Source organism: Typha angustifolia, chromosome 9 (genome assembly GCF_048772165.1).
Source record: "Typha angustifolia cultivar Huaian chromosome 9, ASM4877216v1, whole genome shotgun sequence".
Classification (NCBI taxonomy): Eukaryota; Viridiplantae; Streptophyta; class Magnoliopsida; order Poales; family Typhaceae; genus Typha; species Typha angustifolia.
In genome coordinates, this window is record NC_133247.1 from 8995865 (window position 1) to 9067953 (window position 72089).

General features: G+C 39.4%; 4 protein-coding genes across 5 annotated transcripts in view; 2 read left to right on the forward strand and 2 right to left on the reverse strand.

The window, feature by feature from the left end:
- The first annotated feature begins 11256 nt into the window (after positions 1-11256).
- On the forward strand, positions 11257-15976 carry LOC140767201 (ethylene-responsive transcription factor 3-like). 2 transcript variants are annotated; one of them, XM_073107034.1, is made up of 2 exons: positions 11257-12080; positions 15632-15976. In XM_073107034.1, exon 1 carries the CDS (start codon positions 11461-11463, stop codon positions 12076-12078), a length of 618 nt encoding a protein of 205 aa, XP_072963135.1. In that variant the 5' UTR covers positions 11257-11460; the 3' UTR covers positions 12079-12080; positions 15632-15976. The 2 variants fall into 2 exon arrangements, with proteins under 2 accessions (XP_072963135.1, XP_072963134.1); XM_073107033.1 differs by lacking the exon at positions 15632-15976 and adding an exon at positions 15474-15625.
- A 15928-nt stretch (positions 15977-31904) lies between these two features.
- Positions 31905-32252, reverse strand: LOC140766893 (non-specific lipid-transfer protein-like). Its single transcript, XM_073106567.1, has one exon. It carries the CDS (start codon positions 32250-32252, stop codon positions 31905-31907), a length of 348 nt encoding a protein of 115 aa, XP_072962668.1.
- Positions 32253-57987: 25735 nt separating this feature from the next.
- LOC140767377 (RPM1-interacting protein 4-like) lies at positions 57988-60081 on the forward strand. Its single transcript, XM_073107255.1, has 4 exons — positions 57988-58180; positions 58955-59260; positions 59573-59767; positions 59866-60081. The coding sequence occupies exons 1-4, from the start codon at positions 58175-58177 to the stop codon at positions 59893-59895; spliced, it is 537 nt and encodes a 178-aa protein (XP_072963356.1). The 5' UTR covers positions 57988-58174; the 3' UTR covers positions 59896-60081.
- A 10367-nt stretch (positions 60082-70448) lies between these two features.
- LOC140766515 (uncharacterized membrane protein At1g16860-like) overlaps positions 70449-72089 on the reverse strand; it is a 3911-nt gene continuing 2270 nt past the window's right edge. The window contains exons 3-4 of the mRNA XM_073105903.1: positions 71605-71813; positions 70449-70977 (exon numbers count right to left, since the gene is read on the reverse strand). Of these exons, the coding sequence (XP_072962004.1) occupies positions 70785-70977; positions 71605-71813 (402 nt within the window). The 3' untranslated portion in view covers positions 70449-70784. The remainder of the gene's footprint in view (positions 70978-71604; positions 71814-72089) is intronic.

Sequence of the window (72089 nt, forward strand, 5' to 3'; positions counted from 1 at the left end):
TGGTGGTGGATTTACCGGATGGGCTAATTTTTGTAGGAGGATTACACGCAGATTTAAGATAACGGCATATAAAGATTTTGCTACCACATTAAGCAATATGATTCAAAGAACTATCGTATTGGAGTACCAAGCTGAGTTTCAAAAAGTTAGTAGTCGTTGTGAGCCACCGTGGCCTGAACGTACATTGATGAGTACATTTATTTCAGGGTTGCGAGAGGAGATACAAGCGGATGTTCATGCTCTATGTCCTACTACTCTTGAGGAGGCCTTTGAGAAGGCTGTGAGGATAAAACAAAAATATAGGGCTCTATAGATGGCAGCAAAAACCAATTGGGGCAACCAAGATGGGCGGTTTGCACCTAGAACACCGGTTGTAAATTTTGCGATTTCAAAAATAGCGGTTGTGATAACTAGACCACGACCATCTTTGAGACCTTCTTCCGATGTTAAAGGAGGCACTAGACCCATTCAAACTCTCACACCTGCCTAGGTGGAGGAGCGAAGAGCGAAGGGCCTTTTTCGATGTGATGAGCGTTTCACCCCCGGTCATCGATATTCTAAACCGATCAGGAGTGTGATGCTTATCGATGGTCCTCAGGAGGATGATGAGATTGATAATGATGGAGAGTGTCCAGAGGAGACCCATGAGGAGACCGTTGAGGAGGGCGTTGAGGAAAACATCCAAGCTGAAATATCGATACATACATATTTAGGTACTTCTGCACCAAGGACGTTACGAGAAGATGGACTCGTTAGAAAGCATTGTGTGCACATCCTCATTGATTCGGGGAGTACACAAAACTTTCTAAATAAGAGGTTAGTGAGGAGATTGGGTTTGGATGTCGAACCGACTATGGGGTTTGACGTTGCTATTGGAGACGGCACGAAGCTTAGGGCGGAGAGCTTGTATCGTCAAGTCAGTATACGGGTGCAAGGACACGACATCATTGTAGACTTGTATCCGTTGGCGCTACGAGAAGCGGACGTTGTCCTTAGTGCTCAGTGGTTATAAAGTTTGGGACCCGTCATATTTGATTTTTGAAGCATGTGGATGAAATATAGACAAGGAAACAAAGATGTGTGACTTGATGGTGTACGGACTTCGCCGATTCCTGTGATGCAGCCTATGGTAGGGCTGCTTGGTGCATTTGATTTGGCCTATCATATTCAGTTAGGATCAACAGGAGATGAGCCTCAAACGAGTTCATGTACTACAATTGAATTGTTCAATTTATTAAATAAATTTTTTAGACTGTTTGAGGAGTCGCAGGAGTTGCCACCGAGGAGATCAGTGGACCATCTTATAGAGATTGTACCCGGGGCTGCACCAGTGAACGTGAGGCCATATCGGTATCCACATGTGCAAAAAGAAGTTATCTCAAAGATGGTAGCCGAGATGTTGGAGTAAGGCCTCATACAACCAAGTCATAGCTCATACCCATCCCCCGTACTTTTGGTGCGAAAAAAAGATGGGACATGGCGTTTTTCTGTCGACTACCGAGCACTAAACACTATTACCGTCAAGGACCGATATCCCATTCCAGTTATCGAGGAGTTACTGGACGAGCTTGCAGGGGCGACTATATTTAGTAAGCTTGATTTGAGGGCCGGGTATCATCAAATTAGAGTTCACCCGGCAGATGTGCACAAAACGGCATTTTGGACTCCGGACGGGCATTATGAATTCTGAGTGATGCCTTTTGGTCTTACCAATGCTCCAGCTACCTTCCAAGGCCTCATGAATGATATATTTCGGCTTCTCTTGTGAAGGTATGTCTTGGTATTTTTTGATGATATTTTGGTATATAGCAGGACTGAATTGGAGCATTGACGGCATTTGGAGGACGTGCTGAATTTGTCGAAGCAAAACCATTGAAGATCAAGAAGTCCAAGTGCCTATGGGGAGTACCAAACGTGGAGTATTTAGGCCATATTATTTCAGCGGATGGTATAGCGGCAGATCTTCAAAATGTTGCATGTATGATTGCTTAGCCTATTCCTACTACTACCACTGAATTGAGAGGATTTTTTGGGCTGACTGGTTATTATCGTCGATTCATCACCGGATATGATAAGATCACTGCTCCTCTCACTTCTTTATTGAAGAATGACTCTTTTAGATAGACGGATGAAGCCACTTTAGCCTTTGAAAAATTGAAAACAGCAATGATGACGGCACCCGTTCTGACGCTATCGGACTTCACCAAAGAATTCATTGTTGAATGTGATACGTCGGGTGTTGGCATAGGAGCTGTACTAATGCAAGAAGGATGTCTCATTGCCTATCTTAGTAAGGCTTTATCGCAAAAATCTCAAGAATTATCGACTTATGAGAGAGAGATGTTAGTAATTCTACATGCCGTGACAAGGTGGTGGCCTTATTTGATCGATAGACGATTCATTATCCGAACCGATCAGAGGAGCCTTCCATACTTTATGGGACAACGCATACACACTCCGGCACAGCAGTGATGGGTCACAAAATTGCTAGGGTATGATTAGGAAATTCAATACAAGAAGGGAATAGAAAATAGAGCGACAGATGCACTATTGCGCCAACCCGATACCACCGAGCTTGCAGTCTATTCATCTCCTACCTTTCCTTTCCTTGACGAGCTGAGGTATGCATGTACATCTGACCTAGATATTTTGAGATTGTTGCAAGAGGTGATGGATGATCCGGAGCGCCATCCCGGGTTAGAGAATCGAGACGGTTTGCTAGTGGACCACAGATGCATTCGAATGTCCGCAAATGATGGATTGCGACAGAAATTGTTAGAGCACTTTCACCAAACTCCAGAGGCTGGTCATGAGGGTGTCTTGAGGACTTATAGGTGGATATCTCAGAGTTGTACGTAGCCAGGATTGAGACGGGATGTGACGAGTTTTGTCCGTGTTTGTGAAGTCTATCAAAGGGCTAAAGCAACCACTTTGAAACTGGCCAGATTATTACAACCTTTACCTATACCGGACCGTGTTTGGGAGGACATTTCTTTGGACTTCATAGAGGGTCCTACACTGGTACGTGGTTATTCTTTTATCTTTGTGGTGGTTGACAGATTGAGCAAGTATGCGCATTTTTCGGTATTGTCACATCGGTTTTCAGCTAAAACGGTGGCTGAAATTTTTGTTAGAGATATTGCTTGATTACATGGCATGCCTCGCACGACTGTCTCGGATTGTGATCATGTATTTATGAGTGACTTTTGGACTGAGTTTTTCAGATTGTAGGGGACTCGATTAAACTTCAGTTCGGCCTACCATCCATAGACGGACGGCCAAACCGAGGTGATTAATCGAGGCATTGAGCAGTATTTGAGGTGCTTTGTTGGAGAGATGCCGAGATGATGGTTGGAGTTCTTACCATGGGCGGAGTGATCTTATAACATCGCCTACCATAGCAACATTGGCATGACTCCATTTGAGGTGGTATATGAACGCACGGCTCCGAGGTTACGTATTTATGATCCAGTGGCATCGATAGATAGGACGGAGGTGGACTTAGCATTGATGGATAGAGACGCCACATTGAGGAGGTTGCGTGCTCATCTTAAACTTGCTCAAAACCGTATGAAGTAAGTTTATGATCGTAACCATAGGGAGCAGGAGTTCGACATCGGCAGTTGGGTGTTTGTAAGGGTGCAACCATATCGACAGGTGGCATTACGTCTGATGCGAAACCAAAAGTTAGCATATTGCTACTTTGGTCCGTTTCGGGTGTTGGAGCGTATTGGTCCGGTTGCATATCGTTTGGAGCTGCCAGAGGAGTCGAGAGTGCACCCTGTCTTTCATGTTTCATTATTGAGAGAGCGCATTGGAGATCATGAGATTGTTGGATCGGTTCTAGCGGAGCCATTGGAGGAGATAGAGATCGTAGAGCCAATTTGAGTACTTGCTAGACGCCGACGATGACATGGTACCAGATTGGAGATGGAGATTCTAGTTGAGTGGCTTGGCAAGCCATCTGATGAGGCGACATGGGAGTTGGAGACTGATATCTTGGAGCGTTTCCCGACTTTTCACCTTGAGGGCAAGGTGGGGGAAGCGTGGTGAGCTGATACACTTAGTTAGGATTTTATCTAATTAGCTAAATCCAGCTCTGTGCAGTTTCGGAAAAATATTTGTAGAATATTTGACACATATCCAAATAATATCAAACTAGTTGGATAAGGTCAAACAACCTCTAGATCTACAACTTTGATATTTATGATTTCTCTAGATTCAGAATATATTTATGACAAAAAGAAAGCTTAATCCAAAAGGTATTCGGAGAAGATAAGGAATACTGGTTTAGTTGGTTTGTTAGGGTTACATATTATTTTAGGACTTGTTGGCTAGCCTCTATAAATATATGGATGGCACCCAACTTTAGATTGCTATTGGATTATTGATTTCTTGCCTCCTATCTTCTCTCTAGACTTCTCCCTCCTCTCTCTTCACCATCCTTCCATCTCTAATGTTGGCAAGGTTTCTCCTTGCTTTTAACCTCCCTCATCTGTCGAGTCACCCCTCTTCTTTGGGATCTCGACCACTTCATTCCCTTCGTCTACTTCTCTTAATCACTTCCACAATCCACCCTCATCTCCATACCCATCCATAATTCTAACATCCACTCTACCCATCACCACCACATCACCCACGTTATTCCGTATTTTTATCCCTGCTATAGTTTGAATCTGTGAAGAGCATAATATATGAAAGTTGTAGATTAGGAAGATACGGATCCAACCAAAATGGTTTCGTAATTTTCTAACTACCGGAGAATATCTGACGAATATTTTTCCACGGTTGTGCGGACTGCTTCCTACAATAAATTCAGATCTTAAGAAATTGTTCCGTAGCCGATCTTTTGGTTCTAGATCCTATCAATTTGGTATCCGAGCTTTAACAAATTGGTATCAGAGCCTATCACTCGTGCCTCCATCCACGGATCCTAATCAGACCCCCCCTAACGTTCGTCCACTAATCGGATGATATCCCGAGATCTCCACATCTGATTCACCTAAAATTTAATTTATTGGAAAGCTCTTTTCAGGGGCTACAACATCTCCAAATTTCACATTGATCTGATGGCAGCATCTTTTGGGATCTATTTACAAAGTTCTATGCCAGATCTAGTCCAGATCTGAGAATTGGAAGAGATCGAACCTTAGCCAAAAGGGGAGATCCTATCAAATTATGAGCGGATTACTAATTTGAGGATGAATAGAGAGAAATCAGAGATTTATTTTTTAGATAGGGTGCCCCTGCATAAGCGGGCTATTATATTTAGCAGCCTGCGAATGTCTTGTCGGGATTTTCCCTTTAACTATTTGGGATCCAAAATCTCTCCCAAAAGACTACTCATCAAAACTCATGAGGAATTCCTCTCTAAGATTAATGATAGGCTAGCCAGCTAGAAAAGATCATGTCTAACACAGGTAGGGAGAGTTGTCCTGATCAACTCTATATCCATGCTAGTGCATCTTATGTCGTCCACCTAGACTCCTTTGGCTGTTGCCGATTGGATTGCCAAACTCTCTAGGAAGATCCTGTTGGAAAAGAACAGCTCCAACAAAGGGCTGCACCTTATTGGTTAGGACACTATCACTAAGCCCAAGTGTGATGGTGGGCTTGGCATTAGAGATCTGCGTACTATGAGAATATCCCTCATGGCCAAGAACATTAACAAATTGCTTAATGGCAATGGTGAGATTTGGGCCAAGGTGGTGAGGGTATGGAACTCTGCATCCTTGGTCCCTCCACGAGCCAAAAAAATCTTCTTGAGCATGGAGGCTAATCCTTAATGCTATCAATGAGATCAAAGATGGCTTTGTCAAAATCATTCATGATGGAAGGGTACTAGTGTTTGGAAGGATCCGTGGATCTCTTCCACACCTTTAAACTACTGGCCTACCTTCTTTAATATCAATATGGTGCTCTCTATTTCAAAAGTCTCTGACCTCATCCATAACAACTATTGGAACGAGGCCTCATTCACTCTATTTTAGTCAAGAGCTAATTCAAGCTATCCTTAGAATCCATATCCCCCTAACTACAGGTGTAATGCCCCATCTGGCATGGGCACGTGCACTCCCACGCACCCACACAACATGCGCGGCGCACGCAACAGGTCAGGCGGGGCCCGTCACGCATAAATACACTCTTGTGCCCATATAATCATGATATCATCAAATAAAACTTGCTAGCATATCCATGCTCATATAATCCATCACCAAATAAATCATACTATTAACTGAATAAATTTGTTAACATATGAATATCCAAGTCTACAACAACTATACTAGACACCTATATAATTTAGCAAGGCCCACATAGGCCACGACAAACTATCAAGATACAACTGAAATCACTAATATATGCATACACTATAATCTGACATGTATTGTATAAATCATCGTCTAATACAATGGAGTACAAATATTAAATAATGGTACAACTCCAATTTCTATATCAACTATCATTTATACTGTCTCGCATCTATAGCTCACCTCATCAATCCTCTAAATATCTTCTCAAGATATCACAAGCCGCTATCACATATCACATATCTGAGGGGGTTAGAAAAGAAATAAAGAGAGTCATGAGCAAAAGGCTCAGTGAATAGACCTAACCTCGAATTAGTGATGCCAAACAAAGAGTAAATCATGTACTGGATAATATAGATTACATTGGAGCATCATGTCATGAATAAATGCATCATCAATAATATGAAAATAAAATATAGATATCATATCATAACTTATCAAAGTATATACTTCTTAATAATGTATAAACAAATCTCCGTATCATATCATCATCATAACTCTCTCTCAAATATGATATATATGATGCATGCCGACCATGACCATGCTATGATATCAAATGCAATCACATATAATGCATATTGACTACTTGAAAATTAGGTATATTAGATGATAATGAAATCATATGCATTTCTCAACATCTCAATCATCACCAACATCTCGGTATAATATCATTATACTAGACCACTGTGCATAGTCAACACCCGATACGCTACCTTAATATCATGCTCGAAGATTCAGAGCATAGTCTACTATCCGCAAAGAGTATCTCAAATATAATCATACCCTAGCATCCGTTAAGGGTATCATTATCCATCCAGATCGGACACCCTTCTAGCTGATAGAAATACATGAGGATAACTCGTCACATATGCCCTAGCGAATAGCATATGTCCGAATGTCGAGCAACTAACGACCTCAGACGTAAGGCCACAGGATCGCTATTACGTCGAGCGATCAATCATCCATCAAGCGCGTCCTAACCCTCGTGCCCACTCGGGTATCTTCACACTTTCTATCAACTATCATATCAATCAGATTTCATGCTTTCCTTCTAAATTATAGATCATATGCATTTTATCTAGTACTATAACAAGTCATGTATAGTAGAAATTTAGATGGAAGAAGAGTCAAAAGAAATATATGATGCAATGAAATCACCAATGGTACATATATCACATGCATACTCATGCTAAAGATCATCTCGAATCATAAACTTATAATAATATAGTCATCTCAAATTATCTCTATATATCACCAACATACTCATATCCCAAATCAGTCTAATTATATGCATGATAAAATATGCTCAACTGAAATCATCTTTAAATAAGATCATATAACCATGCTGGAGGCCAAAATATGCATATACACATATATATAATATATCCTAATTTGAGAAAGACATTTAGGGGATAAGACTACTCACATCTGATCAGAAGATAGCACCACGTCCCTCACATCCATCAACCGAGAGTCAACTCATCGCTAGCAGGATCCCCGGGGTCTCAAATAATGGGTTCGGGGTCTGAAAATATTCAAGTAGCATTAAGTTAGTCGTTTATCCAATTAGAATTAGTTCAATAGAATATAAAAATTTATTAGGTTTAGAATCACTTCTTTTATTTTGTACATAATTAGATCCACATTTATGCGAATCGGGTCAGATCAGATCACATCAAGAGGAGATTGGGCTCAATAGATTGAGTCTAGTTATCTTATCTGCTTATTTCCTTTAATTAGAGTCTTATTAGGTTAGAATTTATTAGTTAACTAATTTAGCTATGCACAGTTTTGGGAAAATATTCAAAGGATATTCCACAGATGACCAAATATTATGAAATCATTGGAAAAGATCGAAGACGTCCTGATCTACAACTTCCATATTCAAGGTTTCTCCAGATTCAGACTCTATGGCAGAATGAAGAATCAATCTGAGAAGGATAAGGAAGGCTAATTTAGCTAAGTCATGTTTATCTCTAGATCATATTTATCTCTTATGTAAGCTCTTAAGGCAAGTTTAATTAAGTTATGTAAAACACTAAGGTAAGTTCAATTAAGTCATCTAAGCTTCTAAGGCAAGTCCTCTTACCTCCAGCAGCCATCTTATCTTACGGTCATCCACCACCACCCTTGGCCGTCCGCCATCCTCTGACGACCGCCGCAACATCAGATATTTACTATTCTAACCTTGCTTTATTATTTTAATTATATCTTTCCATCCAGACATCCGATTGACTTGAAACTAAAGTCATTAGAACCCTATCTCCTGAGGCTAGTACATCTAAATTTTTATAATCATCCTACTGACAGATCGTTCCAGATCTAGTCGGTAACACATATTATAGGTACAATTCAAATACTAATTATACTATTATCATAAAATGCTAGTTATAATATAAAAGGGAGAGGCCTATTTCTTTTTATGTAAAAATATTCTAAATATATACTTATCAAATAAAATAAAAGGCTAAATAACTATAAATAAGATACAAGTATAAACAAGATCTATTTATAATTAATTTTATTAATTCTTACTCTATCTTGATTAATCAAGAACTATATAGTCTCTACTTAATTATACAAAGCAATAAATTAATTAATTAATAAGTGAGTATCTTATTCTACACACAATAGTATATAATAAATTGATAAAATACTTAAAATGTATATATATATGATGAGTATTAGTATATATCTATAGATCTCATGATTATAATTAAGGAAACTGTTTATTAATCTAACAAAACACACACACACAGATATATATATATATATATAAAGTAAACCAATATTTATATGTAACAATATAAAACATAATTAATCATTCATTTTTATTAATTATAATTAATGATAAGCATATAAATGAATATATGTATAATAAATAATTTAAGTAAATAGTTTATAACAATATAATCATTAGTTATACTAATTATAATTAATAATAATCATACTGAAGAATATATATTATTATTACAATAATTAATATCTAAATAATCTATTTGCATTAATTAAGAAAGAAATATCTAAATAATGAAAGAAACATAAATAAAAGTATTGCCAACAGTTCTGGGCTCAGCCTAGCATTGTTGTAGAAAGAAGAGGAAGAAAGGAAGAAGGAAGAACCAAAAGAGGGGAAGGAGGAGAGCCAGGCCGGCGGGGAGGGACTCGACCGTTGCTGGCTAGCCAGAGAGAGAGAGAGGTGGAGGAGGAAGTAGGCTTATTGGCGTCGGTGGCAGTGATAGCAGCGGCAGCTACAAGCCGGCGTCGGGGGGGGGGGGAGAATGAGAGTTTGAGAGAGAAGAAAAGGAGAGACCGAGAGATGAGAGAGATAGAGGGGAAGAGAGAGGCGATAGGGGGGTGCTGGTGGCGGCGGTAAGAGAGAGAGAGAGAAAGAGAGTGGAGAGAAGAAAATTAGAGAGAGGCAGTGGGGAGGGAGGTCGTAGCAGTGACGGCGGGGTGCGTAACCATCCACGCAAGCTGCTCATGCAGCTACATAGGCACGTGCCCATGAAATTTTTAAATTTTTTTTCTGGGATTGGGTTGTTACAACGGGATCTAATAAATGGATCCGGCATTTTCATCCGTTCGGTTAAGTTTCTTCTAAAACTGCCTATTATCATATCAAAAACCAGTTGGGTAGGAGGACTTACTGGCCAGGCTAGAAGAACTTATGGGAACTGGCAGTCCCATCCAAAATTAAAGTCTTCCTCTGGAAATTTTGTTGGGGCAGACTACCTATGAATTGTAACCTGGGCGACCTTGGTCTTGCCATGGACCAATGCTGCCCGATATGCTCGCTACATGATGAAACTACTAATCACCTCTTCCTCCATTGTTGTGATGCCACTATAATTTGGGATTACGTTAAAAGGCATACAACGTAGAAAGTTAGACTTTGGGACAATTGGACCGACACAACTTGGCTCAATGAGAGGGAAGGGCTTTCGACAAAAGATAGAGCCTGGCTCAGGGCAGTCATTGCAGTGTCCTTTTGGACGATATGGAAATATCGTAATCGAGTAATCTTCAACAAGGAGAGAGAAGACCTCGATAAGGTTTGCTCACGTCTCATCCCATTAGCCAACGAATATATGAGTACTAGATATGTTGAACACACGAAACTTGTTTCCTCGGAGATCCTCATTTGGTGGGATTAGGAACCACCACCTCCGGGCTAGTGGATAATAAACACCGATGGCTCCTTTGAGAGTAATGAGGAAATTGGAGGTATAGGCTTCGTGGTTCGACACTCTAACTGCATCCCTCTCTTTGCAGGTGCTCGCTGTGGATTATACCCATCAATCCTAATATGGTCAGAGACAGTAGCAATTAGGGAGGCGCTTCGATTCCTAAGGGACAAAGACTGTTAAAGAATCATCATCGAATTGGACTCTCTCCTTCAGGTCAATATTTTGAATAATGCAACTAAGCTTACATGATAAATAGAGGCTATAGTATCTACCATTAAATTCCTAACTTATAATTATCAAATTAGAAAGTTAATCATATTTTTAGAGAGACTAATCGTTCTACTGATTGACTTACTAATTTTGGTAGGACCAATGGCTATAGTTATACCTAGGATGGGGGTTTTTCTTTTTATCTTCTATAGTTGTTGGCCTCTGATTCTAACGGAGCTTTTTGTAATCATAGAAGTTAGTTTATAAAATCCTTTTAAAAGAAAAATGTTTAGTCAGGGAACTTCGCTGGAACAGGGTTCTCAATTTGAAGCAAATAACGGCTACAAAACTTATTTTTTAAAAGAAAAAAGCAAATTCCGTACAAACTACCCGACTCGAGTAACCCGAGTGAATGTTGTTTCGAATGAACCTGCCGTAAAATATTCGAAGCCTGCCAAGGGGTGAAATTCGAGGAGCTTCTGCTAAGGGGGGTGTTTTTGGTCATTTTGTTCCTCTCCTCAATAAACCAAAACAAAACAAAAGAGGAAAGAGGAAAGGTGTAGAGAGGTAGGAGAGGAAGGCAATTAAGTCAGTTGGGCCGATCTTAAGCAATCCGACAAGGAAGAGGAGGAGGAGATAAAGAAATAGCAAACGAGATGGAGATCTCTCTCCTCCTCTCTCTATAATCATCTCCTCCTCCTCGCTTCACAGAGGGATCAAGAAAACCAAACTCCTTTGTTTACTTGTCAGCGATGGGGAAGGCGATGGCACAGGAGATTCCAGCCCCGACAGGAAACGGCAGATCGGAGCAGGAACCGCGTTTCCGCGGCGTCCGGAAGCGGCCGTGGGGCCGCTTCGCCGCGGAGATCCGTGACCCGGTGAAGAAGACGCGCGTTTGGCTCGGCACTTTCGACTCTGCCGAGGACGCCGCGCGTGCCTACGACTCCGCCGCTCGTGCCCTCCGCGGCTCCAAGGCCAAGACCAACTTTTCCTCTCCCGTTCCTGTCGGGATGGGTGTTGGGGGCGTCGCCCTCCTCCGATCCGCTTCCTTGGCTTTGCGCCGCCCGCCACCGCTGCCGCAGCTTCCAGCGAGCAGCAGCCTCAGTTCCACCGTGGAGTCACACAGCGGGCCCCGGATGCAGGATCGGACGCCGGCGAGTCTCCTACTCCGGAGGCCTCCGCTGCTGCCGGTAGCCGGCGAGGAGGATTGTCACAGCGACTGTGGCTCGTCGTCGTCTGTCGTCGACGATGATGGTGGCGACATCGCCTCTGCTTTCCGGCGACCCCTGCCGTTTGATCTCAACCTCCTTCCGGTGCCTGAAGACGGCGACGGCGAGGATGATTCGCCTGCCACCGCCCTCCGTCTCTGATGGTGAGAGATGAAAGAACAGGAAAAAAGGAATAATAATAGTTGCATCTTTTCTTCTCTCTGCCGTTTATTTTGGTCTTTACTTCTGTTGTCTTTCTTGCATGAGGTTGGATTTGAGTTGGGAGTTCGAGGATCGGATAGTATTGGAATGAATCTGATGCTTTCCTATAGATCTGCTTCTCCTCCTCAGTCTATCCCTCTTCTTTGTACAAAAAGAGCATCTTATCTAATTTCATGAGTGAAAAAAAAACAAAAGTACCGTAATTTACCTCAGGTGGATCTTTTTATGTGTCTGACATAATTTTAGCTGTTCAGGTTGCATCTTTATGCTTTGTGCATGAATTTGGAAATGGTGATCCTTACTCAAAATGGTCTGAAGAGGTTGATGTTTAGAAATTAGTAAGAAGTCGATGTTACTTAAAATGCATGCCCTAGGACCCGGATCAGTTGAATTTGCTAGGCTGTGGTTTGGATATTGCTGTTTGTCGCTTCTAACGGTAAACTGAAAGTGCAATTCAAGAGTTGTAGTTCAAGATCGACATCTGTCAGAAATATAAAATTTTGATTGATCATTGATTAAATTAAAATAGGGGCTTTCAAGTTTTAAGAGTAGTAGTAATTTAGAATTATGTTATTGACCTCTAGATCTGCTATTGTTCTTGTCGGAGAGATATTAAGCTTGTTTCTTGATTTGTTCTCAATCGTATCCTTGTCTATCTACAGTGGAAGGTAGTATATTTGCAATCATGTCCATCTCCTGATCTTCCAATAATCTTCTTGGAATGATGTAAAGTTTATTTTGCCTGTTTTGTTCCTTAAATGTAACTTCTTTTTCTCTTATACTCTATTAAAGACTTCATTGTTATGACATTTTTGTCTTCAAGGACAGGTGATCTTCATTCATTAGCACAATATGATGCCAATATATGTTCCTTTTTTCCTGTAGTTGTTTTGTGACCAGAGCTTTTTTACTCCTTTATTTCTTTCAATCAAAGGTTGGAAATGCTTTTAATTTTGATTGTCAATAATATTTGGTAGGCTTTTATTAGTGCATGCATGCCACTTATGTTTGACGACGTGACTCCTTGTTGCATGCACTCCACATGCAGGGGTATATGAACAATTACCCACGTGAATCTAATAAAAACACCCTATTGTTGCACATTATTGGTTGGCATATGTTGGTTAAGTGTGAGATTAGCAGAATTTACACGTGTAACTAAGAAAATGCATTTATGTGATTAGCTACTTAAAGATTTGGACAGAAAAAATTGTATGTGTATACTTCTAGTTCTGGTTTTGATTACCATTATTCCATAAATACGAGTTGTTTCTATATAGTGCACGTGAAACTTTGACATAACTTTCTTCATCTTACAATGTACTATAGTAGATTTAAGTATGTCTACAAATATGTATTTTCCTTATTGATCCATTTGTGCTTTTTTGTTATATTTAGATTTGTCATATCTAAAACATCTAAACTATATTTTGCACCATGGACCCTATGTGTGTGCATAGGCACCCATCTAATGTGTAGGAGGCAGGAGCAATGCAGTTTCTTGGCCACACACATGCCAATGCCACTATCTAGTATATTTGTTTCTTGCTATTTTATATCATGGAGTGTCAAACCTTAATATAGGTAATAACGTGTAATCATGCTGTGAAATTTTAGCTTTCTGTCAGATTGAATTTTGAACTCACTGTACACTTGTGTGCTTTTATTTTCTGATTTGACTCTTAACCTTCTTTTTTCCATAGATGTTATGGAGCAGGTTGCTTCTACCTTCTTTCCTCCACAGACATTTGTCCTCAATGCAATGCACAGAATTTCTGTTTTTACGGAGTAAAATCTTGCTACAAATAATACACTAAAAGACATTTTGTCGTATTGCATGGCAGCATTTAGTATGCGTATGCATTTTGATCTTTATTATTATGGGAAATTTTTATTTCACCCCTTGCCCTTTCCATTATTTGCAGTTTGACCCTACCTTTTTTATCCTTCTTTTCTTATTAGTATCTAAAACAATGCTCTGGGTTATAATTAACCAGCGAGTTAGTACCTGTTAGAGAATATTACCTCAAGATTACTCGAAGAGTACTATGGTGATATTACTGGTAGAGTTTTGTTAGATGATAATTCAAAAATTGAGGGGTTGACTTGGATTGGCCAAAAAAGCAATGTGCGAATCAGAAAAATCTTAAAAAGAAAGGGGTTGGTATTTCATAGCTCTTTAGTTGATAAGTTGATACAAAGCAAACTGCAAAATTGAAAGAAGTAAAAGATCTTGGAAATGCGGAAGAAAAGCAAATTCTCTCTATATATGGAGTTGTTTTGTATGCCGAATAACTATTTATATATTTTTGTCAAAAGAGAATATTGTGCATGTCTAGTAACTGTTGTGTTTAAGAATAATGTTCTAGGGATCGAATAAGTCATATATGAGTCCTTTGTAGGTTACCCTTATGCAAGACAGGGAAGGGACTGCAATCACATAACCTAGGTGGGTGCAGGATTGCATCTGTCAACAATGTTTTTCAATGTGCTTCAACTCTATAAAGAAGTTATGAATAAGCTGGTTGTAAATGATTATTTGGTAGTATTATATTTCAAGATTACCTATGCTCAGTTTTGTACAGAGAATTTTATTGCCAGATTATTGTGTTAAGTATTTTAAAAATTGTTTATGAGGATGAATGAGCTTAGTCCTATATAATAAAAACTATAATCTCTAGTTGTGAGTCAATATCATTTTATCTTGCATGTTTTGTAATATCATCTTGATGGTGATCTTGCTCTTAGTTGCCCACCTTACTGAAGAAAACATCCTTTAAGATGTCTTAGCAAAGAATGTAATCTTCATCATTTTCTTCATATCTTCTAGTCTTTAGGTAGCATGTGTTGGTTGATAGTTGTTAATACTTAATAGTATGCTTAAGTCATGCTGAGTTGCATCTTTCCCCATTCTTGTTGCTTTTAAAATTAAATAGTTTCTGGTCAACACGGAGGCTTATTTTTTTCACTTATTTGCTTGTTTTGTTTTGAACACCTAACTTCTCTGCAGTTGATAGTCTTGTGTTTCTGTCTATCCTTTGTGCAGTTTGTATGTTGGGTAGTTTGCAAATTGCTAGAGTAGGATTGTTATGTAATCCATAAATTTTTGATGTAAGTTCACCCATGTCTCATAAGTAGTTCTAAGCTTTAGTAAACAGTGGTAACATTTGTTAGATCATATAAATCTAACAGGGTAAAGACAATATGATCTGTTTCCTTTATCTTTTGTGGCATTAATTTGATGTTTGATTAGATGAAATTTATTGTTTACAATATATTTTGTAATATAAGATCTTGTGTAAACCTTGATAGTGTGTTTTACTTTGTGGTGCTAGGAGGGTAGGATTTGACTCACTTATGAAGGTGTACTTTGTAGACTTCGTCAGAAGTAGCGTTCCATGACATGGAATTATTCTTTTGATGAAGTATTCTGAGGAATAACAAACTATTATGCTCTTCATATATGAACTTTTGTTGCAAATGCATTTTGCAGAAGTTCTGATTTGATGAAGTAGAATCATTTTGCAATCAATGTTTTAGAAGGCGGCTGTGGTCAAGGGATTGCATACTGCAGATTGTATGGGTGCATATGCTGATCCATATGCATCTGACTTTTATTATTTAGTATTACTTAAAATGATAAATCTGTATAAAGCAAGGTAGAGCATTGGCATACCAATCTGTATAAATCTGTAATGTGCTTCAACTCTCAACATCGAGTTTGAATAAGTTGGTTGTAAATAGTAATTTTGATGCCAATAGGTTTAGATTTCAATCTTCTTTGATAGATTTTTTATTCACAGAACTCTATTGTGTAATTATTCTGGTAGGTGTTTTTTATCCTTGATTTGTGAGGGATGAATGAGATTAAGTATGACCCCTTAATCTTACTTTTATATTCTTTCCTTGCATACTGTTGTTAATGTGTATCTTCTATCGTTGTAGCTGGTTAACGAAGCATGCGTACCGTTGTTAGATATCTACGAGAGAAAACATCAGTTTAGATTGTTTCACTGCTTTCCATTGTTTCACTTTACATCATTTTGTTTCCAGTGTAAGCATGTACTGGATGATGGGCGTTCTTGTCAGCCCACCTCCTAAATCGTGCTGAGTTGCATCACTTACGCCTGTTTCTAGTTGCGTAGAAAATGAAATGTTTTCTCTCTAGCATGATCGCTATCTTTGATAGCCACATATTCTTTATATGCAGTTTCATCCATTTACTTGCTTTGAACACCAATTAAATTAGGCAGCCCTTTCGAAAACAATAAAATTGGTTCATTTGTATAATAAGAAATTATTTTTTTAGTATAAGTCTTCTTATATTAATATAGCAAGTAAATAATTACTTGTCTCAATACTACTTTGCTAATACTTCTCTCTCATCTTTTATCAACTATTTTTATATTTACCAATTATTATTTTACTTCTGAGAAGATAACTTGATTATTATTTCAAGGGGAAATTATATTTTATCCACCTGTCCTTACAGGCCTAAATTTAATTCACCATTTTATAGTTTTATTTGTGTTATTTACTTTCTTATGGTTATAATTAAATTAAAATTGTTAGTTTTTTTTCATCTTATGGTTATATTCGAATATAAAGATACTCATTAGAGATAAAGTCGTCGATAATTTGATAAGATTTTAATATATTTAAAATAATATCGATTAAATTTTAGATAATCAAAATATAATAAAATATATTTAATATATTTGTTATTTGAAATGTGATTGTATTATTTTAAATATATTAAAAACTTATTTAATTATTTATAATTTTGTTTCTAATAAGTATTCTGAAATTTGACTTGTATAAGGTAAAATGTGTTTCCATTTACTTTAATCACTCTCTTTCCTCTTTCCTCTTCTCTCTTCTCTCATCTCTCTTCATCTATCCATTGTAAAGGATATCTTAGTTATTTATCAAACTATTATTTTTAACTTTATATCATACCTAGTATAATTATTACATGTTCTACTGGTTTGTAAAAAATATTGTAACAACTTATACTGCTATAACTTTTCTTACGTAGGTATAACAAATAAGTATAGTTATACTAGTACATAACTTGTTTTTTTGGTCATTCAAGATGCTATAAATAGGATGGACATCAAGCCAACTCTTCTAAGATACAAAGGTTTTAAGATCTCATCAAATTTTAGTCAATGTAGTAAGTTACCTAGTCTAGATTTCAAGATGTGTGCATCATTAAACTATTGCTCCGAACTAAATATCACTGAGACTGTTCCAAGCCGTTGTGCTTCCAAATTGCTCTTTAAAGCTAATTGCATCACCGAGCTGTTGAACTAAGTCATCAAACTACTAAAAAAATTTGAAGTTAATTTAGGTCTATCATAAGGATGTATAATGTAGTTTCCCTTTATTTCAATCACTCTCTTTCCTTTTTCTGCTTTCCATTTCTCCCTTGGGTATTTTAGTTATTTGTCAAACTATTATTTTAAATTTATATCATATCAAGTATAATTATTATATGTTATACTAGTTTATAACCTTTCTTATGTAGGTATAACAAATAAGTATAGTTATACCGGTATAGAACTTAGTTTTATTATTCAAGAGCCTAAAGGCTAGATATAGGTTGGACAAAGGGCTAACCCTTTATAGATACAGAGACACTAAGATTTCACCAAGTTTTAGCTAATATAGTAAGCTACTTAGTCTAAGATTCAAGTCATATGTGTCGCTAAACTATTGCTTCATATTAAACGTCGTCGAGACCTACTCCGAGTTGTCACGCTGTCGAGTTGCTTCTCAAAGCTAACCGTATCGTTGAACAATTAATCGAACTGAGCTATTGAGCTAAGCTACTAAATCACCAAATAATTTTTTTCATAATAATTAGTTGGGGTTAAAGTCGATCTCATGACCCCTTTAGTCATAGGGAAGTATACCAGTATAAAATTTATTCCACAATCTTGTTCACTTTAGGAATAAGGGCAATTCTAAATTAAGAGGGTAAGATTTAGTTTTCCTTTATTTCACTCTATTTCATCTTTCCTCTTTCCTCTTCTCTTTTTCTCTCTTCGTATATCATCAAACTATTATTTTATCTTATATCATATTAACTATAATTATCACATATTATAATGGTTTATAAAAAAATACCATAACAACTTATACTTGTATAACCTCTCTTATGCATGTGTAACAAATAAGTATAGTTATACTTGCATAGAATTTATTCCACGACCTTGTTCACTCTAAGAATAAAGGCAATTCTAAAATAAGTGGATAAAATATAGTTTCCCTTATTACAGTCACTCTCTCTTTCCTCTTTTCTCTTCTTTCTTATCTCCTGATCTATCCATTATATATGATATTTTAGTTATTTATCAAACTATTATTTATCTTGATATCATATTAAATATAATTATTACATATTATAGTAGTTTATAAAGAATACCATAATATTTTTATACTAGTATAACATCTCTTAAGAAGGTGTTACAAATAAGTATGGTTATACTAGTATAGAACTTATTCCAAAACCTTGTTGACTTTAGGGACAAGGGCAATTCTAAAATAAGTAGTAGTATTTCTTATTTCCAAAATTAGGTATTTATTCTAAAATAATTTTTCTATATTCATTTGTATCTGTAATAAGGGTGCAATAATTAATTTGAATGTAATATAAAGTGAAAAAACTATGAGAAAAATATTCTTTATTTTTTATAAAATTATAGTAAATACTTTTTTATTTGATTTATTTGTAGATTTACGAGATAAATATCAGGTCGAAATTGGTAATTGAGTTAGTATATGATATAAGTCATAATTTCAATAAATAATATCTATATTATAAAATAACATTATTATGATGAATAACATTTGTATTATAAAATAAGAGATCTTATTTTAAAATAAGAAAACATTTATTCCTAGAATAAATAGGGCTTAGTGACAAGGCTAAAATAAATATCGCCAAATAGTTTGTCATTCTTGCCGCAACATAAAGCTTTCAAGAAAATTTCACTTTGTTATGTTAGCTGATTCTTTCTTATATTGGTACCCACCACCATCAAAATTATACTTTGTTTGGAGCATTTCCTTTTGGCGTAATTCGACCAATTCCAATGTACTATTTATCCAACTCTATATCAAATCTAGCCTCTTTTTGGAAGCTTGTTTTGAATTAGCTCCTCACGGAAGCACATTTATTTATAGATTGTAAAAATTGATTCAACTTGATAACCCAATCTAACAACTTGACATGAATAATTTGAGATTTAGTTTAATTGAGTTTGGGTCATAATAAAGTTACCCATATAACCTGATTAATATTTGGATTGTGTTCAGATTTAAACTGACCCATTTGATCTGATATGACTCTTTTAATTCTATGGGTTGTGTGAGATCAGGTCAACTCACAAACCCAATAATCATATATATATATATATATATAGTACTGATTTTTAACCCTAACTCACTCTTGTTAGATTTGAGAAATCTTTTACAAACCTAGCTGTCATCTTCCTAATTCTCAAACCCATTGTTTTCCCAAATCAAGTGCTAAGGACGATGGAGAATGTATATGTGTGCAAAAGCCCTTGCACATCAAAAGTGCACGTCTTTCATTCATTGTTGAGAATAGTGAGGATATGTTGAGAGAGTGAGAGATGAAGAGAGACAAGAATGGGTGGTGCTAGAGGAGATCACCATAGCACATCAACCATGGCCATATGCCAGACTTTGAAAGCAAGGTGTGAAGCATGATGGGTAGACTCTACTACTGCCCAAATGCTAAATTTTCTAATGATTTGCCATGAAACATAATAGGGATAAGTGTTATTTTTATCTTGTTAGGTTCTTGCCAAAGTTTGATCTTTGCTATTTTAATAGGTTTATGTCGCTTTTCTAGTGGGTGGATCTTTCGGTAGACTTGATACTTTCGTATTTCTTTTGTTTGTGTAATGTTGCCATGGCTAGGAGTGATGGGAGTTGGTCTCAATCTATTTCAATTAGTTATAAAAAATTATGTTCTTTTGCTATACATCAATTAGAAAGTTAGGTTTTTAATCTTATAGTAAGAGTTGTAATTGGGTTAAAACTTAGAAGTGATGAATCTGTAGCTTGAGAATTCTTGAATCCATATTTTACTTTGTTCAAGGGTGCGTGAAGTTGTGATCTGCTTGTAGCATATAAGTTTGTAGATTATAGTTTTTAAGTCTAATTACAACATCATTGATTTCCTCATAAGGTTGGTAGTGTGCCTTCTTGTCTTCCTTCTAAGATTATTTGAGATAGATTCGGAGTAATGTGAATGCTTTGATTACTTTTGAGAGTTCGACAAATCCAATCTTAGTATTTTTAGATCTTTATACATTTTTGGTAGGGTATTTGATCAAATTATCCGTGTTTGCAAACTTGAAGCACACTTTCTCATTCTGTTATATAAAGATCTATTTCCAAATTTAGTATTATTATATATATGCATATGATCATTTTGCTGATCTCTTATGTCGTCCTTATTTTACGTTCTCTTTTGTTTTGTTCAGGCTTATTATAATTGGACAATAGGGGGCTTGGAGCACTACTGCTCGTCTTTATTTAGACTATTTGAAGCTTGTGATGGGATTGTCGTTAAATTTGAAATTTAGAACTATAACTAGTATTTAAAGTTAATAATTTAATGACGTTGGTTAGTGCTGTTTGTTTTTGTTGAAACTATTTGAAGTTGGTACTAGACTGTAAATTTTAAATTATATTGTATTCGTGATGGGGATTGTTCTTAGATTTAAATGTTTGAATTATGACTAGTACTTAATTTTAAGGGATAATTCCACTTAGATACTTTGAACTATCACCGGTTTTCATATACACTCTTGACATATATTTTTTACCACGTGCACCCTTGAATTATTATTATTTTTATTATTATTATTATTATTATTATTATTTTGATTTAGAGATCTATATAGTTTTTTTTCTTAGTTCAAGGGTTATCTGTGGATATTTTTATTAATTTAGGGGAGTGTGGGTGATAAAAAATTTCATGTTAGCCTTATGGTTTTAATAGTTTATGATTTGATTTTAATGATAAAAAAAATGAGTTAGCTACATTATTTTGATGACACCAAATAAGTTAAAATAATAATAATTAATTGAATTTTTTTTCTTTTTTATGTAAAAGTTAAATTAATTCTAATCATGTGATGGTTTTTGGGCATAACTTTTAATTCTTATGGGAGATAAATGTGATTTATTTTTATTGGAAAAGAAGACTCATTTATCTACATCTTTATTATAATATATTATAATATATAATTTTAATTCTCACGTTTTGTTTTCCAAATTCATATCATAATTTAAAGATTACAAAATTATAATTTTAGCAAATATATTCTTGACATCTATCTAGTTTTTTATTTATAACTTTCTTTTATATTGATATGATAAGTATGATATTTTATAAGTGAAAATTACACTTGATGTTCTATAATTTTAAGATAAAACTATATTTGAAATTAAGACGTTACCTAAGTGTAATGGGACCTAGAAATTAACTATTTATAATTGTTTTTCATAAAGTTATTTAATTGCATTATCTTTGTACGAAGTTTTGAATTTTTCATTATCATTGTAATTTTTGCAAACTCTTGCATGCTTGGGTTTTATCTTTAGATTTAGTTTATAAATCTAAATCATCCCCTCTTGAGTTGTCTAGTGGTGCCAATAGTTCAGTATATGTGAAAAAATAATGATAGCTAATTTAGGGACTCTAAGTGGATTTATCCTTAAATTTAATTACTTAAATACGGTGGTCAGTGCTTTTAAATTGGCACAATAACCATTTTAAATACTTTTAATGTTCTTTTTGGTGATAGAGTATTATTTTTGTATTGAATTAAATTTATGGTTAAGTTTTATTATTTTTATGTTATATTAATTTTTAATTATGTTAAACGTGTCATGTTATCCATTTAATAATTAGGTCACGTTTATGTCTAATAAATTTGAGGCGTTCAATAATTGAGTCATATTCATATTAGAGTAAGGTTGACCCAACTCACATCTAACCCGACCTAAACCCCATTACCACCCCTATGTTATCCATGTAGAAATAAGGATCTGTCTGTTATCTTAGAGCCTTGCTGCCTCGAATTGCCATCAGATTTTTCATGGGTGCAAAAGAAGCATTGCTTTCTATGCATCAATGTTTCATTTACTACCAATATAGCTTTATATCTCTCGGTGCAATCATATTCTTTTAAAATTATACACAAACTCTTGTGAAGAGCTTCTCTCCTATAGGTAGACATACCAACTTTCATGTCTCATTCAATATTAAGAAGCCAATCTCTTCATCCATAGCTCTCTGGCAATTAATACTATTATCCACCTACAAAACTTCTTCAAAACATTTTAGCTCACTACCTTTAGTCAACAATAACTAATATAGAGAAAGAGAATAGTGACCAGGAGATTTGTAGTTTCGGTAGATCTCCTAGGAGTTAAAATTTTGTCGAGAAGAGATAAGAATACCTAGCTCGACTAGGTTTGAGATATGGAAAAAAGGTCTCAAGTCAAAATCAAAAATCAAATCTAAATTGGTTTAGAAAATTGTATCATATTAAGGAGATGAAAATCAGAATGCTATTATTCTATTGATGAAAATCAAACTCAGGTCGATAAGTAAAAATCCAAGAATAGAAGATGGAAAGTTGAATAATAGTAGGGAAAGTAAAAGTATGACAAATATAGTGAGAACAATTTTTTAATATGAAAAATCTCTCTCACGTAGAGAAGAAAAACCACAGACACACTTAAAGCAAATTGATCTTATTTTACTAAGCAATAAAAATAAGATTTATAATTCATTTTGACAGTCTAATACCTAAATGTTTAAGTAACCTCTTGAACAGGTTTTACAAAAAAAAAAAAAAATTCTTGAATAGGACCTGCATGATTAACTATTCTTGTGCAAAAGATCACCTACTTTTGTAAGCACTTAGGCGACTGATTAACCTCAATTGCAATATATCGATGTGACAATAGATGATGATGATGAAAATAATTCAGCTCCTTTGATATTGTTGACAATCAAAAACTTAAGCTCCAGCTCTAAGTCATATGATGATGGGTGTCCTCACAATTGATAGGAAATATGCTCTTTTAAGGGATCATAAAATTCATTGATGATTTACTTTAATTCCTCTGAGTTAGATGATTTTTCCTAAGCCTTTAGATCATTTGTAGAGAGATGAGAAGTATTAATGTTTCACATTCGGAGAATCCACCAATAGAAACTCTTAATTTTAAATAGGTTTCAGAATTTCTTGTTTGAGTTTTGCACACATTCATTTATCCCATCCACACAGCACTTAAATTTTCTTAAATGAATCATTCCGACCATCTAGATGCTCTTAACCCCATCTGAATACAGTCCTGAAGCCTTAAGCTTTAATATTATTTCTTCTTCTTTTGATTTGATTTTTTATATTATCTAATCTTCTATAAACTATGTGACTTGACCATACACATGAATTTAATTTGTACAGCTTAAATAAAAATAATTTTATTTATGAGTTTGCCATTATAAAATATTGCTTTTATAATCTCCTCTTTGACAATTTTGTGATAAAATATAATACTAAAATAATTCTCTAATGTTTACCAAATTTTGTGACGTCAAGACATAGGAGCTTACTTTACACTTTTTGAATAAATTTGTGCAAAAAATGGCAACACAAGAAATATATAACCTTGTGACACATTTATGTTGTAAAATGAATTGATTTTATACAAAATTTTCATCATAATTATAAATCAATTTTGTCTAAGTCAATTTTTAGCACATATTGCTAAGTAAAAGATATGCAATGAGCTCTAACATGTCAAGAGTATAAACAGTAACCAATAAATCACCAAACTTGGTCAAGAAAGCAAACATGCCAATATAAGCAATATAAGCAACAAAAGTATAATGCCATGAGTAATATAAGTCAACATGCCAACATATAATAGACAATCGAGTTCCATAAAGAAAGCACTACTATTCCCCTCTTAACTCCTAGCCGGAAATAGAATAAGATCTACTCTTCCTTTTTTTGTCACAAATTAACAAAAGAGACCTAAACATGAAAGGCAACTATCCTAGGACGGAGGTGGGTAGTGCTCGTGAAAATTCAAGAGGAAGTCCTCAAAGTGGGTAGTTAAACTGTTAACTAGCAATCCATCATGTTAAACTTGCTATCATTTTATGACACCATATGATCAATCTGCTCATCCAACCATTGTATTGATACATACAATGTAATGCTCCTGCTTGGCGGACGCATGCACGCCCATGCACCCACGCCCACACATGGCACATGCGGCACATGTGATAAGATAGACGGGTTTGGCATACGATGATACACTTGAACTCAACATAATCTATCCAAAAGATAAATCATACAATCAATCAAATAATCATGTTAATATATCAATATATATATAGGGGAAAATAATTCTTCGCATACCAAGCAGAAGAATATAAGGTGACGCTTGTGAGCTTCCACCTTGAAGATGCGGCACTTTATTGGTATCGGGCAGCCAATGCCCATGATACGATTGAAAGTTTGGTCGATTTCTACACCAACATCACGCAGCGATTTGGAGTGTTGAGGTATAAAGACTTCGATACTCTTCTCTCAAAGACTGTACAAAAGACTATGGTTGGAGCATACCAAGAAGGATTTGAAAGAGTAAGAAGCCATTGCCAACCTCCATGGACTGATCAACAACTTCGCAACACTTTCATCTCGGGACTATAGGGAGACATACAAGCCGACGTGAGGGCTTTAAGACCTAGAACCTTAAAAGGAGGCCTTCGAAGATGCAGTACTAATGGAAGACAAGCATCGAACAATGAAGATACACCTCAAACAGAATTGGACAAGTCAAGATAGTTGCATCTCGGTTAGGCCTACCATAGCGACAGGAAATGCACCCGGCGTACCAAGAGCTGCTGCTGCAATGGTGCCTCCTCGAGCACCCCTGAGGCCCTCCCATGAAGTGAAGTTTGCACCTAGAGGTCTGGGTCGAGCACTCACACCTACTCAAGTGGAGGAACGAAGAGCTAAAGGCCTATGCTTTTACTATGTTGAGAAGTTCATACCTGGACACTACTGCGCTAAACCGATGGGATCAGTGATGCTAATAGACGGAATGTAGGAGGCTGAGGATGAGGTTGTAGCTGAAGATGAGGGTGTAGCTGAATAGCAAGAAAGAGTAGCGGAGGAGCAGCCCGTGGAAGACATTATAGAGGAGCTAAGAAAGAACCCATTGAGCCACCCCAATCACGGGGAGCGCGACGCGTTGGTACTCGAGCGCAGGCAAATCAAAGTACCCACGAACGAAGGGCTATAGAGACTATTGATGGCACACTTCCATGATACTCCTATAGCAGGCCATGAAGGGATAGCAGCATATGAAGATTTTACTGCCACATTCAGCAAGATGGTTCAAAGGACTATCGTATTAGAGTACCAAGAGCTGCGTGAGGAGATACAAGCGGATGTTTGTGTTTTATGTCCTATTACTCTTGAGGAGGCCTTTGAGAAGGTCGTGAGGATGAAACAAAAGCATAGGGCTTTAAAGATGACAGCGAAAAACAATTGGGGCAACCGAGATGGGCGGTTAACACCTAGAACACTGGCTGAAAATTCTGCGGTTTTAAAAACAATGCTTGTGACTACTAGACCACGACCACCTTTGAGACCTTCTTCTGATGTTAGAGGAGGCACTAGACCCCCCGTTCGAACTCTCACACTTGCCCAGGTGGAGGAGCGAAGAGAGAAAGGCCTTTGCTTTCGATGTGATGAGCGTTTCACCCTCGGTCATCGGTGTTCTAAACTGATTAGGAGTGTTATGCTTATCGATGGTCCTGAGGAGGATGACGAGGTAATTGATAATGGAGAGTGTCTAGAGGAGACTCATAAGGAGACTATGGAGGAGGGCGTGGAGGAAGATATCCAAGCTAAAATATCGATGCATGCATATTCGGGTACTTCCACGCCGAGAACATTACGAGTAGACAAACTCGTTAGAAAGCATTGTGTGCACATCCTCATCGATTCGGGGAGTACACAACTTTCTAGACGAGAGGCTAGTTAGGAGATTGCGTTTAGATGCCAAACCGACTATGGGATTGACGTTGCTATTGGAGACGGCACGAAGCTTAGGGCGGAGAGCTTATGTCACAAAGTTGGCATTCGGGTGCAAGAACACGACATCATTGTGAACTTGTATTCGTTGGCGTTGCGAGGAGCGGACATTGTCCTTAGTGCTCAGTGGTTACAGAGTTTGGGACCCGTCACATTTGATTTCCAGAGTATGTGGATGAAATATAAATAAGGAAATAAAGATATGTGGTTTGATGGTGTTCAGACTTTGCCGATTTCTACGATGCAGCCTTTGGTGGAACTGCCTTATGCATATGATTTGGTCTATCTTCTTCAGTTAGGACCAATAGGAGATGAGCCTCAAAACAGTTCAAGTACTACCATTGAATGTCTAATTTATTAGATAACTTTTCTGGACTGTTTGAGGAACCGTAGGAGTTGCCACCGAGGAAAGCGGCGAACCATCGTATAGAGATTATACCCGAGGATGCACCAACGAATGTGAGGCCATATCGGTATCCACATGTGCAAAAAGAAGTTATCTCAAAGATGGTAGCCGAGATATTGGAGCAAGGCCTCATACAACCAAGTCATGGCTCATACTCATTCCCCGTACTTTTGGTGCGAAAAAAAGAATGGGACATGGCGTTTTTGTGTCGACTATCAAGCACTAAACGCTATTACAGTCAAGGACCAGTATCCTATTCCGGTTATCGAGGAGTTACTAGACGAGCTTATAAGAGCGACTATATTTAGTAAGTTTGACATGAGGGTCGGGTAACATCAAATTAGAGTTCACTCAGCGGATGTGCACAAAACTTCATTTTGGACTTCGGACGGGCATTACGAATTCCGAGTGATGCCTTTTGGTCTCACTAATGCTCCAGCTACCTTTCAAGGCCTCATGAATGATAAATTTTGGCATCTATTGCGAAGGTATGTCTTGGTATTTTTTGACGATATTTTGGTGTATAGTAGGACTGAATTAGAGCATTGATAGCATTTAGAGGACATGCTGAATTTGTTGGAGCAAAACCAATTAAAGATCAAAAAGTCTAAGTGCCTATGTGGAGTACCAAAAGTGGAGTATTTAGGTCACATCATTTCTACGGATGGTGTAGCGGAAGATCCACAAAAGATTGCATGAATGACTGCTTGGCCTATTCTTACTACTATCACCGGATTGAGAGGATTTTTGAGGCTATCGGATATGATCGATGCTTTATCGCTGGATATTATCGATGCTTCATCGCCCGATATGACAAGATCGTTGCTCCTTTTACTTTTTTGTTGAAAGACTTTTTTAGATGGACGGATGAAGCCACTTTAGCCTTTGAAAAATTGAAAACAGCAATGACGATGACACTCGTTCTAGCACTACCGGATTTCACCAAAGAGTTCATTGTGGAATGTGATGCGTCGGGTGTTGACATAAAAATTATACTAATGCAAGAAGGATGTCCCATTGCCTATTTTAGTAAGGCTTTATCTTAAAAATCTCAGCAATTATCGACTTATAAGAGAGAGATGTTGGCAATTCTGTATGTGGTGACAAAGTGAAGGCCTTATTTGATCGGTAGACGATTCATTATCCGAACCGATTAAAGGAGCCTTCCATACTTTATAGGACAGCGCATACACACTTTGGTACAACAAAGATGGGTCACAAAATTGCTGGGATATGATTATGAAATCCAATATAAGAAGGGAACGAAAAATAGAGTGGCGGATGCACTATCGCGCCATCCCGATACCGCCGAGCTTGCAGCCTATTCATCTCCTACATTTCCCTTCCTTGACGAGCTGAGGTATGCATGTACATTTGGCCCAGATATTTTGAGATTGTTGTAGGAGGTGATGGATGACCCGGAGTGCCACTCCGAGTTGGAGAATCGAGGCGGTTTGCAGCTAGACCACGGATCCATTCGAGTGGCCGCAAATGACGGATTGCGTTAGAAATTGTTGGAGTGTATTGGTCTAGTTGCATATCGTTTCGAGCTACCGGAGAGGTCGAGAGTGCACCCTGTCTTTCATATTTTATTGTTGAGAGAGCGCATTGGAGATCATGAGATTGTTGGATTGGTTTTACCGGAGCCATTGGAGGAGATAGAGATCGTAGAGCTATTTCGAGTACTGGCTAGACACCAACGACAACATGATACCAGATTGGAGATGGAGATTCTAGTTGAGTGGCTTGGCAAGCCATCTGATGAGGCGATATGGGAGTTGGAGACTGATATCTTAGAGCATTTCCTTAACTTTTCACCTAGAGGGCAAGGTGGGGAAAGCATGGTGGGTTGATATACTTAGTTAGGATCTTTTTTATTGCATTAGGTGTTTATTTTCTTTAAAATAAAATTCCTGTAGGTCGCGTTGGAACGCAGGTGGAGTTGCATTCGAACGCCCTTGTGAACGCATTGTGAACGCCTTGTGAACACTTGTGAACACCTTGTGAATGCTCGCGTTTGTGAACGCCTATGTCGCGTTTGCAAATCCAGAAAAGGGCCTTTTTGAGTGCGTTCGAACGTGATCGACGGGAATTCTCTAGAATTAGGATTTCATATTGTTTTAGGACTTGTTGGCTAGCCTCTATAAATATGTGGATGGCAACCAACTTCATTATGCTATTGGATTCTTGATTTCTTGCCTCATATCTTCTCTCTAGACTCCTCCCTCCTCCTTCTTCACCATCCTTCCACCTCTACTGTTGGCAAGGTTTCTCCTCGTTTCTAATCTCCCTCGTCTATCGAGTCACCCCTCTTCTTTAGGATCTCGACCACTTCGTTCTCTTCGTCTACTTCCCTTAATCATTTTCACAATCCACCCTCATCTCCATACCCATCCATAACCCTAACATCCATTCCACCCATCACCACCACCATCACCCACGTTATTCCATATTTTCGTCCCTACTATAGTTCGAATATGCGAAGGACATACAAAAGTTGTAGACTAGGAAGTTACAGATCCAACCCAATTAGTTTCGTAATTTTATGACTACCAGAGAATATCAGACGAATATTTTCCCACAGTTGCACGGATTGCTTCCTACAATAAATTCAGATCTTAAAGAATTATTCTGTAGCCAATCTTTTGGTTCCAAATCCTATCAATTTGGTATCAGAGCCTATCAAGTGGTATCAGAGCCCATCAGATGCACCTCAAGGCCATAGATCTAGTGATAAATTATCTCTGTATGCAGTCCAAGGATTGACTTGCTCTGATACCAAGTTGTTATGACCACTCCAGAATAGATGTGATCACAACAAAGGATTAGCTCTAGATAAATTTAGAACTATAACTTTGGATATAAATGCTGATCGATCTAGCTATCTAAAAGACCTAAGATTCGGATAGATTGGCTCTTTGGAAATGAGGGATCCAATGCAACTAGAATTACAACAATGGGATGAATCAATCAAGAGATATGATAGAAAACCTACCCAAAGGTCAAGGGTGGTGAGATGGATGTAGAAGGTGGATAATAAAGTTGTGGTTCGGGTTAGGGTTACGGAAGGTGAAAAATGGCTATGGTAATGGGATAAAACACAAAGCTAGACAAGGGGTTCTTAGGGACAAGAGGAGACAATTGAGCATAAAGTAAGGGTGGCGGTGGCCATGACCTAGGTTGAAGCTCGACGAGAGAGAGAGAGAGAGAGAGAGAGAGAGAGAGAGAGAGAGAGAGAGAGAGAGAGAGAGAGAGAGAGAGAGAGAGAAAGAGAGATCTAGAAAGAGAGGGACTTTAGGTCAACTTCTCATTCGTTCAATAATAAAAATGTGGTCAGCACCTAAATTTATATGTGGCCATGGTGCAAATCTGTTCGACTAGCTTGATTGTATTAATCCAAATCAACCTAACCTAAATTACAAGCTAAAGTAAATGCATCTAACACATCAATTCTAAGGTTAGGTGCACATAAGTGATTCAATGGCTACCTAACTTGACTCAATCAGCCTAGCTTTAAGAACTGGGACCCAACTCATCCATCTAGAAGCTAACCACAATTCAATGATAGCAATTAATAAATTTAAATGTTAACTAGTCAAGGTGGTTGGGTGTGCCCCTGACCCTCTTCCATTTTCCAGCCCAATCTGATTAGGCTCACCCATCTAGTATGTTCGTGACATCAACTAGGGAAATAGGTAAAAACATCACATAAGAAAGATGATATAGCTCTTGAATTATTGCACATGGATTTGATGGGTCACTGAACTTAAAGTCTTGGAGGTAAATGTTACTTATTTTTTATGGTTGATGATTATTCTCATTACTCTTGGATTTTTTTTTCCTTAAATTTCATCTTAGAGGTAACAATTTAATATTTGAGAATATGTTCTCTAGTAAAAAATTCTCTTAATGTCTTTGATGGAATAGATTCAAATTAAATTGTTGAATAAATTTCTGTCAGAAAGTATTTATTATAGAAATAGTAGATCGGAATTATTATTGATGATAATTTTATCTTAAATGCAAAAAAAAAAAAAAAATTATGTTGGAGAATAATCTGGAAGGGAGAAGAAAAAATTAGAGTTATTTGTTGCTATAGAGAAGAAGCAAATGGTGTAATTGTTGTTTGTTGCTACAGGAAAAAAATAAAGAAATTGATATTTAGTAGTTTTCCTACTTACTTGTGCCATTTTTTTTTATAAGAAATAACAAACACAAAAGGTTAAAAAAATGTCTCAGTAAAGGTGGAGATAGTTTTATATCTTCATAAAAAGATATGAGAATATTATAATAATTTTATACATAAAATATGTAAATTGCAATCCGTAGGTATGGGCACAAAAATGAAAATAAAATTATTTCGCAAAAATTAAAATATTATTATTATTATTATTATTATTATTATTATTATTATTATTATTATTATTATTATTATTACTACTACTACTGCTACTGCTACTACTACTGTTATCAATCCATTTATTTTCTTGGGTGTTAAGTCAAGCTCAAGTTTATGATTGAATTGCTTTTTTTGTTCAACCTTGATTAATAAAAGCATAAATGTTTTCTTTTTCTTATTTGCAAAAGTCCAAGTTCGTCCTTCTTTGAATCCGAGTTAGGCAAGCTTTTTTCGGGCCTAACATGTAGCTGAGCTGGAGTAGCAAGATTATTTCCCAAAAATTATTTATCGCGCACGTTTTGGTTATGCATGTCTATATTGAAGTTTATTGCAGAAGAGGAACTTAGAACAAGCAATACATTACTTTGTTTAACACAGCTCATGGCTAATACAATCTCTCATCTACAATCAGTACTAATGCATTCAAATAAAGACCAACCACATAGCTAGCCTCCCTCCAAGTAGCATTTTCCAACAGCCATCTTGCTTCACCATTCAGGATATACTGCAGGCCATAATAGGAAAAAAAAGGACTTATCAAGTTAGAAGGACAAATTTTACGTTAAAAGTTTAAACACCCAGGTGAACTGAAAATGCTACATAAATGTTAAATTATTTTTCCGGATCCTCTCAAATATCCTATAAATATTTGCGGCTTAGGTTTTGAAAAGTTAGAGCTATATAGGTTAGATTTGTAACAAGATGCCTACTGTCTTGTCTTCCTATCATTTTGTTAGCCTTTTTTATGGTTTCCTTAGAACTATTACAACGAGAGGAGAAGACGCCATTACATGCTGCAATTGACATTAGGGCTGATCGGGATGTTAAGATTGAGCTTGCAGAAGGGCGGGAGGCGGCGGGCTCGCTCCGGCTTGACGCCAAAGGACGGACCAGTGTCCTTGAGGCACTGACACAGTTGACGCCGCATCGCCACTGTCGTCGCCATCTTCTCGAGCGCCTGTGCACTCTTGCAGCACTGCAGGCTCGGGCCGGTCGCCCCGGTCCCGATGAGGTACGCCCCGCACGGAATCAGCGCGTTCACAGCATCGCTGCAAGAGACGGCGGTGGCGGCGGCAGCGGCGCTGCATGAGGCAGCTAGGAGGAGCAGAATGGCTGCCAAACGTATATTCCTCATGGTGGCCTTTTGGCGTAGCTATCCTAATTAGAGACTGGTGGATCGAGTACTTGAGATGGTAGTCATGCAAGTATTTCATGAGGAAAGAGTGATTTTTATACGTGAAGGGGGTCAACGAAGTAGGTGTATTGGCTTTTAATTGCTACCGACCGACCTCCAGTTTAGGACCCATTTGTGGGGTCTTTGTAGGTTAATTTCAGGTGGAATACTAAAACTAGTCACAAGGACCAAATTGAAAATATTTAAAGCTATCCACGACTCACATTCATCGATCCCAAACATTAACGTGAAAAGGATTCAGAAAAGATTTGAACTTCCAATTTTAAAATTTTAAATTCTAAGTCCAACAAGATAAACGTTGATGAAGATATGCTGCTATCTTTGATCACCTCAGCTCAAAGAACTCGGAAAACTTGGCGAAGGCTTTGCCGCTATCTTTGATCACCTCAGCTCAAAGAACTCAGAAAACTTGGCGAAGGCTTTGCTGCAACCGTAGATCCTGAAGCACTACCTCGAGATCCCTACCTATGGCACGGACCTTGCCCCTAGGTCTAGAATACTTCGTCCAAAACTGTTACTCCCATTTGAGGGTGTAACTTACACCATGGAGTTAATTAGGAATCAGAAAAACCTAGAGCTTTTATATTTGAAACCGGATCTTTCTAATTCGAATCAAACTCCACGCCAATCATGAATAAGACTTGCATCTAAGATCAAACAACTACATCCCTTGGTGATTGTATCTTATTTTTTGATCGGATTAAAGCAACCTGGTTCCTACAATGTTTGACTTTTCCTATAGCATTAGAGGTGGCAATCGGATCGGGTTAAGTAGGTTCGGGTTGGGTCAGATTTGAGTTGGGTCAGCTTTACCCTAATCTAACACAATCCGATTAATAAATGGGTTGCATTTAGTAAACACGAACACGATCTGATTATTAAACAGATAATATGATACGACTCGCCTAACCTGTTTAATAAACATGTCATACTAACATGACACATTAACACGACCCATCTAACCCATTTAATAAACGGGTCATATTAACATCCATCTAACTTATTTAATAAATAGATCATATTAACACGACACAACAATACGGTAACACAAATAACAAAGTATTATTAAACCCTATATAAAATTTAAATATTTATTGATTCAAACAAAGTAATCTCTTTTTATTTGAAAAAATATACAATACAAAAATTTATGAATCTAAATATTCAACCATAAATTTAATTCAACACAAATCTATATACTAATTCAACTACCTGCATTCAACATTAAGTAAATAAATTTAAGTACTAATTTTAATTTCAACTAACGACTTACAACTTACAAATCTAACAATCTCACAATTATAACATAATTTTAAGTTCATAATATATTACAAACTACAAATAAAAAAAAGGCAAATAATAGCATTGGGCCCTCCATTTTATTATCCAAGGATCACCATCCAGTCAGAAAAGAAAAATAAAAATAAAAGAGAATGTTAACTAAGATAGAGAATATAGAGTGCAAAAAATCTAATTAGCAGTAGATGTATAAGAAATTTGAGTACAAAAACAAAGAAAAGAACTAACCTGTTATACATATACGGGACATATTTGGACACTAAACTAAACTAAAACTAAACCAAATAGATGGATCAGCCAAGATAGGCTATAGCTTTTATACTCTTTTGTATATTACAGAATAAAAGATGATTTATACAGAATAAAAGATGTATATTTACATAATAAAAGATGATCTTAGCATAATGAAAGAGCTATCTTAGACGACTATGATGCCTCTAACATGATCTTCGAGAGAGCCAAATATGGTCAAATGGAGAGACAGCTAAATTTAATATAATCATTTGTTTAAGCTAATATAACAAACCCAATGAAGCTAGGCATAGGGACATGAGCTGCAGCACATGGGGCCCTTCTGGCCATCTCCCTAACCTCTTAAACATTGTAAAGGCTCCAAAAAGCAGTGCCATAAAATAACTTTCTTATCTCGTTCTTACCTGTGAGCGCATGTGCACTGCACATGATGGCTTGTGGGAGCATCTACTGTTAAGCAGGAGCATTTTGAGAATGAAAGGGAGAGTGAACATAAAAATCGACAAATTAAGTAATCAGAACTATAGGCAACTTGAGTATAATGGATAGAGTTTACCAGACTCAGAAGATGATCCAAAGAAACTTATGGGCGTAGAAGTATCAAAGACAAAAAAGATGGCCATATAGACAAATAATTGTATGAAAGCATAGTCAAATATTAAGTCAAAAATTTGACCAGGTGATGATGCTATTGGCAGCAACCCAAGCCTATCAAGGGATTTTCATGAAGAGAAGATACTCTGACTAATTGTTTAGATGGAAGGTGCTGAGACAAAATGCTAGCCTTTACCACCATCTAAAGAAAAAGTATGAAAAATAATAAGCTTTCTAAGCAGTGAAAATATAGCATTAATAAACCTGTTTGGAATCAAGATACATGACACAATGATGGTTTACGGTACCAAAATATAGGCTAGGAACGATTCCTTCAAGATTTGAAAAAATAGGCTACGGAACGATTCCTTTAAGATCTAGATTTATTACAGGAATCAGTCCGTATAATCGTAGAAAAATATTCACCAAATAATCTCTGTTAGTCATAAAATTACGAAACTAAGTGGATTAGACTTATAACTCCCTCATCTATAATTTTTATATTTACGCCCTTTGCAGATTTGAATCACAACTAGGACGAAAACATAAAAGAATGCGAGTGATGGTGGTGGTGACGGGTAAAGTGGATGTTAGGGTTATGGATGATTATGAAGATGAAAGTGGATGCTGGATGTGGTTAAGGGATAAAGATGAAAGGAAAGAAGTGGTCAAGATCCCAAAGAAAAGGGAGGACTTGACAGACGAGGGAGATTAGAAGTTAGAAGAGACCTGGCTAACGATAGAAGTGGAAGGACGGTGAAGAGGGAGGAGGGAGAGAGATTAGAGAGAAGATAAGAGGCAAGAAATTAATAATTTAATAGCATTCTAAATTTGGCTGTCATTCACACCTTTATAAATGCTAGGCAACAAACTCTAATAACAAAAATTAACCCTAATCCAAGTGCAATCTTGTCGATCCTGTTCGAACGCACAAAAGACGTTCTCTGTATGTGCGAACGCAATGCAGGCGTTCAAACGCGCCCAACCGCGATCGAAAGCACTTTCCACATCCTCTATATTTGCAAACTTGATGCAGGCATTCGCAAGGGCGTTCGAACGCGACCCCTCTAACGTTCGAACATGACCCATATGAATTTTATTTTAATGAAAATAAATAACTAATGTAATAAGAAAAGATCCTAACTAAATGTATTAGCCCACCACACTTCCCCCAGTTTGCCCTCAAGATGAAAAGTCGGGGAAACGCTCCAAAATGTCAGTCTCCAACTCTTATGTCATCTCATCGGATAGCTTGCCAAGCCACTCAACTAGAATCTCCATCTCTAATCTGGTACCATGTCATCGTTGACGCCTAGCAAGTACACGAACTGGCTCTATGATCTATAGAACCTTCAATGGCTCTGATAAAACTGACCCAACTACCTCATGATCTCCAATCCGCTCCTTCAGCAATGAAACATGGAAGACATGATGCACTCTCGACCCCTCCAGTAGCTCCAAACGATATGCAACCGGACCAATATACTCTAACACTCGAAATGGATCAAGGTAGCGATGTGCTAACTTCTGGTTTCGCATCGGGCGCAAGGTCACCTATCAATACGGTTGCACTCTCACAAACACCCAATTGCCAATGCTGAACTCTTGTTCACTATGGTTGCAATCATAAACTTGTTTCATACGGTTTTGAGCAAATTTAAGATGGACACGCAACCTTCTCAATGTGGCATCTCTATCCATCAAGGCTAAGTCCACCTCTGTTCGATCTATAGATGCCACTGGATCATAAACGCATAATGTCGAAGTCGTGTGTCTATACACCATCTCAAATGGAGTCATGCTAAGGCTGCTATGGTAGACGGTGTTGTAAGACCATTTCGCCCACAATAAGAACTCCAACCATCGTCTTGGCATCTCTCCAATAAAGCACCTCAAGTACTGCTTAATGCCTCGATTCATCACCTCAGTTTGGCCGTCCATCTGTGGATGGTAGGCCGAACTGAAGTTCAATCAAGTCCTCTGTAATCTAAAAAACTCTATCTAAAAGTTGCTCAAAAATACCCAATCATGATCCAAGACAATCGTGCGTGGTATGACATGTAACCGAGCAACATCTCTAACAAAAATTTCAGCCACTGACTTGGCTGAAAATGGATGTGACAATACCGAAAAGTGCGCATACTTACTCAATTTATCAACCACCACAAAGATAATGAAATAAGCACGTACCAGTGGAAGACCCTCTATAAAATTCATAGAAATGTCTTCCCAAACACGGTTCGATATAAAGGCTGAAGTAATCCGACCGATTTCAATGTGGTTGCTTTAGCCCTTTGATAGACTTCGCAAACACGGACAAAACTCCTCACATCCCGCCTCAATCCTAGTCATATGCAACTCTGAGATATCCTCCTATAAGTCCTCAAGACACCCTCATGATCAGCCTTAAGAGTTTGGTGGAAGTGCTCCGATAATTTCTACCGCAATCCATCATTTGTGGGCACTCGAATGCATCCGCGGTCTAGTAGCAAACCACCTCGATTCTCCAACTTTGGATGGCGCTCCGGATCATCCATCACCTCTTGCAACAATCTCAAAACATCTGGGTCAGATATACATGCATACCTCAGCTCGTCAAGGAAGAGAAAGGTAGGAAAAGAATAGGCTGCAAGCTCGACGGTATCGGGTTGGTACGATAGTGCATCCGCCGCTTTATTTTCCGTTCCCCTCTTGTATCTTATTTCATAATCATACCCCAATAATTTTATGACCCATCTTTGCTATGCTGGAGTGTGTATGTGTTGTCCCATAAAGTATGGAAGACTCCTTTGATTCAGTTCGTATAATGAATCGTCTGCCGATCAAATAATGCCTTCACTTTGTCACCACATGCATAATTGCCAATATCTCTTTCTCATAAGTCGATAATTGCTGAGATTTTTGTGATAAAGCCTTACTAAGAAAGGCTATGAGATGTCCTCCTTACATTAGTATAGCTAATATACCAACTCCCGACATATCACATTTCATAATGAACTCTTTGGTGAAGTCTAGTAGCGCTAAAACGGGCGCTGTCATCATTGTTGTTTATAATTTTTCAAAGGCTTGTGGCTTCAACCATCCAATTTAAAAGAGTCATTGTTCAACAAAGAAGTGAGAGAAGCAGCGATCTTGCCATACCCGGTGATGAAGCAGTGATAATATCCGGTCAGCCTCAAAAATCCTCGCAATTCTATGGTGGTAGTAGAAATAGGTCAAGCGGTCATGCATGCAACCTTTTGAGGATCCACCGCTACAGCTTCCGTTGAGATGATGTGGCCTAAATACTCTAGTTGTGGTACTCCCTATAGGCACTTCGACTTCTTGACCTTCAATTAGTTTTTCTTTAACAAATTCAGCACATCCTCCAAATGTGATACATTTAGTTAGAATCTTTTTTTACTGCATTAGTTATTTATTTTCATTAAAATAAAATTCCTATAGGTCGCTTTCGAACATAGGAGGGGTCGCATTCGAACGCTCTTGCGAATGCTTGCATCATGTTCGCAAATATAGAGGATACGAAAAGTGCGTTCGAACGCGGTCGGGCGAGTTTGAACGTCGTGTTCGAATGCCTACATCACGTTCGCATATACAGAGAACGTTTTGTGTGCTTTCAAACACGATCAAGCGTGTTCGAACGCGATCAGCGGGAATACTCTAGAATTAGAGTTATTTATTGTTATTAGGACTTACTGGCTAGTATCTATAAGTATATGGATGGTAGCCAAATTCATTATGCTATTGAATTATTGATTTCTTGCCTCCTATCTTCTCTCTATTCTCTCTCCCTCCTCCCTCTTCAACATCCTTCCACCTCTACTGTTGGCAAGATCTCTCCTAACTTCTAATCTCCCTCGTTTGCCGAGTCTTCCATTTTCTTAGGATCTCGACCACTTCTTCCCTTTCGTCTACATCCCTTAACCACATCCACCATCCACCTTCATCTCCATACCCATCCATAATCCTAACATCCACACCACCCGTCACCACCACCATCACCCACGTTATTTCATATTTTTATCCCAGTTGTAGTTTGAATCTATGAAGGGTGTAAATACGAAAATTGTAGTTCAGGGAGTTACGAATCTAATCCACTTAGTTTTGTAATTTTCTGACTAAAGGAGAATATCTGACGAATATTTTTCCTATGATTGGGCGGACTAATTCTTGTAATAAATCCAAATCTTGAAGGAATCATTCCGTAGCTGATCTTTTGGTACAGTAACTCATTAGTTTGGTATCAGAGCCAGGTTAACCTTAGACCTCCACATCAACAAGAAGACTAATAGAGAGCACACCGACAAGGGAAGACTTAATTCACGACAACCCTAACTATGAGGCCGATTCCTTTGGAGCGACCACGGCAGGACCGAGTCAACCAACGTCCATGGGTGTGAATATGGGCTTAGCAGATGAACTCAGGGGCGTGTTCTAAATATTGCTGCATAGAGTTGATGTAATATAAAAGGATCATAATGATTTAAAAGAATACGTCATGAACCAATCGGCTTCTTCATCTCTTCAACGAAGATTGGTACCTCAAGAAGGACCAGTAGTAGAATCACACCAATCCGATAACTCACAGGTCCAGGTGTGACATGTGAGTATCAATGATCCCCTCTTGCTCATGCCTACACATCATCCCCCACCTCCGTTACAAAACTAATAAGCTCAGATACCAATGATAAGCTCTGATACCAATTTGATATGCTTTGATACTAATTTGATAGGCTTTGATACCAATTTGATGAGTTCTTGATACCAATTCCTTAAGATCTGAATTTATTGTAGGAAGTAGTCCGCCCAACCGTGGGAAAATATTCGTCAAATATCCCCTATAGTCAAAAAATTACGAAACCAAGTGGATTAGATTCATAACTCCTTGATCTACAATTTTAGTATTTATACCCTTCGCAGACTCAAATTGCAACTAGGACGAAAATAAGGAATAACGTGGGTGATTGGTGGTGGTGACGGGTGGAGTGGACGTTAGGGTTATGGATGGGTATAGAGGTGAAGGTGGATGGTGGATGGTGAATGTGATTAAGGAATATAGACGAAGGGAACGAAGTGGTTGAGATCCCAAAGAAGAGGGGTGACTCGACAGTCGAGGGAGATTAGAAGTTAGGAGAAACCTCACCAATGGTAGAGGTGGAAGGATGGTGAAGAGGGAGGAGGGAGAGAGTCTAAAGAGAAGATAGGAGTCAAGAAATCAATAATCTAATAGCATTCTAAAGTTTGCTGCCATCCACATATTTATAGAGGCTAGCCAACAAGACCTAAAATAATATGTAACCCTAATTCTAGAGGATTCCCACCGATCACGTTCGAACATGCCCGATCGTATTTAAACGCACCAAAAGCTCCATTTCTGTATGTGCGAATGCGATGCAGGCGTTCGAACGCACAATATGCGTTCTCTATATTTGCGAACCTGATGTAGGCGTTCGCAAGAGTGTTTGAACGCGACTCCTCTTGCGTTTAAATGCGACCTACAAGAATTTTATTTTAATGAAAATAAACAACTAATGTCATAAGAAAAGATCCTAACTAAGTGTATCACTTGGTGACTTTGAGGCAAGAGAGTGGGCAATATTTCTATTGGGTGGGAAAGGAAGCTCTAGGGTTTTTTGGAAGGAAGTAGAGTATAGATATGAGCTGATACACCTTGCTATAGTCTTTTCTTATTGCATTAGTTATTTATTTTTATTAAAATATATTTTCTGTAGGTTGCGTTCAAACGCAGAAAAGGGGTGCATTCGAACGCCTTTGTGAACACCTGCATCAGTTTGCAAAAGTAAAGAACGTGAAATATGCATTCGAATATGGTCAGGTGCATTCAAATGCCCGCATGCGAACGCCTGCATCAAATCGCATCTACAGAGAACGTCTTTTGTGCGTTCGAATACGGTGGACCCCATTCGAACGCGATTAGCGAGAGTGCAATAGAATTAGGGTTAATAATCATACGATTTGGACTTCACCGATGTTGTCTCGAGCATGGATTCACTTTAGGAGTATCTTTATTTCTTGTTTTAATGTTTAATTCCTAAGAAAATAAGTTTTCTATAAGTCATGTTCGAACGCGGGTAGAGTGCGTTCGAACGCAATTGTGAACGCGGTTGTGAACGTGGTTATGAGAGTATGCATTGTGCGTTCGAACGCGTTGTGAACGCCTGCATCGCATTTGAAAATTCAAAAAAGTGGGAAACAGACGTGTTCAATCGCGCGTTCAAACGCCTGCATGATGGTCTCTAATACCACTTGATAGGCTTTGATATCAAATAATAGAGTGTTAGGTTTTTATTTGTTGGCAATTGTGTACAAAATATTCTAAGTGTATCTTTTCATGTATATGAGCTTTACATAAGTCTAGAATATCTCTGGTTTGAAGAATTGCAAGTTTATTAGAGAAAAACCGTTGAGTTCACATCGCATTCACAAACGCGTTGGAACGCGGAATCTGCGTTCACACAGACAGAGAGCCGCGTTCACAAACGCGTTCAAATGCGGGTACTGCGTTCACATAGACAGAGAGCCGCGTTCACAAACGCATTCGAATGCGGGTACTGCGTTCACACAGACAAAGAGCCGCATTCACAAACGTGTTCAAACGCAGCACTATGTTCACATAAATCGAGAGCAGCGTTCACAAATACGTTCGAATGCGGGTACTGCGTTCACACAGACCGAGAGCAGCGTTCACAAACGCGTTCGAACGCAACCTGAAGAATTCAAGCTGTCGCGTTCGAACGCACTTGAGATTAAGTCAGGCCGCTCGAACGCACCTATGAAGTTTGCAATTTATTGGATTTTCGTGAGTATGGATAAGACTTAGATTTGGCTCTATCTTGGAGATCATATATAAGGATTGTGATGCCCTATCTCTAGGGTAGTTGAAGAAGATTATTAAAGGAGACTTCTTGAGGCTACATCGGTTCTTCAACGAACAAGGTTCTACTCATCTACAAGAATTTAATCTTTCGTCTTAAGGGCTATCTAGATGAAAGATCAATCTCGACGGCTATTGAGGTTGGACTTCAATCACGAGATGCAGTGAATCGTGGGTTCTAGCAAGCAAGACTGAGAGGAACAGTCGTTTGGATCGACGGGTTGTTTTGTGAGTCAGTCTTGTAACCGCTAATATTCTAGTGATTGGTTTTGATCCGAGTTTGGATCCGTGGTTTTTTCCCATTTGGGTTTTCCACGTTAAAATCTTGGTGTTCATCTCTACTTTCGTTTTTAATATTTCTTCCGACTTTTACTTAAGCGAACAAAAGATATCATTGCCTAAAGGTTAGATACATACGTGTGTCTAGGGGTTTTTTCATAGAGCTCTGATACCAATGATATGCTCTAATACCAAATTGATAGGTTCTGATACCAAATTGATAGGATCTGGAACCAAAATATCGGCTATAGAACAATTTCTTAAGATCTAAATTTATTACAGAAAGCAGTCTGCACAACCATGGAAAAATATTTTTCAGATATTATCTAGTAGTCAGAAAATTACGAAACTAATTTGGTTGTATTTACACCATTCGCATATTCTCACTGTAGCATGAACAAAAATACAGAATAACATGGGTGATGGTGGTGGTGACGGATGGAGTGGATGTTAGGGTTATGGATGGGTATGGAGAGAGGGTGGATTGTGGAAGTGATTAAGGGAAGTAGATGAAGGGAATGAAGTGATCGAGATCACAAAGAAGAGGGGTGCCTCGACAGTCGAGGGAGATTAGAAGCGAGGAGAAACCTTGCCAACGGTAGATGTAGAATGATGGTGAAGAGGGAGGAGTGAGGAGTCTAGAGAGAAGATAGGAGGCAAAAAATTAAGAATCCAATAGCATTATGAATTTGGTTGCCATCCACATATTTATAGAGGCCAGCCAACAATTCCTAAAACAATATGAAATCCTAATTCTAGAGGATTCCCATCAATCGCGTTCGAACGCGCCCGATCACGTTCGAACGCACTCAAAAAGCCCCTTCTCTAGATTTACGAACGCGGCACAGGCGTTCACAAGTCGTTCGAACGCAAGCGTTCACAAACGCGTTCACAAGGCGTTCACAAACGCGGGCGTTCACAAGGCGTTCATAAGCGTTCACAAGGCATTCACAAGCGTTCACAAGGGTTTACAAGCGTTCGAACGCGAGTCCACCTGTGTTCGAACGCGACCTACAAGAATTTTATTTTAATGAAAATAAACACCTAATGCAATAAAAAAAGATCCTAACTAAGTGTATCAATGCATCATGTTTGCAAATCTAGAGAAGAGCGAGCTTGGTGCGTTCGAATGCAATCAGGCGCGTTCGAATGCGGTCGGCGAAAATGTATGGTTTAGGGTTAATTTTGAATTGTTTGGTTAGCCTCTAAAGGATGTGGATGGCAATTAGAGAGTCATTATTGATGAATTGAGTTTTTGCCTTACCTCCTTCGTCTTCTTCGCTCTCGTCTCTCGATCCTCGGCGACGCCGCTTCTAACCTTCCTCAACTGGCCAATCACCTTAGACTCTTAGGGGCGGGCGGCCTTCTCCTCCCCCTTCTTCTAATCTATCCAACACTTTTCCTAACCCTTCCATCAACCATAACCCTTCCACCACCACTTTTCACCGGTGCCACCCCATTAACGCCGGCCCTCCACCAACCACCACCATCTAGGATCTTGTGCCTCCATCCACGGATCCTGATCAAACCCCTTAACGTTCGTCCACTAATCAAACGATATCTCGAGATCCCCACATCCGATTCGCCTAAAACTTGATTTGATGGAAATCTCTTTTCTGGGATTATAACATAACCAAATTTCACGTTGATTCGACGGCAGCATCTTTTGGGATCTTATTATAAAATTCCGTGTCACATCTAGTTCAGATCAGAGAATTGGAAGAGATCGAACATTAGCCTAAGGGGAGATCATATCAAATAAGTGTTATTTTGGTTTGTTAGCTAGCCTCTATAAAGGTGTGGATGGCAGCCAAAATCATTATGATGAATGAATATTGGTTTTTGTCCTCCTCTATCCTCTCTCTGGTCTTTCTACCCTAATCTCCCTCCTCCTTCTTCACCAACCAGCTACCTCTACCATTGGTAAGGTCTCATCTATCTTCTAACCTCCCTTGTCTATCGAGTCCTCCTTTCTCCTTCCAATCTCGACCACTTCCTACCCTTCATCCTTATCCCTTAAATTATATCAACCATCAACCCTCATCTCCATTATCATCCATAACCCTAACATCCACATCCACTCCACCCGTCACCACCATTATCATCCCCACTCTATCATTTATTTATACCAGTTGCAGTTTGAATCTATGAAGAGCATAAATACAAAAACCGTAGACCAGGAAGTTATAGATCGATCAACTTTAGTTTCATAATTTTCTAATTGTAGAAGAATATTTGTTAAATATTTTCCCTCGATTACACAGACTGCTTCCTAAAATCAATCTAGATCTTGAAGGGATCATTCTGTAACTTACCATTAGTATCAAAGCCCAACAAACCTTAGATCTCCATTAATGGTGGAGATAAGAAATATGATATCAACAAGGAGATCAATGTTAAGCACTGATAAGCTCTGATACCAAATTGATGGGTTCTTATACCAAAAGATCGACTACGAAATAATTCCTTAAGATCTAAATTTATTACAGGAAGCAGTCCGCGCAACTGTCGAAAAATATTCGTCAGATATTCTCCTTTAGTTAGAAATAATCTTACCAAGTATCTGAATAAGTCAAGAAATCCCATAATAATCCAACAAATAATCCAAAATTATAATATCACAGGCCTCAACAAGCCTCTAGGAATACAAGTCCATCACAAATTTGTTAAAACATAAATACCCTCGTAGGGGCTAAGTCCAACTGAAATAATAGAATAAACAAATGCTAAAAATAAGGAATGAATATGCTACTCCTCAATGTCCCCATCCTCTATAATCATCTCTGAAATATTTCCACAAAAAATGATAGTAAGCACGGGGCCCAGCAAGTAAAATCTAATAATAATCTAAGAATATTACATGATAAATAAAAATGCAACTCATAACATGTCAGGGAAAAATGTACATTATGAATTTTAATAGCTTTCATCATTATAGCTCATTTTACATAGAAATCCACACATGAGTCGAGTCACAATAACATATCTCACAAAGCACCATAAAAATCGAGGGGGACTAGTCAACTAGCGGTATTATCGCCCATACATGTTTGGCGACGCTGCATATGATCGATTGTCTGTGGCCATCAGACTAAGGACCCAATCGTACGCCTATCAATACCGTTCTAGTAATCATCGCACAGAGCAAAATCATCACATACGGCTGATAAGAGCACACAGCTCAATAGACACCCTGACCCTACGTCCTCGGGTACCACTAGAACTACAATCCCTACCTCTCAATCATCCTTTCTAATATCATACTAGTCAAGTCTCCAACTAGGGCAGTATAATCACCTGAATGCTCCACCAGCTACCAACCTCAGGTGTGGGCCGCTAATATAATACTATATAATATACACTCTACCCCTAACCCCAAGTTGAGTGGGTAAAAGGGCACTACCTAACTGGGACTTGACTAATAGTGATACGTGCATGTGGTGCCATGACCTCAATTATTTATTTAACATAATCATCACAATAACATATATTATAAACAAGCATAGAGTCTATCATACATGTGCATTAAGTGATAAATAATACAAGTAAGAATTGACATGTAATTAAATGCAAATATGAAATGTCATATAAGTTTCACAAGTAAGAAAACGACATTTAATTATCACAGGTAAGAAATGACATAAGCATGCATTTTTCAAAGACTATTATAGAATTCTACTCGCCTGAGTTATTTCTAGAATCCGTCTTACTCTCCTAATTAGTCGGCTCTTCTTGATTTTCTAGATCCTTCCCGCACAATAATGGATCTAATAATTTATAAATAAAATAAACCTAAGATTAATGGAATTATAGACTAACTATCTGGTTGTATGAATTTAAGTTTGATTTTCTAGGTCCGAAATATTATTTGTCTTAAATTAAAAAAATAACGGTCATTTAGAGTCGTTTACAATGTAAGTGTCGAAGATAAATGAAAAGACTAATGAATTCAAATATCTAATTTAATTATGTATAAATCCTAATTTTATTAATAACATGGTTGAGAAAATTTAATTAATTACAATTTATGTAGCTAATAGAAATTTTTTTTGAAAAAATAACAGACTAAATAAATAAATTAGTCTTAGGGTTAATGATTGGGCTGGGCTTAAGGCCCATCAAATTAGGTGAGAGAGAGAGAGAGAGTGAGAGAGAGTGGGCTGCAGACCTACCTGCAGCCCACTGGACTAGAGATATGGATTGGGCTTAAGAGCCCAGTCCAACAGAATGAGGAGGTGGGCTGCGGGCCAATCGTAGCCCACCAAGTTCTAATGTGTTCTGAATTGGCTCAAGGGCCCAGTCCAGTAGGGTGATATGGTGGACTGGGCTCTGGAGCCTAATCCAACAGAGTGATATGGTGGACTAGGCTCTGGAGCCTAGTCTAATAGAGTGAAGAGGTGGGCTGTGGGCCTACCGCAGCCCACCAGGAACTAAGGGGGTGGACTGGGCTCTAAAGCCTAGTCCATCGAGGACTTAGAGAAACTTAGGACCTGGGCTGCAGCGCAGCTCATGCCACAGCCCATAGAGAGAGAGAGAGAGAGAGAGAGAGCAGTGGGGGGTTGGCCCAACCCCACCTTCTCCTCGATTCCTTGCCAGAGAAGAAGAAACAGGGGAGAGGGGTGTTGCTGCCGGTGATCCTCATCATCGGCAGCCCCTGGGTGCAGGAGTGGTCAAAACCTCCGGCTAGTGCGGCCGAAGGGTGAGATTTGAGGAACTCCATGGTCGGCGGCCATGGAGTTTTCAACTCAGTGCTAGGTGGGCTCAAAGCCCTCTTCTTAGGTACCTACCTCTTCCAAGTGAAGAGGTGGGTCAGCCGAGGTTGACGAGTGAGGCCACCACCGCCGGCGGTGGCCGCTTGTGCCAAAGAAACCCGGTGGTGGGAGGCGACATGGCATCGCCTCCCTTAGGCCCCATGGGTACCCACAGCAAGGGGGTGAAGCGGGGAAACTTCCCGAACCGGTGGGTGGTCGACCCGAGGTCGTCGGTCGGTGAATTTCTCAGGCGAAAGCAGACGAAAATAAAATCCTTATTACACATGATTAACTAGGCTATTTTCAAATTGAACTAAAGAGGGGATGAAGGCTAACCTGATGATCGAGGTGAGGGGGTTTTAGTTGATTGCCGGCGCTCCGGTGACTTGCTGCCCGCGATGAGGACTTCGGTGGCTCGGGAGAGAAAAGAGAGAAGAGAAGAGCGAAGAAGAGGAAGTTGCGAAAGAAAAGAAACTTGAGGAGAAGGAGTGGGGATTAAATAGAGAAAAGGTGGAGAGGGTAACGGAGTGGAGTTAACTCCACTCCGGCGCACTCCTCTCCCACCTCTCGCAACTGATTACAAGAGGTGGGGGGAAGGGGAAGAAGGAGTCAGTGCACGCGCCAAGCCCGTGCGCTAATTTTTTTTTTTTTTTAACGGGTGTTATAGGTGGAGTGGAAGTTAGGATTATAGATGGATATGGAGATAAAGGTAGATGGTGGATGTGATTAAGGGATATAGATAAAGGGAACGAAGTGGTCGAGATCCCAAAGAAGAAGGGTGGCTCGATTACCGAGGGAGGTTAGAAGTTAGGAGAAACCTTGCCAACAGTAGAGGTGGAAGGATGGTGAAGAGGGAGGAGGGAGAGAGTCTAGAGAGAAGAAAGGAGGTAAGAAGCACACCAACAAGGGAAGACTCAATCCACGAAAATCCTAATTGAGAGGTCGATTCCCTTAGTGCGGCCATGGTAGTACCGAGTCAACCAACATCCATGGGTGTGAACATGGGCTTGGCGGATGAACTTAGGGGTATGTTCCAAACATTGCTGCATCGGGTGGACGCAATGCAAACTGATCATAATGCATTGAAGGAATATGTCATGAATCGATCGTCTTCGTCATCTCCTCGACAAAGATTGGTGCCTCAAGAAGGACCAGCAGTGGAACCACACCGAACCAATACCCCACAAGTCCAGGTACGACATAATAATATCAATGATCCTCTTTTATCTATTCCTACACATCTCCCCCACCTCCAAAACATAACCCAAGGCTGGCGGTGGTGGAACCCAAGAGGCGTGCGACACTTGTGTACTTCGTCGACGAAGAAGATTGGCACTTAGATGATAATATTGATCTCTTCAGAGATGGTCATGGGCGTGCTCGAGGATTCAAGGAAGGAGATCAACAAGCACAACAGTTCAGACCTGAACCAAGGATCTTTCACGAGCCTGACAATGCTATCTAGGGGAGAACCGCATGCTTGGACTTTTTAAAATTCTAAGGCAGTGATCTAACAGATTGGGTGTTTCAAGTGGAGTAACACTTTGATTGTCAAGGGATAGTGGAGGATGCAAAGGTATCGATGGCAAGCTTTCACATCTAAGGAATGCATTTCATTGGTATCAATCGACTATTCGTGGTGGAGGATTTATTGATTGGGCAGACTTTTGTAGGAGGATTACATGCAAATTTGGGACAGCAGCGTATGAAGATTTTGCTGCTACATTGAGCAAGATGGTTCAGAGGACAACCGTATTGGAGTACCAAGCAGAATTTGAAAAAGTTAGTAGTTGTTAGGAGCCACCTCCTCAATATGTCTACACGAAGCTTCGGGCGGAGAGCTTGTGTCGTCGATTGGGTATATGGGTGTAAGGACACGACATCATTGTAGACTTGTATCCATTGGCGCTACTACAAGGAGCGGACATTGTGCTAGGCACTTAGTAGTTGCAGAGCTTGGGACACATCACATTTGATTTTTGGAGCATGTAGATGAAATTTAAGCAAGGAAACAAAGAGGTGCGGCTTGATGGAGTTCAATCCCTACCGATTCCAACAATGCAGCCGATGGTGGGGTTGCCTTGTGTGAATGATTTGGCCTATCTTTTTTAGTTAAGACCAGCTTGAGATGAGCCTCTAATGAGTCCAAGTACTACAATTGATGTGTCTAATTTATTAGATAAATTTGTTGGACTTTTTAAGGAGCCAAAGGAGTTGCCACCAAGGTGAACGACGAACCATTGCATAGAGATTGTGCCCGGGGCTGTACCAGTGAACGTTAGACCGTATCGGTATCGACATGTGCAGAAGGAAGTTATCTCTAAGATGGTAACTCAAATGTTGGAGCAAGGCCTCAAACAACCAAGTCATAGCTTTTACTCATCGCCCGAGCTATTGGTGCGGAAGGACGAGACATGGCATTTTTGTGTCGATTATTAGGCACTAAACGCTATCACCATCAAGGATCGGTATCCAATTCCGGTCATAGAGGAGCTACTGGACGAGCTTGCAAGGGCGACCATATTCAGAAAACTTGACTTGAGGGCTGAGTATCATCAAATTAGATTTCACCTAGCAAATGTCCACAAAACTGTATTTTGGACTCCGAACGGGCACTACGAGTTCCGAGTGATGCCCTTTGGTCTCACCAATGTTGCAACTACTTTTCAAGGCCTCATAAATGATATTTTTCAATCTCTACTGCGACGGTATGTCTTGGTATTCTTTGACAACATTTTGGTGTACAGTAGGACTGAAATGGAGCATTGGCAGCATTTTAAGGATGTGCTGAATTTGTTGAAGCAAAACCAGTTGAAGATTAAGAAATCTAAGTACCTATGAGGAGTACCACAAGTAGAGTATTTAGGCCACATCATCATAGCAAAAGGAGTGGCGGCGGATCCTCAAAAGGTGGCATGCATGACCGCTTGGTCGATTCCTACTTCCACCACAGGATTGTGAGGATTCTTAGAGATGTGAAAGGTCTACGGAATGATTCTTTCAAAATCTGGATTGATTGTAGAAAGCAGTCCGTACAACTGGGAGAAAATATTCACTAAATATTCTCCTATAGTTCGAAAATTATGAAGCTAAGTTTGATCGATCCATATCTCCGTGATCTTCGTTTTCTGTATTTATGCCCTTCATAGATTCGAACTACAACTAAGACTAAATTACTATATAGTGCGAATAATGGTGGTGGTGTCGAGTGAAGCGGATGTTAGGGTTATGGATGATAATAGAGATTAGGATGGATGGTTGATGTTGTTTAAGGGATAAAGACGAAGGGGAAGAAGGGGTCGAGATCCCAAGGAAGGGGGAGGACAGGATAGACGAGGAAGATTACAAGATAAATGAGACATTATCAACGGTAGAGTTAGCTGGTTAGTGAAGAGGGAGGATGGAGATTAGGGCAGAGAGACTAGAGAGAGAATGAAGGAGGCAAGAAACTAATATTCATTAAGCATAATGATTATGGCTGCCATTTACACCTTTATAGAGGCTAGCTAACAAGCCAAAATAATAATTATTAACCCTAATTCTAGTGGACTCTCGCCAATCACTTTTGAACGCGCCCGATTGCATTCGAATGTACAAAAGACATTCTTCGGACTTCACCGACGTCGTCTCGAGCATGGATTCACCTTAGGAGTGTTTTTATTTCATATTTTAGTGTTTAATTTCCATTAAAATAAGTTTTCTGTAAGTCGTGTTCGAAAGTGGATGGAGTGAGTTCGAACGCAGTTTGTGAACGGGGTTGTGAATGTGGGTGAAGAGAGTGTACTGTGCGTTCGAACACGAGAGGCGCGTTCGATCGTGCGTTCGAACGCGGTCGGGCGAGTTCTAACGCGGTCGGCAAAAATTATGTTTTTAGGGTTAATTTGAGTTGTTGGTTAGCCTATAAAAGGATGTGGAAGGCAACAAAAGTCAGAATTATTATTGATTATTGAGAATTGAGTTTGCCTTGCCTCCTTCATCTTCTTCGCTCTCGTTCCCTCAATCCCCGGCGACGTCGCTTCTAAACTCCCTCGACCGGCCAATCACCCTAGTCCCTTAGGAGTTGCCCTCTCCTCCCCCTTTTTCCAATCTATCCAACACTTGCCCTAACCTTTCCATCAACCATAACCCTTCCACCACCACTTTTTACCGGTGCCACCCTATTAACGCCGATCCTCCAACAATCACCATTACCTAGGATCTCGTGCCTCCATCCACGGATCCAAAACATATCATCCTGATGTTCATCCACTAAACGAACGATATCTCGAGATTCCTAACCCCGATTTGCTTGACACTTGATTTGTTGGAAAGCTCTTTTACGAGGCTACAACATATCAAAATTTCATGTCGATCCGATGATGGCATATTTTGGGATCTTATTTCAAAGTTTCGTGCCAGATCTAGTCCAGATCAGGAAATTGGAAGAGATCGAACCTTAGCCTAAGGGGAGATCGTATCAATTTGGTATCAGAGCTCCATAGCCCGAGGCGTGATCGTATCAAGCTTGGTATCAGAGCCACCGTTCCTCGGACGAGCGCTTCCTATGACGACCACCAGATCCATGGCTGCATGGCGAGATGATGAAGAAGAGATTCTCCCAATAGAGGAGGGGGAAACGATTGCGGGAACTTCCAACCGCGGAACCACCCGATCTAATAGGAATACGAAAGAACCTAGCGTTCAAGCCGTGTTGGGGTCTCTTTCCAAACAGATGGCCATCAATAATCAAATAATGATGGAGATGATGTGGGAAATACGGGCATGGCCGAAACCTTCTTCAACAAGCAAGGCAATCACAAGACAGCATGGGGAACCCTCCACAACATACCCAACATCCTCCACGGCCTCCCCGTTCATCACAAAAGTAGGGGAGAGTTCGGCTATCTAGCAAGATCGAGATTCTACACCTCGACCCATGGTCAGCCGCAACAAACTGCCACCGGCTATAATGAGATCCTCAACCATTGTAGCAGCCCTCGGAACCTCCACATCTTCCCATGCACCGGAGACCTCATCGACAAACCGCGAAGTGCTGGCTACACCATTTCTAATCCCTACAGAAACGGCAAAGAGTCCAGCTGCAAGGCAACAGTTTCCTCCGGCGAGCTCGACGGTTGGAAAGGTTCTTTTGACGTCAAAATGGAGTTCTTCGACAAGTCAACAACCGTGCGAATCACTATTGAATGGAGGAAGACCACAGATGGCTGCTGGATATCCCTCATCAGGAATCCTCATCAGTGGTGAGGGTGATGATCTGGAACCGCGAGCTCCGACACTTGGGCCGCCTTACACCACCTTCTTTTGCAACCACAGCGAGCTAGCAACTAGGAAGAGATCGCATATGGCCTCCAGCGACCTTCCACCATTCTCCTCGGTCAATCGACAGTCGACCGCGACAGCGTCGTCACCGGCGATGACGTTGCAGCTCCCTGCCAAGCTACAACTCAAAGGAGAAGGCCATGATCTTCCACCCATGGCAGCACCGACTGTTGATAGCCCCGTAAAGACCTCGCGGGCTGCTGCTTTTGTCACCCAGACGGCCGAAAGCTCCCTGCTATGGCTGCGACAAAATGAAGAAGGAGATGAAGATTTTAATTTTGTCAACCTCAGCCTTCCACAACAGTCAACCGCCGCCACCCTAAGAGGGACCTCACCAGCCACTATTATAGAAATCCAGATGGCCAAAGGCTCCTTGCGATGGTGGCAATGGGATAGAGAAGAAGGACCTGAAGATTTCATTTTTTGGGCCAACTTCGGCCTTCCATCACCGCCGACTGCCACCACACCGTCGGGAACCTTGCTAAAGCAACTACTGGAGGTGGTCACTACTCAGCCAAGGCTACCATGTGCCAAGGTAACTCCTATGACAACGGCTGATAGAGATGAAATTATGGGGGAAATATTAGGGGTTTCAAATTTTTTTGAAAACCCCAAGGGGTTAAAATTTCAAGATGGCTACATGATTGGGCTTGACCAAGTGGAATTGCTAGACAAGAGCTGGGTTGGACCTATGAGCCAAAGGGGTCAACTTGAGCATGAGTCAGCTCTGGACTTTGGGACTCAGTTAAGTCAAATAAGAGGCATGATCAAAAACCCTCTACTTGACTTAAGTCGAGTTTGCTTATACCAAGATACATTTGACTTGGATCCTAATCCATGGAGTGGGCAGAATGATTATCAGCACAATCAACATTTAGTTCGGCTGGTTGAACCTAACTCGAGTCATTGGGAGGACCAAATCCAGACCCACCAACTACATCTAACTCGACCCCTCGAGCGCAATCGGATGCACCAGATTTCCATTGCTGAACTGACATTAAGTCAATTGGTTAGACCACCCGAGACCAAGTGGACTCAATGTAGATGGACTCGAATTCCACCTTGGGCCAGTAGGAGTACAAGTATCCAAGCTCGACTAAGGATGACCCCCTTTGAGGCGGTTTATGGTCGCACTTCCCCTGTCTTGTGTGCCTACGATAGACTTGCGGCGGCGGATAAGACCGAGCTTGACTTGGAACTTGCTGATAGAGATGAAGCCTTGCAGACAACCATGTCTACCGCTCCGGTTCTAGCGCTACCAGATTTTAGCAAGCCCTTTGTGGTGGAATGCGACGCTTCGGGTGAGGGCATTGGAGCAGTTTTGATGCAGGAGGGCAGACCTGTGGCATATATGAGCAAAGCATTGTCAAATCAGTCGCGACAGCTATCCGCCTACGAGCGCGAAATGCTAGCGATTCTACACGCCGTCACCAAATGGCGACCCTACTTGATTGGCCGATGGTTTACTATCCGCACGGACCAGCGTAGCTTACCCTACTTCATGGAGCAACATGTGCACACTCCAGCCCAACAACGGTGGGTCACAAAACTCCTCGTGTATGACTACGAATTAGTCTACAAAAAAGGGATTGAGAATCGAGCGGCCGATGCTCTTTCGTGCTAACTGGACACAAGTGAGCTTGCCTCTTTTCCAGCACCAACATATCCTATATTTTTAGATATGTGGGTAACCAATGCAGAAGATCATACCATGGAAGAGCTTGAGTCAGAGTTCATAGATCGCTTCCCAAATTTCAAACCTTGAGGACAAGGTTGCAGAAGCGTGGTGGATTGATACGATTCGGACTTCACCGACGTCGTCTCGAGCATGGATTCACTTTAGGAGTGTTTTTATTTCATGTTTTACTATTTAATTTCTATTAAAATAAGCTTTCTGTAAGTCACGTTCGAACGTGGATGGAGTGAGTTTGAACGCGGTTTGTGAACAGGGTTGTGAACGTGGGTGAAGAGAGTGCACTGTGCGTTCGAACGCACTGTGAACGCCTGCATCACGTTCGCAAATACCGAGAGGCGCGTTCGATCGTGCGTTCGAACGCGGTGCGTTCGAACGCGGTCGGCAAAAATTGTGTTTTTAGGGTTAATTTGAGTTGTTGGTTAGCCTATAAAAGGATGTGGAAGGCAACCAAAGTCAGAATTATTATTGATTATTGAGAATTGAGTTTGCCTTACCTCCTTCGTCTTCTTCGCTCTCATTCCCTCAATCCCCGGCGATGCCGCTTCTAAACTCCCTTGACCGGCCAATCACCTTAGTCCCTTAGGAGTGGCCCTCTCCTCCCCCTTCTTCCAATCTATCCAACACTTGCCCTAACCTTTTCATCAACCATAACCCTTCCACCACCACTTTTTACCGGTGCCACCCCATTAACGCCGGTCCTCCAACAATCACCATTACCTAGGATCTCGTGCCTCCATCCACGGATCCAAAACAGATCATCCTGATGTTCATCCACTAAACGAACGATATCTTGAGATCCCTAATCCCGATTCGCCTGACACTTGATTTGTTGAAAAGATCTTTTATGAGGCTACAACATATCAAAATTTCACGTCGATCCAACGATGGCATATTTTGGGATCTTATTTCAAAGTTCCGTGCCAGATCTAGTCCAGATCAGGAAATTGGAAGAGATCGAACCTTAGCCTAAGGGGAGATCGTATCAATTTGGTATCAGAGCTCCATAGCCCGAGGCGTGATCGTATCAGAGATGTGAGGAGTTTTGTTCATGCTTGCGAAGTTTGTTAAAGGGCTAAGGCAACCACATTGAAATCGGTTAAATTACTTCAGCCTCTATCAATACCAAAACCGTGTTTGGAAAGACCTTTCTATGAATTTCATAGGTCTTCTACTAGTACGTGGTTATTTTGTTACTTTTATGGTGGTTGATAAATTGAGCAAGTATGCACACTTTTCTACATTGTCACATTTATTTTAGCTAAGTCAGTGGCTAAAAGTTTCGTTAGAGATGTTGCTCGGTTGCATGGCATGCCACGCACGATTATCTCAGATCGTGATCATGTATTTATGAACAACTTTTTGATGGAGTTTTTCAGATTGCAAGGGACTCAATTGAATTTCAATTCAGTCCTACCGTCCATAGACGAATAGCCAAATCGAGATAGTCAATTGAGATATTGAGCAGTACTTGCGGTGCTTTATTGGAGGGATGCCGAGACGACGGTTGGATTTCTTACCGTGGGCGGAGTGTTCTTATAACACTGCCCACCATAGCAATATTGGCATAACTCTGTTTGAGATGGTGTATGGGCGCACGGCTCCGACATTACGTGTCTATGACCCTATTGCATCTATGGACCGAACGGATGTGGATTTGGCATTGATGGATAGAGATACCACATTGAGGAGGTTGCGTGCCTATCTTAAACTTGCTCAAAACTTCAAGAAGCAAGTTTGTAATCGCAGCCATTAAGAGCAGGAGTTCGACATCGGTAGTTGGGTATTCGTGAGGGTGTAACCGTATCGATAGGTGACCTTACGTGCGATGCGAAACTAGAAGTTAACACATTACTACTTCGATCCGTTTTGGGTGTTAGAATGTTTCAGTCCAGTTGCATATCATTTAGAGGTGCCTAAAGGGTCAAGAGTACATCCTGTCTTCCATGTTGCATTGCTAAGGGAGCAGATTGGAGATTACCAGGTCGTTGGATCAGTTCTACCGGAGCCATTGAAGAGACAGAGATCGTAGAGCTAGTTCATGTACTTGCTAGGCACCAACGACGTCGTGGTACCAAATTGGAGATGCAGGTTCTAGTCAAGTGGCTTGGCAAACCATCCGGCGAGGCGACATGGGAGTTGGAGATAGACATCTTGAAGCGTTTTTCCGACTTTACACCTTGAGGGCAAAGTAGGAGAAGTGTAGTGGGCTGATACACCCTATTAAAGTATTTTCTTATTGCATTAGTTATTTATTTTTATTAAAATAAATTTTTTGTAGGTCGTGTTCGAACGCGGAAGGGAGCATTCAAACACCTTTGCGAACACCTGTATTAGTTCGCAAAAATAGAGAATGCGAAATGCGCATTCGAACGCGGTCGGGCACGTTCAAACGCTTGTGTGCGAACGCCTGCATCAATTTGCATCCATAGAGAAGTTTTTTGTGCATTCGAACGTGGTTGACCCCGTTCGAATGCGATCGACGGGAGTCCACTAGAATTAGGATTAATAATTGTTATTTTTGCTTGTTGGCTAGCCTTTATAAAGATGTGGATGGCAGCCAAAATTATTATGATGAATGAATATTAGTTTCTATCCTACTCTATGCTCTATCTAGTATCTCTACCATAATCTCCATCCTCCTTCTTCACCAACCAACTACCTCTACTGTTGGCAAGGTCTCATCTATCTTCTAATCTCTCTCGTCTGTCAAGTCCTCCCTCTTCCTTGGAATCTCGACCACTTCTTTCTCTTCGTCATTATCCTTTAAATTATATCAACCATCCATCTTCATTTCTATTATCATTTAAACCCCAACATCCACTCCATTCGTCACTACCACGATCATTCCCACTCAATCATGTTTTCGTTCCAATTGTAGTTCGAATATGTGAAGGGCGTAAATACAAAAAATATAGATCAGAAAGTTACGGATCGATCAACTTTGATTTTATAATTTTCTAATTACAAAAAAATATATAATAAATATTTTTTTCTCGATTATATGGATAGCTTCGTGCAATCAAGATCTTGAAGTGTCGTTAAAGAGATAATCATGAAATTGGATGAGTTAGAAGATATTTGCTGAGTTGTCAAGGGATGATAAGATGGGAGGAAAGTTGGGTGTTTCGATTGGGTAAACTTCACCTCGAGAGTCACATCGCTGAGATCTATGTCACCTATCAAGATGGGGACGTCTACAAAACTCATCGGCTCTAAGATGTTGGCTAAGGTGGAAGAGCATGGCTTGCTATTATATAGTTTAGAAATGTTACTTTCTTGATAGGGACCCATTGCCGCTTTGGATGGAAAGTCTAAAAACACTATTCAGCAGAAAATGGAGACACTCATATTGAACATGGATGACATGGTTTGAACCGGTAGGGAGGGTAACTAATAGATCACCTGTAAGAGGTTTGGATCTGTCTATCAGAACCCTAGAACGGATGAACCAATATCAATTCTAAGGCATCGATAGCACTAGAGTCCACTGGATCACCTATTCGCTTGCCCAAGGCTTGGGACATCTTGAATAACATGAGCTCGAGCGGCAGCCCAGGAATGCACCTAAAATTCAGACTGGTTGAAGCTCTATTTCTCCGGGGGAAGGTTTGGCTTGGAAGAAGCTAACAGAAATAGTTTCCTATTGAAGGATCAAGGTGCTCGATACCACACCTTCCACTTATCATAATCCAGCTCAAAAGAAAGAAGAAAAGTGTTCTTCCCAGCTTCTAAGAACTTCAAAGCTCTTCCAAGTACCAAGCTTTGGAGAGGAACTTTTTATAAGACCAGTGGAGTTGAAAGATTTGTTTATGAGAAGCTTGCTTACAAGACACGGGGAGGGTTTTTGACTGGGGATGTTCAAATTGTTAGCAAGGGGGATTATCTCTCCATTACATTCTAGGAGAGGAGCGCAGAAAACTGACAGATAAGAGCTTAGTTGAGAAGTGGTCGTGGAGTTCCTTCCCTCGACTTAATCAAATGGTTATAAATTCAATTCAAACTCATGTGGGTAAAGCAGAACATACGAGGGAGCTGGTAGGCATTCCTGAGAAGAGACTGTCAATTTCAGTTTCCTAGTCAACGTTTAGAAGGTTTGCAAAGGCTCATCAAAAGCATTTAATTAATGAACTTATTTTTCAAGGGCCTTTTATATTATATCCCTATAGTATGTCTGCATAAATTATTTTCCGTAAATCATCATTCATGGATTCATTTTTAGTAATTACTAGATAAGCCCGCAAAATTAATGCTAAATGTACTGAAGCACAAAGGAGTCAATTAAATGAATATCAAAGATAAATCAATAGAGATAAAAGGATAAAATTAATGCAGTGCGTGCAGATCTACTTTGTAAGCAAAACTAATTCCTTCGGGACTCTTTCTATCTTTCCAAATCAAATTTCGTCATTTTGGGATAAAATTGGGATACTGATTCCACACTTTGTGAGAGGTAGATAAAAATAACAAGGCATTGACCAAAAGCATGAGGCCATGAACAAGTCATAAGAAGAAAAATGGAAGGTGTCAACTGCGTGTGGGAGGCGACCTTCTATAAAATACGTACAAAACCACATCGATTCCCACTCTGTGTGCAAATTAGGTTTCTTCTTTATATCCTCTTCAGCATTGTCAAACAGGATCATTTCTTGGGTCTTCTCTCTTTTTTACATAGAATTCTTTGGATTTCTCTCTTAGTTTGCACAACAAGAAAGAAGAAGAAGAAGAAGAAGAAGAAGAAGAAGAAGAAGAAGAAGAAGTTCTATCCTTCTCAATCACCATGGCTGTGAGTATAAATTCCTCTATTATTCTTCTTATTTGCAAGCCATTTTTGAAAGCATTCTAGATTTAAACTTGTTCCGGTTTAATTTGCTTTTGTTCTTGAATTTGAGTTCTGTAAAATCTAATGCCTCCTCATGATTGGGTGAATAATCTTCTTTTATTAATCAAAGATTTATGAACTTAGATGTTTCAGTTTATACATAAAAACTGAAAATTCTCTATTGCACCTTCTGTTTAGATAAATTATTAGAAAACCGCCCTAATCAAAACATCATCAACTTTCGTTCGTATCACTTTAGCCCTATTGTCTAAATTAATACAAAATATTAGATGTTCATGACCATTTATATGATGATAGAAAGATGCAAAATAAGAAAGATATAGGGCGTAATTATAAGAAGTTTTGTTTTTTGTTCTTTAAAGGTATATTTTATCCTGATGACTCGACATATATACCTACATTACCTAGTGCTTTTATTTTTAATTGGAAGCTGTTGTTGAGTTTTAGTGGCATTTATTAATTGAACTAACTTATCATTCGTGGGAACCACTCTTTCACGTCCAACCGACTAATTCATTGGAATTCAAGTTGAAGGAACCAACAAGATATTGCAAAGAGTTGACCATGATAAGATTTGGATTCTCATTTGACGACCTTTAGCACTTATGAGTTTGCATTGGAAGCATAGAGAAATGAAGAGGGAGTGAATGATTTGCATGATAATTCTACTTTATGATCATGTATTGATTTAATTTATGCATCAATTATGTTCTACAGCAACGCGGAAGTGTGCCAAAATTTGGCAACTGGACTAATAACGATGTTGGATATACGGCGTACTTTGAGAAAGCTCGTGGTCGTGGAGACGGAGGTCCTGCACGGAAGATGACAAACCCTAATGATCCAGAGGACAATCCAAATATGAATTTTCCTGCAGTTCAAAAGCCTACAAGAGCAAGCATGGATGCAAGGGGTGATACTAAGAACTCAGCAAGACCTCCCTCTTACAATCAGAAGCCAATTAGACATCCAGGGGAAAGTGGCTACGGTTCCTCATCGTCAAGACCACCACACCCAAATGCTGTACGTAGGGACGAATCATTTTAATTTGGGAAAACTAATATGTATACATCATAACGCATGGGTATTTATCATCTGGAGTGCGAATTCTGTGCTAGCGGAGCCATGCATTTCTATCCAAATTCGGCCATCCTATCGCTTTATCAATATTTGTCATATAGATGAGTTTAGATAACTTTGACGAAGAGTAATTTAGACATTTTAGTTTATAGTTTGAAAGTAACTTAATATTCTTTGTTCCTTCAAAGTTTAGGGTCAAACAATAAATATTTATGTTGTAATTTATAACATGCCCTTGTAATGCATTTGATGCAGCCTCATAACAGAGTGACAGCAGTGCCAAAATTTGGTGTGTGGAATGAGGGAAATGCTGCGCCGGGTGAAGGATTTACAGTCACATTCAATCAAATTAAGAACGAGAGGACCAAAGGACCAAACTTGGCTATCATTCCTAGTGAGCCTGTTGGAACCCAACCAATGAGGAGAAAGAAAACTTCCTTCATGAGAAAGGTGATCGATTTAGTTTAGTGCTTTAAATCTACAAGTTCTCTATAAGAAACTAGTTTTCTAAATCTTGCTACCATTGTTCCCCATGACTTCTGTTTCAGATATTTTGGTTCCTCTATCCAAGAGCCTGAGTGATCCTGAACTGAAGGCTTGTACTTCCCAGGCCATGCTGCTGGAGCTTCTGCCTAGTCTTCTTTTCTCACTAGATTTCATTTGTTTACTCCAGATCCTGTTGAGTGAAATTTCTATTTATTGATTGGATGTTTGTTTGAAACAATTTAAATGAGGATTAATATACTTGCTTGTGCATTTTGGCATGTAGTAGTTAATAATTTTATGTATTTGACATGAATTTTTTTATTTACTTTGAGCTAAATTTTAAGCGGGGCCCACACATTATTAATGATGGTCTAATAGTGTATTAATTTAGCTCAAAAAGTACTTTATTATCAAATATTTATTTAGTCAAATCCATGAAGAGAAGTGAATGAAAATTGGCTCTAAAGTAGGTATCATGGCAATGAAAAATAAAGAAAAGTGAGTTTAGTACCATATTGGATATTTGAGAAATATTAGTATGGTAAATAAATAACAAACTTCTTATGGACTTTGAGCCCCAAAAGAGGTACCTATTTTATGGGTAAAGGTTCATATGCAACTTAACTCACACGCGTGCGCCGTCGGCCCTGGCTCGGCTCGGTTCGCACGTACGGGTCAAGTCCAATTTTAATTTTTTGCCTGATATGTGTTCAAATCTGGTTTGGTTCGAGGTCAATTAGTTAGTTAGTTGGTTGAACCCGACTTGAAATGGTGCATCCCTTACATTGTTAATTGGTTTCAGACCCGAAATGGTGCATCCATTCGGTGACCTTTTGCATCTTTTCGTCGAGCCTATTTAATTCAATAAGTAGGCTGTCAGTCTGCATAATTTCATATAAAAATTTGGATTTATTCCTTCTAGAGTCGAGTCTTAAGTTTGAGTTTGCATTTGAGAGAGAGCACAGCATGGTTCAGGTTCAACAAGGCATTTGAAAGCTGCTTCCTTTCGAGTGCAAGGCAGTCGTTGTATCCTGGGAGACCGACGTCCACTGTTCCAGAAACAATAGGAGGAGGGCAAATTGGTCTTAAAGAGATAGTGTCCAACACTAGACTCGACTATTCAGAATTTTATATTCTATAATCTGTAAGTTTATTTAATTTATTTTGATCGAATTTTTTGTGTCTCTTTGGAATTAGATTGTTACCGCCAACAATCTTAAGACCAATTTTTTTTGTTACTTTGATTCTAATAAGTGTTCTTTTCTTCTGATCGAATTTTATTTTTCTTTTAATTTTTTAGATGGCTGAAATAGTAGAGTACTATTTCCCCTATCATTGCTCCTCCAATACCTACAGTTCATGGAGAAAAGCTTGAGAAGTTCTGTGGTGCAGAATTTAAGAGATAGCAATAGAAAATGCTCTTTTATTTGACCACCTTGAATTTTGCTAAATTCTTACATGAAAATGTGTCTGAACTCTGAAAGGAGGAAACTGATAGACAAGTAGTTGCTGCAGTGGATGCATGGAAGCATGCCGACTTCCTTTGCCGAAACTATATCCTCAATGGACTGAACAACTCGTTGTATAACGTGTATAGTTCAGTAAAAACGTTTAAGGAATTATGGGAATCTTCAGACAAGAAGTACAAGACATAAGATGCCGGTACAAAGAAATTTGTAATCGGTAAATTTCTTAAGTACAAGATGGTTGACACTAAACCAGTGATTAACCAGGTGCAAGATCTTCAAGTGATAATTCATGAGATTCATGCTGAAGGGATGGTGATTAATAAATCATTCCAAGTGGTGGCTATTATAGAAAAACTGCTACCATCTTGGAGGGATTTCAAAAATTACCTAAAACACAAGCGCAAGGAAATGACACTTGAAGAACTTATTGTCAGATTGAGAATTAAAGAAGACAATCATACTGCTAAAAGGAAAATTGGAAGCCAGTACGTGTCAAAGGCAAATGTTGTGGAGTCCACAAAGGACAAGAAAAGGAAGCATACCGACGAAGGCTCTAAAAGTGGCAATGCAAAGAAGTTCAAGGGCAAATGTTACGTCTGTAACAAGCAAGGGCATCGTGCTTAGGACTGCTGCTTGAGAAGAAAGAAGGAAAACTCAAAGAAGAAGAACTCTGAAAAGAAGAAGCTACAAGCCAATGTAACTGAAGTGGAAAACCTTCGTTGTGATGTCGATGACATGTACCTCTCCGCTATTATCTCGGAAGTAAACCTAATTGGTGGTAATCCTAAAGAATGGTGGGTAGACACTAGAGCTACTCGACACATTTGTGCCAATAGGTGGATGTTTTCATCTTATCAAACTATAACAAATGAAAAACTTTACATGGGCAATTCAGCAACTTCCAAGGTGGAAGGAATAGGGAAGTAGTGTTAAAATTGACTTCAGGAAAAGAACTTACTCTTAATAATGTAATGCATGTGCCCGACATTCGAAAGAATCTGGTTTCGAGATCATTATTGAGTAAGAAAGGTTTTAAGTTGGTGTTTGAGTCTGATAAATTTGTACTTATCAAAAATGGCATGTATGTTGGAAGAGGCTACTTGTCAAATGGCCTCTTTATTACTTTTATTGATGATTGCACAAGATACTATTATGTGTATTTGCTAAGAAGCAAAGATGAGGCATTAGAAATGTTTATACATTTCAAAATTGAGGTTGAAAACCAACTTAGCAGAAAGATTAAAATGCTAAGAAGTAATAGAGGTGGTGAATATGAGTCACTATTTGCACAAATATGTGCAGAAAATGGAATTATTCATCAAACAACGGCTCCTTACACTCCACAGCAAAATGGTATTGCAGAACGTAAGAATAAAATTTTGAAAGAGATAATGAATGCCATGTAAGTTCTGGTTTACCCCAGAATTTGTAGGGGGAAGCTTTGCTTTCTGCAAATCACATTCTCAACCGGTTACCCCATAAGAAATTGGATAAAACACCTTATGAGTTATGGAAAGGTCGAGAACCTAGCTATAAATTCTTAAGAGTGTGGGGGTGCCTAGCAAAGGTTGCAATTCCAGTTCCTAAAAGAACAAAAATTAGACCTAAAACTATTGATTGTATATTCATTAGTTATGCCCATAACAGTAGTGCATATTGATTCCTGGTTCATAAATCAGATAATTCAGAGTTACATGAGAATACAATTATTGAGTCTAGGAATGCATCATTCTTTGAGAATATATTTCCATATAAATCTACATCAGAAGTAAGTTCTCTCAAAAGAACTTATGAAAATAAGCAGGACCAAGAGTCTATGCAAGAAGGAAATAATAATGAACCTAGACGAAGTAAGAGGGCAAGGACTTTTACGTCTTTTGGTCATGATTTTTTAACATATTTGTTAGAAAAAGAACCTCAGAGTTATAAGGAAGCAATGTCTACTCCTGAAGCTCCTTTATGAAAAGAAGCCATTGATAGTGAAGTTGAATTCATTTTGCAAAACCATACTTGGGAATTGGTGGATCTTTCACCAGGGTGTAAACCTTTGGGTTACAATGGATATTCAAAAGGAAAATGAAAGCAAATGGTTCAATTGACAAATACAAGACGAGACTTGTAGTTAAAGGATATAGATAGACAGAGGGAATAGATTACTTTGATACATGCTCACCTGTAACAAGAATAACATCTATCCGATTAATAATTGAAAACTACATTCTTGAATGGTAAATTAAATGAAGAAATCTATATGGAACAACCCGAAGGGTTTGTAGCTCTAGGACAAGAAAGAAAGGTGTGCAAATTAGTTAAATCTCTTTATGAGCTTAAACAAGCACCTAAACAATGGCATGAAAATTTTGACTTAGTTATGATGTCAAATGGTTTTCACATTAATGAATGTGATAAATATGTTTATGTGAAATGCACTTCAAATAATTATGTCATTGTATGTCTATATGTGGATGATATGATAATAATTGGTAGCAATATTAATATTATTAAAGCTACTAAGAATATGTTGGCTAATAAGTTCGATATGAAAGATAGGGGAGTTGCAGATGTGATTCTTGGTATAAAGATCACTAAGGCAACTGAAGGGTATGTTATATCTCAATCACATTATATTGAAAAATTACTTGATAAATTTGATAAAGATAATAGCAATATAGCCAGAACACTGTAGATGTGAATCTTCATCTCACAAAGAATACATGTGAATGTATATCTCAGTTAGAATATTCTCGGATAATAGGCAGTTTGATATACTTCATGAATTGCAATCGTTCGGATATCACGTATTCCGTGAGTAAACTAAGTAGATATACAAGTAATCCAGATAGTGATCATTGGAAGGCGATAGTTATGGTACTCAGATATTTGAAATATACCACTAGCTATGGATTGCACTATTCAAAATATCTAGCAGTACTTGAAGGGTACAGTAATGCATACTGGATTTCTGATACAAAAGATACTAAATCCATGAGTGGATATGTCTTTACACTTGGAGGTGCATCTATTTCATGGAAATCTTCTAAATAAACATGTATAGCCAGATCTACTATGGAATCTGAATTCATATCATTAGGTAAGGTTGGAGAAGAAGCAGAATGGCTTCGAAATTTCTTAGAAGATATTCCTATGTGGCCAAAACCTATGTCGACAATTTGCATACATTGCGATAGTCAATCGGCTATAGGAAGGGCACAAAGTCAGATGTATAACAGTAAGTCACGACATATACGTCATAGGCATAATACAGTGCGACAATTGATCTCAAATGGTATAATATCCATTGATTATGTGAAATTAAAGGATAACATCGCGGATCCATTAATTAAGGGTTTAACAAGAGATCAAGTATATTGTTCATCGAGGGGAATGGGTTTAAAGCCTACCACCTAGAGTAACGACACAACGACAACCCAACCTAGTTAACTGGAGATTTCAAGATCTAGGTTCAAAGGGACAACCGAGTTGTGGGGGTGTTCTCTGAAATCACTAAGGAATTAAATTTCCTACACCTTTCCTATGATGACATAGTGATAAACCTATACTAAGTGTTAGGGTAAGCAATGCTTCTAATGACTCTTATGATAGGATCTCGCCTCTGGCTATGGAGCTCTGATACCAAGATTGATACGATCTCCCCTTAGGCTAAGGTTCGATCTCTTCTAATTTTCTGATCTAAACTAGATCTGGCATGGAACTTTGAAATACGATTCCAAAATATGCTACCGTCGGATCAACGTGAAATTTTGATATGTTGTAGCCTCAGAAAAGAGCTTTCCAAAAATTCTAGTTTCAGGCGAATCGGATTTGGAGATATCGATATATCGTCCGATTAGTGGATGATAGTCAGGGTGGTCTATTTTGGATCCGTGGATAGAGGCACGTGATCCTAAGTAATGGTGGTTGCTGGAGGACCGGCGTTAATGGGGTGGCACCGGTGAAAAGTGGTGGAGGAAGGGTTGTGGTTGATGGAAGGGTTAGGGCAAGTGTTGGATAGATTGGAAGAACGGGGAGGAGAGGGCCGCCCCTAAGGGTCTAGGGTGATTGGCCGGTCGAGGGAGGTTAGAAGCGGCGTCGCCGGGGATTGAGAGAACAGGAGCGAAGAAAACGAAGGAGGCAAGGCAAAACTCAATTCTTAATTCAATAATGACTTTGGTTGCCATCCACATCCTTTTAGAGGCTAACCAACAACTCAAATTAACCCTAACAATACAATTTTCGCCGACCACGTTCGACCAAACCGAGTTTGTTCCTCTGGATTTGCGAATGCGATGCAGACGTTCGAACGCGATGCAGGCATTCGAATGCGATGCAGGCATTCGAATGCGATGCAGGTGTTCGAACGCGCCTGTCGGTATTTGCGAACATGATGCAGGCGTTCACAGTGCGTTCGAACGCATAGTGCACTCTCTTCACCCATGTTCACAACCTCATTCACAAACTGCGTTCGAACTCACTCCACCTGCATTCGAACATGACTTACAAAAAACTTATTTTAATGAAAATTAAACACTAAAATATGACACAAAGACACTCCTAAAGTGAATCCATGCTCGAGACAACGTCGGTGAAGTCCGAATTGTATCAATCCACCACGCTTCCGCAACCTTGTCCGAATTGACATTCACGCACATGCTTCTTCACATCCGTCTTCATCGCTATCCATGTACAGTTTTGGGCCAACCGCTTGTAGGTACGTAATACTCCTTCATGACCCGCTATAGGAGTATCATGGAAGTGTGCTATCAATAGTCTCCGTAGCTCTTCGTTTCGGGGTACCTTGATTTGCCCGCGCTCTAGTACTAACCCATCGCGCTCCTCGTGCTTGGGGTGGCTTGAGGCGTTCTCTCTCAACTCCTCCATGAGTCGGACCAGCTCACTATCCTCTACACTGGCTCTCCGCAGATCTGAGAAGAAAGGAATGGTGGGTGTCGAGAAAGAAGCAAGCTCCCTTGCGTCCCTTTCGTTTGGAAGTCCAAGCAGCGGTTTACTTCCATCCAGCAACACTCTTTCGTCATTTCTCCAAAATGTCAATGTGATGCTTGTAAAATCAAATGTCACGGGCCCCAAGCTTCGAAGCCATTGAGTCCTCAAAATAATGTCGGCACCTCGGAAGGCCAAAGGATAAAGGTCCAATGTGAAAGTTTGGCCTTGCACCTTCAATTCCACCCCTCCACAAATAAAATCTGCTCGCAATGTGGTGCCATCTCCAATCGTCACATCAAACCCTTTCATGGGTTCCGACTCAAGCCCAATCTTCCTAACGAGCCTCTTGTCAATGAGTTGTGGGTGGACCCAGTGTCAATCAAGATTCTCACTGTGGTCTTCTTGACTACACCGTTCACCCGCAATGTCTTAGGCATAGCTGTCTCCGAATAGATGTGGAGGGAGATATCAGCTATTATGTCCTCCACGGGTTGCTCCTCAGCTTCTTCTCCTTGATGTCCAGCCACACCTTCATTTTCAGCTACAAACTCATCCTCAACTTCCTCCAATCTATCGATTAGCATCACCGATCCCATCGGTTTAGCGCAACGATGCCCGGGTACAAACTTCTCAACACAACGGAAGCATAGGCCCTTGGCTCTTTGTTCCTCCACTTGGGCAGATGTGAGTGCTTGTCCCGGACCTCTAGGTGCGTACTTCACATCTTGGGATGGCTTCAAGGGTGCTTGAGGAGGAACCACTATAGCAGCAACTCTTGGTGCTCCGGTGATGTTTCCTACTGCTATGGTTGGTTGAGATTGATTGCGGCTTCCTTGGCTCGTCCAATTCTGTTTTAGGTGTAACTTCATGGCCCTATGTTTGTCTTCCATAAGCACCGCATCTTCGAAGGCCTCCATTAAGGTTCTAGGCCTTAAAGCCCTCACATCGGCTTGTATGTCACCCCGCAGCCCGAAGATGAAGGTGCTGCGAAGTTGCTGATCCGTCCATGGTGGGTGACATCGGCTATTAATCCTCTCAAATTCTTCTTGGTATGCTCCAACCGTAGTCTTTTGCACTGTCTTGGAGAGGAGAGCATCAAAGTCTTCATACCCCGACGCTCCAAATCGCCGTGTGATGTCAACACAAAATTCAGCCCAAATTTTGATAGCCTCAATGGCATTAGCTGCTCGAAACCAATGAAGCGCCGCATCCTCAAGGTGGAAGCTCGCAAGCGTCACCTTGTATTCTTCCGCCGTACCTTGGTATGCAAAGAATTGCTCCGCCCTATACAACCAATCAATTGGATCGCCACCTTTAAACTTGGGGAATTCGAGACGCACGACTTGTCCACGGATGTCGTTGTCTCGTTCTGGATCATGTCCAAGTCCTTGTCTAATCGGGGGAGGATGCACCATGAAGGTTTGATGATCCCTCCTTCGGTTTTGATTAACTCGTCGTGGTTCTGGTTCGTATTGACCCGCCCACGGATCTTGATCTCCAAAGTGGTCTCCATAGTGGTTCGCTCGTCGGATGGGTTCACCTGCAACTGGACTTGGTGTAACCATCCTTGCTTGCCTCTGCCCATAGGGTGGTGGTAGCAGCGGCTCTTGTGGTTGCAAAGGCTGAACCGGTGGCGGTGGGTTCAAGGGGGTGGACTCGCGTCGTGGGGTCGAGGGTGTATTCCCGTTCACCATTGCTTCCCTTGTCACCCGTAGTTCCCGCATCATCTTCATCATCATTTGATTATTGATGGCCATTTGCTCGGAAAGAGACCCCAACACGGCTTGAGCGCTACGTTCTTCCATATTTCGATTAGATCGGGCGGTTCCACGGGTGGAAGTCCCCGCAACCGTTTCCCCCTCCTCTATTGGGAGAATCTCTTCTTCATCATCTTATCGTGCAGCCATGGATCCGATGGTTGTCATAGGAAGCGCTTGTTTGAGGAACAGTGGCTCTGATACCAAGTTTGATACAATCTCGCCTCTGGCTATGGAGCCCTGATACCAAGATTGATACGATCTCCCCTTAGGCTAAGGTTCGATCTCTTCCAATTTCCTGATCTAAACTATATCTGGTACGGAACTTTAAAATAAGATTCCAAAATATGCCACCGTCGGATCAATGTGAAATTTTGATATGTTTTAGCCCCAGAAAAGAGCTTTCCAAAAAATCTAGTCTTAGGCGAATCGGATTTGGGGATATCGAGATATTATCCGATTAGTAGACGATGGTCAGGGTGGTCTATTTTGGATCCATGGATGGAGGCACGTGATCCTAGGTAATGGTGGTTGGTGGAGGATCGGTGTTAATGGGGTGGCACTGGTGAAAAGTGGTGGTGGAAAAGTTATAATCGATGGAAGGGTTAGGACAAGTGTTGGATAGATTGGAAGAAGGGGGAGGAGAGGGTCGCCCCTAAGGGTCTAGAGTGATTGGCCGGTCGAGGGAGGTTAGAAGCGGCGTCGTCGGGGATTGAGAGAACGGGAGCGAAGAAGACGAAGGAGGCAAGGCAAAACTCAATTCTTAATTTAATAATGACTTTGGTTGCCATCCACATCTTTTTAAAGGCTAACCAACAACTCAAATTAACTGTAACAATACAATTTTCGCCGACCGCGTTCGAACTCGCCTGACCGCGTTCGAACTCACCTGACCGCGTTCGAACGCACTGCGTTTGAACTCACCGAGTTCGTTCCTCTGGATTTGCGAACGCGATGTAGGCGTTCGAACGCGCTTGTCGGTATTTGCGAACACGATGCAGGCATTCACAGCGTTCGAACGCATAGTGCACTCTCTTCACCCATGTTCACAACCCCGTTTACAAACCGCGTTCGAACTCACTCCACCTGCGTTCTAACGCGACTTACAGAAAACTTATTTTAATGAAAATTAAACACTAAAACATGACACAAAGACACTCCTAAAGTGAATCCAAGCTCGAGACGACGTCGGTGAAGTCCAAATTGTATCATCTTATATTTTGGAAATCCAAGTGGAGTATGGCAGGATACTTTTAATAAGAGGTCACCTATGTGAGTGTAAAGTGGGCCGCTTCTATGAGATAACTAGGCTAAATCTCTAGAGCACTCAAAGAATTACCAGGCACGTCCAAGGCCGAAATGGACACAACATATAGAACCAACTATGTTGAAAAGAACTGTGTGCGTATTATTTTCTTAGTTTATACAAAAGCTGAACAGTTCAAAACATTATGTTCACTGGTTAGCGAATAAATCCGATAATACTTCACTATGGAAGGTTCAAAGCCAAAAGCTACCTATCCTAATGCAGTAACTTTTCGTTGTACTCTCGATCAAGTCTACATTTCATATGTATTTTCAGCCAATTCATTCATGTGGAGGATTGTTGGTAATTTCATGTATTTGACATGAATTTTATTTACTTTGAGCTAAGTTTTAAGTGGGGCCCACATATTATTAATGATGGGTCAAGTCTAATTTTAATTTTTTGTCTGATATGGGTTCAAATCTGGTTTGGTGTGGGGTCGATCAGTCATGTTTGGTTCGGGGTCGATCTGTCAGTTAGTTGGTTGAACCCAACCCGAAATGGTGCATCCCTTACATTGTTAATTGGTTTCAGACCCAAAATGGTGCATCAATTCGGTGACCTTTTGCATCTTTTCATCAAGCCTATTTAATTCAATAAATAGGCTGTCAGTCTGCATAATTTCATATAGAAATTTGGGTTCATTCCTTCTAGAATCGAGTCTTAAGTTTGAGTCTGCATTTAAGAGAGAGCACAGCACGGTTTAGGTTCAACAAGTTATTCAAAAGCTGCTTCCTTTTGAGTATAAGGTAGTCGTTGTATTCTGGAAGACCGACGTCCACTATTCCAAAAGTAATCGGAGGAGGACGAATTGATCTTAAAAAGATAGTGTCTAATACTAGACTCGACTATTCAGAATTTTATATTCTATAATCTATAAGTTTATTTAATTTATTTTGATCAACTTTTTTGCCTCTTTGGAATCAAATTGTTACTACCAACGGTAGTTTCTAATTTCTTTCCCAAAAACAAAGAATAAAGTTATCACAAGCTTCAGCTGTTCTTTGACTATGTCTGGTGGATTTCTAAGGATTTTCTACACAATGTCACTGAGACTTTTAAAATATAATAATTGCCACGACATTTCTTTAAAAATATTTACCTTACTCTTGGAGATGCAAAAGGTGTGAAAGAATGCCTGCATCTCCTTTCTCTTTTGTTAGTACAAGCAGTTTCCAATGCTAAACTCTAATATTAGTAAAACCATCCAATTTTAAAACATGATAATAGGAAAGAAGAAAAGTTCCATTCTTTTCCTCCACAACTAGAGTTTCAGGCATTAATACTCCCTCAACTCCTTCCTACAGTTCCTTTTGGACCTACTATTTACAAACTTGTAGATTCTGTACTAAAAATTGCCACCAATTTACCTCCAAAGATTTACACAAATTTATTATAAACAAACCTATCAATTAAGTCAGCGCCATTATCGCTCATCCTCCAGGTCCATTAGAACAGCAACCACAATGCCCCTTGTAAGGCTGGAGGATGAAAGAGAGGGCAGTAAATTACACGACGTATACGACCTCATCTGGCGTCTCATTTCCTATTAGGATGAGGCCCTCGATAAGCACAGGGAACAAGCATCTCTTCCACTGGCAACCAGTTGTGACCACACCAGAAGGGGGATCAATCATGTTATCTAATTGATGCCTTTTGAGGATACCGATCACACTTGCAGTGTCCCCCTCCTTAACAAACCTGTAATGTGGCATGGAGGAGAATATTAGAAGGCAAGGTGATAATATATTAAAACATAAAAACTTGTCAAATATTTATTACATGTCCACGGCTGTTGAATATGATCATTGCTAGCTAGTTCAGACTTGTGAAAAGAGAACATTCACTAATTGATGAAGAAATGAGTTACAATTTTCCAAGCAAAGGATTAAATTTCATGTAATCGGTTACCTTATAAGTAGCACAAAAATAAAGGTCTGATGTAGTACTTGACATTATTAAAATATCAAAAAGGCACCACTTTTTTTTTCGTCTCATTGTAGATGCATAGAATGGGTTCATTTACCAAGAGTATTTAAAGAGCATTCACCTAAAAAGTCGCTTCATGTCATGGAAAATTGGTAATAGATAAGAAAAGGAGACCATAATATTTGAGAAAACTAACTGAACATTGCACTGTTAGGTTCCGATAAGAAGCAAGAATAGAGGACCAACTACATGTTTCATTTGGAAATGCAAAGTTTTATTCAGATTATCCAAGAATTAATTACTTATGAATAGGCATAGTGGCTCAGTAAAGTACCAAAAGAAACAGTATTAGCAATCTTTTTTGCACTTACTCATTAGTAATAGGGATTTATGTCTTACCCTTCTTTTAGGCGCATTATTCGATCGTCACTTGGAAGGTTATGATCTGCCAGCCAGGTCACAAAATTTGGAGATAATTCCCTTTTTTCCTTGCTTATATCTATTGTTTTGGACTTAACAAAGGAAGTAACTTTGGCACCATCTCCTGCTCTAACAAAGAACCTTATCCCAGAAGTGCTGTCAGAGATGTAGAAATTTGCCACATGCCTCTGGCAGAACAAGTAATGTAGAAAGTTAGATGAACAAACTGTACATGCACAATGTATCATTTTCAGCATTTTGTCATTATGCACCAGCCAACAATATGGGATAACCAAATCTACAAAAGTTATCAGCTTCAATTTTGTTCATCCCAGATAGACAAAGTTCCATTTATTACCCGCAATAAATTTTGCAGTATCAGTTTTTTCAGGGACAAAAGAAAACCTCAAAAGATTCTAAAATGGAACTTCATAACAATATTTTTGATACATCAAATATTATCT

What these genes read in the sequence shown, in the direction of transcription:
- LOC140767201 (XM_073107034.1), top strand. Translation starts at nt 11,461, where the DNA reads ATGGGGAAGGCGATGGCACAGGAGATTCCAGCCCCGACAGGAAACGGC.
- LOC140766893 (XM_073106567.1), bottom strand. Translation starts at nt 32,252, where the DNA reads ATGAGGAATATACGTTTGGCAGCCATTCTGCTCCTCCTAGCTGCCTCA.
- LOC140767377 (XM_073107255.1), top strand. An exon ending in GACCACCACACCCAAATGCT is followed by an intron (nt 59,261 to 59,572) that starts GTACGTAGGGAC and finishes CATTTGATGCAG; the next exon opens with CCTCATAACAGAGTGACAGC. An exon ending in AAACTTCCTTCATGAGAAAG is followed by an intron (nt 59,768 to 59,865) that starts GTGATCGATTTA and finishes CTTCTGTTTCAG; the next exon opens with ATATTTTGGTTCCTCTATCC.